This window comes from Amphiura filiformis, chromosome 14 (assembly GCF_039555335.1).
Source record: "Amphiura filiformis chromosome 14, Afil_fr2py, whole genome shotgun sequence".
Lineage (NCBI taxonomy): Eukaryota > Metazoa > Echinodermata > Ophiuroidea > Amphilepidida > Amphiuridae > Amphiura > Amphiura filiformis.
The window spans coordinates 20829352-20894562 of record NC_092641.1 but is presented as its reverse complement, the minus strand read 5'-3'; the positions used below and the strand labels follow the sequence as shown (position 1 = coordinate 20894562).

Here is a 65211-nt window from a genome sequence, read left to right as displayed (position 1 = left end):
AATCCTACCATCTATATCCAAACTCCCATGTTATTCCAATGCACATTTTGCTTCACCGGACAGCCCTGGCTTGGTCGCATTTGGAAGAGGGGTGTCACGAAACCGTAATAGGTACAAACTTAGTCAATTAAGTATGGTTTATTCTCTACATGTCATCTTTAAATCATTAGCATAGTCCTTATAATAACGGGGGACCACCTTGATGAGTAAATGACAGCAAACCATTGCAAAATACCCCAAAACTCGGTTAGTGGAGCTCCGCCCGTACATGTCAATAGCGTCATTATCGATTGGAATAGTCGACCGTAGCGGTCTTGGATTTATATTATCACGTGGTAATAAATTTGCACTGGACAATCGATTACTATAATGGTTTAGTACTGCATATCTCGGTTTAATCTTCACTAAGCGGGTTTATGGTTGGAAAGGTCACGGTGAATTTGTCGTGGACATAACTGCACTATGGTTTTAACAAGCGATTTGTTACACGGGTATTGCTTCAGCTGGCTTCGCCGCTAAAAAATATCAGAATATCACTGAATAATTTTTGTACATTAACACCTACAAATGGAATAATTTTTGTCTATGATTAATATTAATGGGATATCAAATGAAGTCGAACCATGAAACCAAAAAATCCTACAAACCCCATTTTTTGACATGCAAACCTCCAAACGCATAACATAACAAAATCTGTGAACTTGTACTCCTAGGGCCTAGCCCATATTTGCAAGACTATCCTTGCCTTCAAGGTAAAACAAACATACTCATGTTACCCTCGGGCCATGGGCTGGCCTGGTGTCAGATCTTACCCAGGGAAAGATGACATTCCAATATGCGCCTTTAAAAGAAATAGTCGGTACTTCCTGTTTCTTCAATAAATAAATATTAATTAGAGATCAAATCAAGTAACTCCTTGCGAAAAAAATCCGGATAAAAGAACTTTTCCGACAGGGTAACCTCCAAAACGCATAACGTAACAAAAAATTAGACCCCCACTCGAATTTTTTTTTCTTCGATAAATATTAACTGGAGGTCATGTCATGTCCATATATGCGAAAAAATCCCGATAAAAGAGCTTTTCCAACTGTGTAACCTCTAAAACGCATAAAAAAAGTATACTGCCCAATACGTAACGAAAAATTAGAACCACTCGAATTTTTTCTTTCTTCGATAAATATTAACCGGAGGTCAAGTCATGTCCATATATGCAAAAAAATCCGGATAAAAGAGCTTTTCCGACAGTGTAACCTCCAAAACGCATAAAAAATGTATAGAGCCCAATACGTAACAAAAAATTAGACCCACTCGAATTTTTTTCTTTCTTCAATAAATATTAACCGGAGATAAAGTCATGTCCATATATGAGAAAAAATCCGGATAAAAGAGCTTTGCCGACAGTGTAACCTCCAAAACGAATAAAAAATGTAAAGAGCCCAATACGTAACAAAAAATTAGACCCACTCGAATTTTTTTTCTTTCTTCGATAAATATTAACCGGATGTCAAGTCATGTCCATTATGAGAAAAAATCCGGATAAAAGAGCTTTTCCGACAGTGTAACCTCCAAAACGCATAAAGTAACAAAAAAATTAGACCCACTCGATTTTTTTTTCTTTCTTCGATAAATATTAACTGGAGGTCAAGTCATGTCCATATATGAGAAAAAATCCGGATAAAAGAGCTTTTCCGACAGTGTAACCTCCAAAACGCATAAAAAATGTAAAGAGCCCAATACGTAACAAAAAATTAGACCCACTCGAATTTTTTTCTTTGTTCGATAAATATTAACTGGAGGTCAGGTCATGTCCATATACGCGAAAAATCCGGATAAAAGAGCTTTACCGACCGTGTAACGTATAAAGAATGTATAGAGCCCAATACGTAACAAAAAATTAGACCCACTCGAATTTTTTTTCTTTCTTTCTTCTTCGTCGCAGGCTTCGCTCATCATCTGACAAAACAAGGCTCTATACAGTTCGCTCCAATAAAAGGGCCGGGGATTGCTGTTTCGCCGTTTTCGGGCCCCAGTACTGGAACAAGCTCCCTGTTTAGGGACCGTTCATTATTTCCACCGGAGGGGGGCCGGGAGAATACATGGGGGGTCAGATGGTTTTGTCAGGCAAAAAGGGGGTCAGATGGTTTTTAGTTATTGAAAGGGGGGGTCAGATGGTTTTGCATCTCAAAATCCTGGAGCTTCCGGGGCTTCGCCCCTGAACCCCATCTGGAACATTGCCCTGGAGCCCTGACCATTAGATTTGCGCTTTGCATGTCGGCCGACACTTTGGTCCTAGTCGGGCCTCACCTGTTTTTCACCTGCCACGGTGTGAATTGACATAAATTTGCACCAAAAGTAAGTAATTTATTATAACAATTTGAAAAAATGGGTCATTGGGTAAAACATTCCAAAAAATGGAGAAAAATTCTAGATTTTGCTTCTAATTTGCCAAATGTACAATACAAATTGGCTGAAATAAGAGAAGTTTGAACCAATTTCATAAATATACCGGTACATGTACACTGCCATTTTCGTAATAGAGAATTAAGAATAATCAAGCTGCTGCACAGTGCTGTGGTCAGACTCTTCTTTGTTCTTTTACAATGAAAAAAGATAACTACACAACCCCAAACCGCTCCCCCAATACACATCCACTATCAAACCCCACCCCACACAGGTGTCATTTCCATACCCTAGTTCAACTACAAAGACTCACCCAAACCACCATGACAGTAAACTTGGGCAATGTATTCAAATACATTATAGAAAAATAACATCATCACCATCATCATCAACATCATCATCATCATCATCATCATCATCATCATCATCATCATCATCATCATCATCATCATCATCATCATCATCATCATCATCATCATAATAATAATAATACTAATTCAGAAATTATATTATGGTTGTGTGATGGACAAATGTTCCGGACATAATGTGCAGTGACTGCCACTGCCACTGACATGACTGAGTAGTGAACACACACACAAACCACTAGCCACCCTAGCCCTATGGATGGGAGTGTACATGTCGGTGTGCATGTTTTCTCTCTTTCAAGAGTTTAATGAATTAGAAAGTTCCATGAAAGAAATTTTAGATATTTTTATATAGTCAAAATATTAATTAAAATATGTATAATTATCAATTATTTCATTAACGATAACAGTAATGATTCTGGGAAGTGACAGATAAATCTAAATAATTTTGTGGATATGTTGGATAAATATGACAACAAATTTTGAATCAAATTTGAGATCTATTTTGACATTTTTAGCCATTTCACATTTTACATGGATCTAATTGGACCTTCTGTGTCCAAGTTTGAGCCGAACCGAGTCTGTTTGTGTCCGAGTCCGGCAAAAAGTGGACTTGAGTCCGATCAATACATCACCATAGGAGTAGATCTCCCCAATATTTTGCCGGGGGAATGCTCCATACAATCATCCCCCCAATGTTGACGCCTGAATAGGTTTCTGACCACATATTTGTCCATTTTAGCCTCATAAGTGCAATTTTCTGCGCGCTTCGTGCACATTTATTCCACTTTTGCACCATATTTCATCAGTTTAGCTTCAAAATATCAAAAAATTTCACGCGCTTCGCGCGCATTTGTACCATAAACTTATTTTGTTGCCAAAAGGTGCTGGATTCACTATACTTTTTTTCCAACCCCATCCCCCCCCAATGTCAAAAAGAAATCTACACCACTGTACATCACTGATTTATGGTAAGATGTCGCAAACTACTTTTTATTCCTTTTAATATACTGATGAAGAAGATTTTGCAACTCATTCATTTTACACTAAAAGGAGCTATGTACTGCACCCAGCATCAACATGTATGAGAAGTTGATGCATACTTACAATTTAAGAGATTGAAAATTAATAAATCAGCTTGATAGTTTATTAAACTCATTTGATTTTTTATATTCTGTATGATTGAATTAAATTACAACTTAAAAAATGAAATAAATTCGTTTTACAGCCATTTTAGCCTAATTACATAAAACTAATGAATTACAATAATTTTGACCCCAAGTTTCCAAACCTGCCACTTGAAAGATTGTTCTTGTGCAAACAAAATGTAGTCATATGGATAATATCACTGTGCGGTTTGTTCAGGGACCTGTGGTATTGAAGTACATCTACATGTACTAGCTGGAGCACAGAGTGGCAGTTTGAACCAAAAACTGTGTACATGCATGTAAAATAAATAATATTTTAGAAAAATAAATAAAACAAGTTAAAATACCCTGTGGGGTTCTACCTAGTTGAAGGTATATGAGGATGTGCCACGATTTTGGGGTCCTTTTTCAGTAAAGACCAATATTTGGAGAAAAGTGCCCAATATTCATGAATTACTGCAATTATGGTAAATTTAGGTGCTTTTTGTGAAAAATTGGTATACTGATAGCTGGGTGGCAAAAACAGTAAAGGCATAATTTTCCAGCCTGATATGTGGCAGTGATCCATTCGCGCATCTATTGCGCGTCATTGCGAGTGTGCATACGTCAGCGCTTTAAGTGTCCACTAGCTACTTGAAGCTGTGCCTATAAATGAAATGCATACTGACATCACTGCTACATGGTGATGAAAAATGGTACAGATGTGAGAAAGTCAGCATTCAAAGGTCTGTGTGGCACATCCCTGTAACCAAAATTACAAAGAACCCACTCGTCCACAGCAATACTTTCTATTTTGGTTGGTGGGGGGGGGGTCATATGATTTTCATGTAGCTCGGAGGGGGGGTCATATGGTTTTTATTATCGGAGAAGGGGGGGTCATATAGTTTTCGGCAGTGATTTTCTGTCTGCTCCCGGCCCCCCTCCGGTAGAAATAATGAACGGTCCCTTATGTCAGAGAAGCGGAATCTGCGGCTGCTTTTAAGCGGCTTCTGAAGACGTACTTTTTTCCAAATGTGTAATTATTGTTTTGTTTTTATATTGTTTTTCTTATGTTTTTGTTTTGGAGCAAAAGCGCTGTGTTATTTGTAGAGCGCTATAGAAAATGTGCTTTAATAATAATAATAATAATAATTCGATAAATATTAAATGGAGGTCAGGTCATGTCCATATATGCGAACAAATCCGGATAAAAGAGCTTTTCCGACAGTGTAACCTCCAAAACACATAAAAAATGTATAGAGCCCAATACGAAACAAAAAATTAGACCCACTCGAATTGTTTTCTTTCTTCGATAAATATTAACCGGAGGTCAAGTCATGTCCATATATGCGAAAAAATCCGGATAAAAGAGCTTTTCCGACAGTGTAACCTCCAAAACGCATAAAAATGTATAGAGCCCAATACGTAACAAAAAATTTGACCCACTCGAATTTTTTTTCTTTCTTCAATAAATATTAACCGGAGATAAAGTCATGTCCATATATGAGAAAAAATCCGGATAAAAGAGCTTTGCCGACAGTGTAACCTCCAAAACGAATAAAAAATGTAAAGAGCCCAATACGTAACAAAAAATTAGACCCACTCGAATTTTTTTCTTTCTTCAATAAATATTAACCGGATGTCAAGTCATGTCCATTATGAGAAAAATCCGGATAAAAGAGCTTTACCGACCGTGTAACGCATAATAACAAAAAATTAGACCCACTCGATTTTTTTTTCTTTCTTCGAAAAAAATTAACCGGAAGTCAAGTCATGTCCATATATGAGAAAAAATCCGGATAAAAGAGCTTTTCCGACAGTGTAACCTCCAAAACGCATAAAAAATGTAAAGAGCCCAATACGTAACAAAAAATTAGACCCACTCGAATTTTTTTCTTTGTTCAATAAATATTAACTGGAGGTCAGGTCATGTCCATATACGCGAAAAATCCGGATAAAAGAGCTTTACCGACCGTGTAACGCATAAAGAATATATTGAGCCCAATACGTAACAAAAAATTAGACCCACTCGAATTTTTTTTTCTTTCTTCGATAAATATTAAATGGAGGTCAGGTCATGTCCATATATGCGAAAAAATCCGGATAAAAGAGCTTTTCTGACAGTGTAATCTCCAAAACACATAAAAATGTATAGAGCCCAATACGTAACAAAAAATTAGACCCACTCGAATTTTTTCTTTCTTCGATAAATATTAAATGGAGGTCAGGTCATGTCCATATATGCGAAAAAATCCGGATAAAAGAGCTTTACCGACCGTGTAACGCATAAAGAATGTATAGAGCCCAATACGTAACAAAAAATTAGACCCACTCGATTTTTTTTCTTTCCTCGCTAAATATTAAATGGAGGTCAGGTCATGTCCATATATGCGAAAAAAACCGGAAAAAGAGCTTTTCCGACAGTGTAACCTCCAAAACACATAAAAATGTATAGAGCCCAATACGAAACAAAAAATTAGACCCACTCGAATTTTTTTCTTTCTTCGATAAATATTAAATGGAGGTCAGGTCATGTCCATATATGCGAAAAAAATCCGGATAAAAGAGCTTTTCCGACAGTGTAACCTCCAAAACGCATAAAAAATGTATAGAGCCCAATACGTAACAAAAAAATAGACCCACTCGAATTTTTTTCTTTCTTCAATAAATATTAACCGGAGATAAAGTCATGTCCATATATGAGAAAAAATCCGGATAAAAGAGCTTTGCCGACAGTGTAACCTCCAAAACGAATAAAAAATGTAAAGAGCCCAATACGTAACAAAAAATTAGACCCACTCGAATTTTTTTCTTTCTTCAATAAATATTAACCGGATGTCAAGTCATGTCCATTATGAGAAAAAATCCGGATAAAAGAGCTTTTCCGACAGTGTAACCTCCAAAACGCATAACGTAACAAAAAATTAGACCCACTCGATTTTTTTCTTTCTTCGATAAATATTAACTGGAGGTCAAGTCATGTCCATATATGATAAAAAATCCGGATAAAAGAGCTTTTCCGACAGTGTAACCTCCAAAACGCATAAAAAATGTAAAGAGCCCAATACGTAACAAAAAATTAGACCCACTCGAATTTTTTCTTTGTTCAATAAATATTAACTGGAGGTCAGGTCATGTCCATATACGCGAAAAATCCGGATAAAAGAGCTTTACCGACCGTGTAACGCATAAAGAATGTATTGAGCCCAATACGTAACAAAAAATTAGACCCACTCGAATTTTTTTCTTTCTTCGATAAATATTAAATGGAGGTCAGGTCATGTCCATATATGCGAAAAAATCCGGATAAAAGAGCTTTTCTGACAGTGTAATCTCCAAAACACATAAATAATGTATAGAGCCCAATACGTAACAAAAAATTAGACCCACTCGAATTTTTTTCTTTCTTCGATAAATATTAAATGGAGGTCAGGTCATGTCCATATATGCGAAAAAATCCGGATAAAAGAGCTTTTCCGACAGTGTAATCTCCAAAACACATAAAAAATGTATAGAGCCCAATACGTAAAAAAAATTAGACCCACTCGAATTGTTTTCTTTCTTCGATAAATATTAACAGGAGGTCAAGTCATTTCCATATATGCGAAAAAATCCGGATAAAAGAGCTTTTCCGACAGTGTAACCTCCAAAACACATCAAAAATGTATAGAGCCCAATACGTAACAAAAAATTAGACTCACTCGAATTGTTTTCTTTCTTCGATAAATATTAACCGGAGGTCAAGTCATTTCCATATATGCGAAAAATCCGGATAAAAGACCTTTTCCGACAGTGTAACCTCCAAAACGCATAACAAATGTAAAGAGCCCAATACGTAACAAAAAATTAGACCCACTCGAATTTTTTCTTTCTTCGATAAATATTAACCGGAGGTCAAGTCATTTCCATATATGCGAAAAAATCCGGATAAAAGAGCTTTTCCGACAGTGTAACCTCCAAAACACACAAAAACCCTAAGAGCCCAATACGAAACAAAAAATTAGACCCACTCGAATTGTTTTCTTTCTTCGATAAATATTAACCGGAGGTCAAGTCATTTCCATATATGCGAAAAAATCCGGATAAAAGAGCTTTTCCGACAGTGTAACCTCCAAAACACATAAAAAATGTAAAGAGCCCAATACGTAACAAAAAATTAGACCCACTCGAATTTTTTTCCTTCTTCGATAAATATTAACTGGAGGTCAGGTCATGTCCATATATGCGAAAAATCCGGATAAAAGAGCTTTACCGACCGTGTAACGCATAAAGAATGTATAGAGCCCAATACGTAACAAAAAATTAGACCCACTCGAATTTTTTTCTTTCTTCGATAAATATTAAATGGAGGTCAGCTCATGTCCATATATGCGAAAAAATCCGGATAAAAGAGCTTTACCGACAGTGTAACCTCCAAAACACATAAAAAATGTAAAGAGCCCAATACGTAACAAAAAATTAGACCCACTCGAATTTTTTTTCTTTGTTCGATAAATATTAACTGGAGGTCAGGTCATGTCCATATATGCGAAAAATCCGGATAAAAAGCTTTACCGACCGTGTAACGCATAAAGAATGTATAGAGCCCAATACGTAACAAAAAATTAGACCCACTCGAATTTTTTTCTTTCTTCGATAAATATTAAATGGAGGTCAGGTAATGTCCATATATGCGAAAAAATCCGGATAAAAGAGCTTTTCCGACAGTGTAACCTCCAAAACGCATAAAAAATGTAAAGATACGTAACAAAAAATTAGACCCACTCGAATTTTTTTCTTTCTTCGATATATATTAACTGGAGGTCAGCTCATGTCTATATATGCGAAAAAATCCGGATAAAAGAGCTTTACCGACAGTGTAACCTCCAAAACACATAAAAAATGTATAGAGCCCAATACGTAACAAAAATCTAGACCCACTCGAATTGTTTTCTTTCTTCGATAAATATTAACCGGAGGTCAAGTCATGTCCATATATGCGAAAAAATCCGGATAAAAGAGCTTTTCCGACAGTGTAACCTCCAAAACACATAAAAAATGTATGGAGCCCAATACGTAACAAAAAATTAGACCCACTCGAATTGTTTTCTTTCTTCGATAAATATTAACCGGAGGTCAAGTCATTTCCATATATGCGAACAAATCCGGATAAAAGAGCTTTTCCGACAGTGTCCAAAACACATAGAAATGTAAAGAGCCCAATACGTAACAAAAAATTAGACCCACTCGAATTTTTTTCTTTGTTCGATAAATATTAACTGGAGGTCAGGTCATGTCCATATATGCGAAAAATCCGGATAAATGAGCTTTACCGACCGTGTAACGCATAAAGAATGTATAGAGCCCAATACGTAACAAAAAATTAGACCCACTCGAATTTTTTTTTTTTTCTTTCTTCGATAAATATTAACCGGAGGTCAGGTCATGTCCATATATGCGAAAAAATCCGGATAAAAGAGCTTTTCCGACAGTTTAACCTCCAAAACGCATAAAAAATGTATAGAGCCCAATACGTAACAAAAAAAAATCCAGCCGAAAAACACTGACAAATATTTTGTTCTAAAATACTCAAAATGACTCTAGAAAGAGTCACAAATGACTCAAAATGAGTTACTGGGTCAATATAAAGTAATTCTATAACATAAACACGCACTAATAACCATAATTTGCTTTAAAAATAACCAGAGCCCAATACGTAACAAGAAAAATTCTATGTCTAAAGAAAAAACACTGTCAAATTTTTTTTTTAGAAGACTAAAAATGACTCAAAATGAGTTACTGACTCAATATAAAGTAATTCTATAACAAAAACATGCACCTAATAACCATAATCAGCTTTGTTCTAGAATTATTCAAAATGACTCAAAATGAGTTACCGGGTCAATATAAAGTAAGTTTATAGCAAACAAAAAATGCAACTAATCACCACATTAACCAGAGACCAATACGTAACAAAAAGTCTAGAGAAAAAACACTGTAAAAAATAATTTTCTAGAAAGACTCAAAATGACTCAAAAGGATTTACTGAGTCAATATAAAGTAATTCTATAACAAAAACATGCACCTAAAACCCATAATTTGCTTTAAAAATAACCAGAGCCCAATACGTAACAAAAACATTCTAAGTCTAGAGAAAAAACACTGTCAAATTTTTTTTTTTCTAGAAAGACTCAAAATGACTCAAAAGGATTTACTGAGTCAATATAAAGTAATTCTATAACAAAAACATGCACCTAAAACCCATAATTTGCTTTAAAAATATCCAGAGCCCAATACGTAACAAAAAAATTCTAAGTCTAGAGAGAAAAAACACTGTCAAAATTTTTTTTCTAGAAAGAATCAAAATGACTCAAAAGGATTTACTGAGTCAATATAAAGTAATTCTATAACAAAAACATGCACCTAAAACCCATAATTTGCTTTAAAAATAACCAGAGCCCAATACGTAACAAAAAAAATTCTAAGTCTAGAGAAAAAACACTGTCAAAATTTTTTTCTAGAAAGACTCAAAATGACTCAAAAGGATTTACTGAGTCAATATAAAGTTATTCTATAACAAAAACATGCATTTAATCATGATAATGTCCTTTTAAAATAACCAGAGGCCAATACGTAACAAATAAATTCCAAGTCTAGAGATAAAACACTGTCAAATATTTTGTTCTAGAAAGACTCAAAATGAGTTACTGGGTCAATATAAAGTACTTCTATAAAACACATGCACATAATATCCATAATTTGCTTGAAAAACAACCGGAGCCCAATACGTAACAAAAAATGTATAGAGCCCAATACGTAACAAAAACCACTACAGAGGGAGGGAGTATGAATAAAGTAATTTTAATCAAATTTTAGTTTTGTTACGTATTGGGCGGGATGAATTATTTTTTGCCACTTTTTGTTCTAGGTAGAAGAGGTTGAGCCCAATACGTATCAAATTGATACGTACTGGGATTTTGTTACGTATTGGGCTCTTACAAATGTGTACATTCTAGTAACGGTTATGAAGAGTTTTCATAATATTCAAGTTACAATAACGTTACAGATTTTGTTGAACTAGTACGTATTGTTATTGTATAGTTGAAAAAAAACCCACATTTAACATTAACATTTGGCAGAAAACAGTTAACAATAATATTAAGACAATATTTTAATAATATTTTTGATAATTATTATTTTAAAATCATTCCCAAAGTCCACATTATGTAGGATTCTGACCAAATTAACCTCATATTTGGTCATTTTAGCCCCAAAAATGCCAATTTTTGCGCGCTTCACGCACATAATTATTTGTTCCACTTTTATTCTATATTTCATCATTTTAGCTTCAATATGGCACAATTTTTTGTTCGCTTCACGCTCATTTATACCATAAACTGGTTGCCAAAAGGGGCTGGATTCACTATACTTTAAGAATTTGTTTCCAGCCCCAATCCCCCACCCAAATTTTAAAAAGAAATCTACGCCACTGCCCAATATTTTCATTTCGATGCTACTAATGGGTCATTTGAACCGCTTTAATTATATCTCTTGTTTTAGATCAAATGTTTTGAAAAATAATTGAATTCTGTTATCTTTGCTTAAAAAGCTAGCACTAAAAATGGGTTATATGACCCGTCATGTACCAGTCACCGAGATAGCTATATCATTTATTAATGATATTACTTTCAAGCCCGGCCTCGGTCTCGGTCTTGGTCTCGGACCTGCCGGTCTCGGTCTTGGTCTCGGTCTCGGACCAGCTGGTCTCGGTCTTGGTCTCGATCTCGCGGACTGCCTGGTCTCGGTCTCGGTCTTAGTCTCGGCTATGCCGGTCTCGACTACAACACGAGGTTTGTTTTCTTTACTTTTACGGGCCCATACTATCTTTTTTTCTTTGCTTTTTATCTGTTTTATGGGTCAATTTTAAAATCTATTTCTTTGCTTTTATGGGTACATATAATTTTCTTTGCTCTTTTACGGCCGTAAAAAGCAAAGAAAAAGAGAACAGCGGGCCCGTAAGAAAGCAAAGAAAAGAGACATGTATAAAGTATACAAGATAGTCTTGTCCAGCACGTTTCATAATAATTATATTTCTTTTGAATTGAGTGGCCCAGTATAAAAACGGCCCATGGCACATTTTTCGTCATTGGGAGAAATCGGCACTGTAAATGAACGAATGTTCAATAAAATACATAAGAAATTTGATGCTTATAAAAGATTAAATTGACAACTTTCCCGAGTTACATTCATGATGTGTTATGTTTGTATGGATGACATTTGGTGACCTTTGACATTTTTCAACGGCGCCCTCTATTTTTCAAAAATTCGCCATGGGCCGTTTTTATACTGGGGCACTCAATTATGTTACTTGTAAGTCCACTTTGATCATCCTCGATTTATGAAGAATAAGAGAAACCAAGAGGAGTGCTCATGGGAACATGGTTTTAAATTGACTTCGACTTAGGGGCTGTGCAATAATTATGAGCCCTGGGGAGGGTAAAATGGGGGGGAGACATTTTGGCGAGCCGAAATGGGGGGGGCAAGCAATTTTGGCCAACCGAGAGGGGGGCAGGCGATTTTGGCACACATTTATGGGGCACCTGTTAAATAAAACGCTCTAAAAAGGCTTAGGAAAACAATAGGGAAACGCTTTATGCACATTTTCCTGCTCGCTACGCTCGCAACACATATCTAGACCATTTAAGGTTTGCAAATTGGGATCCCAAAAATTGGGCATGTGTAAAGGGGGGGGGCAAAGATTTTTTGGCGTGCCGAGAGGGGGGAGGGCGATTTTTGGCAAGCCTAGAGGGGGGGGCAAGCGATTTTTGGCGGGTTTGATAGATACAACGAGGATGTCCATAAACTCAGTGTATTACAAAAACTTGGGCCAGAATTATATTAAGTGTTAATTATCTAACTTCATCTGATATTATGTTTCCAATGTTAGGATGGAAGTCACTTCAAGACCGTTGTAACTATTTTAAGGCTTTATTGATGTATAAATCTCTAAATGGTTTGGCTCCATCATATCTCTCTTCAAAATTCAATTATATTTCAGATAGACATTGTGTTAATACGAGACAAGCCGCAGCTGATCTGCTGGCGTTACCACCATGTTCCAATGGCAATGGTACTGGATATTTCAAGTCTTCATTATCCTATAGTGGTGTTCAAGTATGGAACAAAATTAATCTTGACATCAGAAAGTCACCAAGTATTCAATGTTTTAAGCACATGTACAATATATGATGAACATAACATTTGTTGCTTTAGGACCAATATTGGTCTATTTTGCATTAAGAGTATATCGTATATTTTGGTTAATGTTGATGAATTTGGTTGTTATTTGTATCTTATTATATGTTATTTAATTGTTAATTATTTCATCATGGTTGATGCGCACAAAACATCATGATAAACAGTATCTTCATTTTATGTTTGTATATAATTATGTGGGTGTAGGGGGTGGGTGTGTGTGTGTGTGGGTGTGTGGGGGTGAGTGTATAGGGTGTGAGTTTTTACGTGAGGGGTGAAGTAGTGTGGGATGTGTATGTTTGTGCGGTAGTGGGGATATGAGGACGATAATGTTATGTGGGGAGTAGTGCAGTGGCGGATATTTGAGGGTGATAGGAGAATACGAGTTCAATATGAGTTTGCTTTTGATTCAGATTTGTGCAATATATTTGCTTATAATTTTGTGCCATGTTGAGTTACCAATATTAGCAGTACTTTGTAATGATTTGTTCCTAACATTGTATTAGTTTAAGTACTTTTAAATTGGTATACTCTATTTAAATTTTGATTTATATGTTTATGCTTTATTATAATACTCATGTATCTGTATGTTTTTTAATATTATGCAGGGCCCCGTGTAAGAACAGCATTTTAGCTGATCGGGCCACCCTGGGTAAATATGATGCAATAAATAAATAAATAAAATACACTACATGTGAAGAGTAGTGACACTATTTCCCTTCATACATATTTATGAGAGAATGACTCCAATTCATTTGATAAGAAAATAGGCGCTAGGTCTCCGGATAGGCATAATAGGCAGATATATGTGATTTTTTCACAATTTGGGTTTGTTGCGAATTTGTGAGGTTATGAATGTTTAAAATATTGTCTGATAGTTTCAGACCGGAATATAACAGTCATCTTGTATTTTTTTGAGACATTTTTAAAGGTAATTCCTATTCCCAAAATTGTAAATAATATTTTGAAAGGCCGATATCTCAATTTCCAATTTTATGATACTAACTTACGAACTCAATATCTTCGCTTAGAAATGTCCGATTACATTTGGGAAAACAGCGTTGTGGAGGAAAATATGTCTATTATATTTATAATATGTAAAAACCTCAAAATTGATAACCTGCCCAAAAGTATCTGTTTTTGACATGACAAGTCACATATTTACATTAAAAACGCATTCAAAATGCTTGTTGATTTCACATTTTATGTTATCTACATAAGGTGTGAATTATCCTTTATGCATACATCACTTTTATTCTAAACTAGCGGGAGACCCGCGCTTCGCGCGGGTCCCCGCTAGTTGAGTAAACGGGAGCGGTTAGTAACCGGGGTGGTTAGTAAACATGGTAAACGGTGATGATAATCATGGTGTCTTGGTGTAGATTAGCTTGATAATCATATGTTAGCTCCTGTCATATTAAAGAAGCTAAACTTTAAGTGAACCTGTGATAATGTTGTTACTCACTCAATCCCTCAGATTTCTTTTGAAACAGCTCGTGACAAAATGGTTGATTTTAACTTTATCCCAACAAACATAAAACATTAATGTTAGAAGAGGTTGCTAGAAAACGTTTCAATTTCGGGTTATAATGGTAAAAAACACATGTAAGCAACATGTTTAAAAGTTGCAGCAAAACATTTTAAGCGAGCCCGTGTTGTTAATAGCTAGGCCTACATTATAGCCAGAATTTCTTTGCGGGGGCCGCAGAATCTCCAAAATGTGGACTTTCAAGTTCCAACGTGGGCTCACCCACCCCCTAACATTAACCTTTTCGGGCTATACTGAACAGTTGAACGACTCTGTTGGCTACATTTTAACATTCCCTCTGAAATGAGTGGATTTTTTTGCAAATCTGTCACTCGATGACCCCATCCCCCCACCCCCTTTTCATCAGCTTACACCCAATGATCCCCCGAAATGGCTTCAAAACTTTGACCAAGTTTCCAATTCTGAGGGGACACAGCCGGCCGCACGGCGCACGACAAAAAAATCGAGTGTTCCCCCTCCCCCCCTTTCCCAAATTCCTGGATCCGCCACTGTCTCAGAGAAGCAGTCAGTCACAAAAGCGTAGGCCTACGCGCGGTAAGCCAACATTAAGTGCGTCCATACCATGCGCCGCAATGCGTGTGAAACCATGGTGCCGTGTACACGCAGGTGCGTGACACGCACATACCGCGCGTGTTGGACATCTCTTGCATTTGACGCGTTTGCTGTCATGACCTGACCCATAAGGTTATTGACCTCAACGGCCTAGCAACCGACCATTTTTTTTTTATTTCCATAGTGATTGAATAGTTTTGCAAAATGAACGTCAGATGGTTTAATGGCAATATGTACCCGATCAATGTACGAATAAATCAGAGCTGAAAGTGAAAGCATCTCGGAGCCTGCTTCTGGACAAGATTTAGCGACTTCCTTTTATTTATATAGATTCGACCAAGTAATAATGACACACACACACACAATTCTAAAGCATAGAATGGGATTTGAAAAGTAAAGTGGCAGTTGAAACTCGAGTGATAACACTTTTACAGTGCATGATGTGGCTTCCTTAAATCATCCTCTGGGCCTGTCCCGATCCTTACTCCATCTTTACAGACATGAGATACATATAGCATATAGTTCTAATAGTAAAAAGATGGAGTGAAGCGTCGGCTACTGACACATACCCCATCTTTTGCATGGAATTGGGATGGGGTCATCCCATGCAATGATAGGATGTATTTCCCTCACACGCCTTATGTTTATGCTTTTCTTCTTTGTGCGATTTTAGGGAATTTGAAAGTAAATAAATGAAAATATAATATAATATAATATAATATAATATAATATAATATAATATAATATAATAATTATAATATAATATAATATAATATAATATAATATAATATAAAATAATATAATATAATATAATATAATATGATATAATATTATGATATAATAATTATAACGTCTTTCTTTGTTCGAAACTAATAAATGAACGAAAACATGCTCTCAACCATCAAATGCAGCCCAACCTCATAGATAAAATGCAAATTCGGCTTTGCTATTATTTGTTTGAAAAGATTCGAACCTATCCAAATGCAATGTGGTTACCTCAAATGACATTTGTTGAGCCCCACGCTCAAGTGACGTTAGATATAGTCCGGCTGCAAACACCATATTTTTGGGGTTAGATGGTTTTGGCAGTTAAAGTTTGTTTTATTGCTGATTATTGATCTTTGAGTGGTGTAGAATAAGATTATACGGGGTGTAAAATCGTCACCCTTGGGCAATCCGAGATATTCAAGATGGTCGCCACGTAACTCTGAAATAGCATTCAAAATTTCAATTTTTGAGTGACAAAGGGTATCATACCCAATAGTGTTTTGGGCAGTTAAAGTTGTGTTTTTTCGCTGATTAATGATCTTTGAGTGGTGTAGAATAAGATTCTAATTGGTGTAAAATTGTCACCCTTGGGTAATCCGAGATATTCAAGATGGCCGCCACATAACTCGGAAATAGCATTCAAATGGAGTTTTAGTGACAAAAGGTATCATACTAAATAACTATAGTGTTTTAGACAGTTAAAGTTTGGGTTTTTGCTGATAAATGATCTTTGAGTGGTGTAGAATAACATTCTAGGGGGTGTAAAATTGTCACCCTTGGGCAATCCGAGATATTCAAGATGGCCGCCACGTAACTCGGAAATAGCATTCAAAGGGCGTTTTAGTGACAAAAGGTATCATAATAAATAACTATAGCGTTTTAGACAGTTAAAGTTTGATTTTTTGCTGATAAATGATCTTTGAGTGTTGTAGAATAAGATTCTAGGGGGTGTAAAATCGTCACCCTTGGGCAATCCGAGATATTCAAGATATCCAAATACAATGTGGTTACCTCAAATGACATTTGTTGAGCACCACGTTCAAGTGACGTTAGATATATTTTAATTTATCGTTTTATCTCGATTGTATGGAAATGTTTTTTAAAAATATATTTTTTTACATTTCCCCCATTATTCCAGTACACTAATAAATGAACTTCAAATATACTACATACAAGTAAGAAAATATTTGTAATTAATTTAAGTGTTCATATAGACGAATCTCATTTCATGCAATCCTACACTTCACTGGCAGCCATAACTGGGTCCTGTCGGCTTCAATGCACCCAAAATGTGAAATGATTCGGCTTTGGCGGGAATTTTAAACTACATTCCATCAGCCGTTTTACAACTGCGGCGAAAACACACGTAGACAAAAGAATGATGAAAGTTTACAACACAATAGCTTCTACATGGTCTATTGCCTTTTACGTGCGGTACAAAGAAAATAAAGTCATACCATATCAAACGCTACTTCAAATGGATGTCTAGTACTTGCGAACAAAAGGACTATGTATGAATAGATGCGACGGGATTACCTGCGAATTTATCTCTATTATATATATATAATTCTATTAACCCTCCTCGTCCTTGCATCTTCTCTAGGCGTTAGGCGGCTTTTATTCGCACAACTGGGCGGTCAAAACACCAGTTTGGTGCAGCGGGGACCCAGCAATGGCCGAGCAAATCCTGACCATGACTCGACTCGTGAGATTGTTTATACGGACAGACTCAATATAATCCAACATTGACTAACATTTCAGAATGTTATCACGCCGCTTTTCGTCTTATCTCTTGCAATATATCACACCTTCGCTTCTTATAAAAGAAATCAGAAATCTGTTTTTTTTTATGATTGTAAAAAATTATGATTTAGCAACATCACTTTTACCGTTTTGTTACGATTAGTTTAAACGGAAGAGGTGCGTTGGTTGCGGCTATAGTACTCTCAAATGTAATCGGAGGAGACTCGTCTGACTTCCAGAAGGAGAACTGATGTAAGAGATGCGTAAAGAACACAAATAACTCCATCTTGGCCAGGTTTTCTCCCAGACAAGCGCGTCTACCTGTTTCAAAATATGAACAAACGATAATAAGTCAGTATTTGAAGACATGAGCGCAAGAAAACTGTAAGTCCACTTTTAACGAAATAGAGTTACTGGTGGTTTTGAAGTTATTGGATGAAGACAAAAATTTTGACAATTTTTTTGACATTTGGCCCATCCCCATAGGGGTCACGTGAGGTTTCAAGAGGGGTCAAAAATGAAAAATTGTCCAATGTCGTCAAGAGGCATGTCAAATTACTCGTCTCATCAACACGATTATGAAAGTATATAATTTATCATACATTTTGAGCTCGGTGAATGAATTAGAGGGTCACTTCCGGTTAAAGATCAACTGAGGTCAAATGTTAAAACAACCTTAAAATTAAAAAAAAAAGTGTCAAATTGCACGTCTTTGCACATAGATTACCAATATGGTTAAATATTTCCAACATCTGCATTCAATTTTTAGTTATAAGCTTTTATTTCAATCCGAGCGCAAGAAGACCGTAAGTTCAAAATTGATAAATCGATCAATATCGATCAATATTACAGATATTTATTTGGTTGATATACAAAATGATTCTTCTTGCTTATACTCATGTACCTGAGAAGTGTCAATATTATGGCTTTTTTGGTTTTTAAATTATCTTATTTTTAAAAGTTTAAACGATCATATCTCAAAATGCCAAATATGGACTTACGGTTTTCTTGTGCTCATGTCTTCATTTACAAAACAAAACTAATCACTTGGTTAATAGCTCACCCCACCATGTGTATACATTGTACAATGTATTTAATTATAGCCAAATTTAATAGTAAATTTGAACACACACTCTCCCACACACCGACACCGCCTGGCTAATAATTATTTGGTGTAGCAGAGACACTAAAATGAATACACGGGATCGATACACGTGAATTGCTATGCACGATTTTGATATCAGACGAAAATCTTCGGATACCGGGTTAGAAAATGATGAATATCTCCCGTAAATGAATTTTTCTCAAGAAACCAGATGTGGTCTCATACACTTGAAAATACGTGTTGAACAGATATGATGGTCGCTAGAATGCGCTTTGAAAATTGGCCGTGCGCTTTGAACTCAAAATCGGACCAAAACTCTAATTTTATATTGCGTTGGTCCTGTATAGACTACATCGTGTAGTACAGCTGCACTCACTACTAGGCAGTATAAAAGTCGATGACCATTGACTTCAATGGGGTATACAAGCTTATTCACGCACAACCAAGATCAATTACATGGCTATTGTGAGTAACCTTAGTCATGTCCCTCGACTAGTTATTCGTCTCAAAGAGCTTCAAAGGTCTGAACCAAATGGCCAATCGTGGCTGTGGATTCAACCTACCATGGCGATTTCTCCCATGAAGATATAGGGTCGATGACACTGTGTCCCATCCCCACACAAATAACACCCACACCCCCGTATACCCCACACCCCACACACCCCACACACCTCACACACATATCCAATTAATGTTATATATACATGTTAATGTTATATAATGCGCCAAAAGTATTCTTACACTTGAAAAAATTCCTCATTTTAAAACTAAACCATATTTGAGAATTTTTTTAATAGATGCACATTATGACACCACATTGAATCCAATGTGACCTCATAAAGTAAAGTTACAAGCATTTTATTACACGAGGGTCCAGTTTTAAAAGTGGCAAACTTGCCTTTTCAAAAATCCACGGACTAGACTTCTGGTTTCAGAGTGGTGGGTGGCTCATTTATGCGCGCTTTTTTTAAATTCAAATTTAAAACAAAAGGAACAAAAGAAACCTGAAACAAAAGAACTGAAAAATGAAATAAAAGTTGTGAAAAGTACAGAGCAGAAAAAAACTGAAACAAAAACTTACTGCTATAAAGCTTGACTGAGAAAATTGTGCCGCCTCTTTGTTGCGCTTGTTTGAATCCTTTCGGGTATAGGGTTTAGTTTGAAATTTATAATTTTTTCCCAAGTGTAAGGATAATTTTCTGGCGTAGTATTCAACACCATTTACCTGTACTAAACGGTACATATTCGGTTTGATGACACAAATCTCCATTGCTATCCAGAAATCGCTCAGGTTTGAACTTTTCTGGTTCATCCCATTTATCCTTATTATGATGAATAGCCCAAAGATTGGGCATAATCATTGTTCCTTTTGGAATAAAATATCCACGTAAAGTCGTATCCGTCGCTGCAATATGAGGTACACCAAGAGGTACAATACTGGCGATTCGTTGGACTTCCATGATAGTAGCTTCTGTAAAGGGCAATTTATCGTTCACTTTTGGAAAAGATTTCCTCCCAACGACTGAGTCAATTTCATCTTGTACACGACTTTGGATGTCTGGGTATGCTATCATGTACAGGAAACACCAACGGAGTGTGGTGACAGTAGTTTCAGAGCCAGCGACGAATAATTGCACGACAGAATGAATTAAGTTTTCTTCTGACAAAGAAATGATACTGCCTTCGTTTTCACTGGTGTTATTCATATTGATTTCATTCAGAAATACGTCTATATAATCTTTAAAATTCTCACAATCAAAATTATTTCTATGTTCATTCACGATTTCGTTTACAAAATGAACTAAACGTGCCGTCGTTTGTATGGTGGTCCTTTTGAAGGTAGGAAAGAAGTGAGCTACTAATGGTACAAAATGCAATAAACCACCTGATGCAGATGCCTCAATACTCGCATCAAGGTTGCGTAAAAGTTCTTGAAATCGTTCGTCACAATACTCAAATCTTTGCCCAAACACAACTGAACAGATAATGTTAGATACAGCTATGGTTAGAATCCTATGCGGATCCACTGGATTCGTTTGATATTTGGTGAGTTCTTTGATGACTTGTTCGGTTTCAGTTGAGATTTGGTCTTGGAATCTGGATTTGCCGATGCCAAAATCACGGAAAGTGCTGAGTGTGAAGCGACGTTGACGATTCCAAGAGTGTCCACAAGCGAGTAAAACACCTGGATTCGCAACAAATACACACAAAAAACAAACAAATGAACTAAAATAAGTTGTATATGTGAATGTTCATATCTTGTTGCATATCAACGAACAGCTAATTTATTAAAGTTACAATGACCCCCTTATTTGACACAATCACATTTTCACGACTGAGTACACGTCTTGTGAATGTAGTGGGGTCTCAAACAGAAGGTGTCAAATTGACAATTATCCTGTGCTCAATCAACACTAGTCAGCCTCAACAGTCTGGCACCTCCTCCTCATACTGCTCACCAGTCTGGTCACACATTGCTGTGGCATGGCATTCCATTCTTCAACCAGGATTCGTCGCAGATCATCCAATGTGGTTATATTGGCTACTCTGGCACGCACAGCACGACAAAGCTGGTCCCACAAGTGTTCAATCAGACGTGGAGGTATTTTGAATCAACATTTTGATTTACACCTACTTTAAAATTAATCTTCCTGGCCAACAAAACAAAACCAAAACTAAAACAACAACAACAACATAATTAGAGAATAAACGATATGAATTTTTGTTTTTACTATCCTCTACCGTGACTTAGAGAATAAACGATAGGAATTTTTATTTTGCCTATCCTCTACCGTGTGATAGACGACAGGCAGGTTCAATATTTTGAGTAGTGGATGCCGGCGCAGCCGGTATCCACTACGATAAAAATATTGGACCTGCCTGTCGTCTATCATAGGTAGAGGATAGGCAAAATAAAAATTCCTATCGTTTATTCTCATTCTTAGTCAGTTAAATATTATTTTAATAACTGTAAACAAATTTTTAAAGCAAAAACTAAGTTACCGTCATAAAAACTTTCCTCATTATAAAATGAACGAAACTTGTTTACAACTTCACGTATTCTGTTGCGCGTATTGCTAGCGAGTTCGCGTATTCCGCACTAGTCTACGCATCCAGCGCGATACATACTCGCACCTCTACTCGCGTGTTACGCATTATCAATACGCATGATGACGTGGGGTCGTCTACGGCCTGATAGACGGCAACCGAAATCATGCGATTGTCCAATCAGAAATGTGTCTACGAACTAGACCACTCCCACTGACTAAGAATGTGTGATAGACGACAGGCAGATCCAATATTTTGAGTATCCACTACGATAAAAATATTGGCCTGCTTGTTATTATTTTAATAACGGTAAATTATTTTTTAAAGCAAAAACAAAGTTACCGTCCCCTTATTATAAAATGAACGAAACTTGTTTACAACTTCCCGTATTCTGCTGCGAGCATTGCTAGCGCGTTCGCGTATCCCGCACTAGTCTACGCATACACGCACCTCTACAAACGTGTTACGCGTTATCAACGCTCATGTGTACCCCGGGGTGGTGAATGGTAGGGGGAGGGGATGGAAAGATTTTTTGGCCGGCCAAAAAGGGGGGGGGGAAGCATTTTTGGCAAGTCGGAAGGGGGGGTCAAGCGATTTTTGGCAGGTCGAAAAGGGGGGGGGCAAGCGATTTTTGGCACAGATATTTTGGGCACCGTTTCTATATTACGCCTTAAAAAGGTGTAGGAAAACGTTAGGAATACGTTCAAATATGTAAAAATTTCCAACTCGCTGCGCTCGCATTAGATGATCAGATAATTTAAGGCTTTGAATTCAGGTTCCCAAAAATCTTGCTGTGTAAGGGGGGGCAAAGATTTTTGGCACATCAGAAGGGGGGGGGGCAAAGATTTTTGGCACGTCAAAATGGGAGGGGGCAAAGAATTTTTGGCACGGCCAGAGGGGGGGGGGCAAGCGATTTTTGGCAGACCATTTTGAGAATTCACCACCCCGGGGGTACACATAATTATTGCACCACCCCTAAGTTTAATAGGCAGGCTATAAGGGTATTTTAAATTTACCTGCTTCAGATTCTGGTATCATATGTACCTTTGGTCTATCGTTAAGATGAGGGTTACGAAACGCTTCTCTTACAGATTCGTAGTCGTTAACCACCACGATCAGTTTTGTAGCCACATGCATACTAAATACATTGCCATAGTCCTTTGCGATGTAGTCAAATAATCGAAATGGCTCCTTACAGCCCGTACGATACACATAGTACGCTAGGTTTGGTAGGCAACCTAAAATGGGTAAGCCCCGTGGTCCTGGTGGGACGTTGGTAGGTTTTCTAAAGAAGTAAAATATCACAAGAAACACTAGCACTGCAATGAGAGCTGTGCTTGCATCGATTGCGAAAAAAGACATGGTAATTCAGTGTAGCTGGAATTTACTGAAAACGAACACAAGAAATGACAAAACGTTTTGCTTCTTACTAGTACTGCATGGTTTATGCACAACTTAAACAAATAAATGATAGTGAAGGGCATGTCAAAGGTTATCGATATTGACAAAACGATATTGTTACATCTTGGACTCGTCGATTTAGTTATGGGGAGGGGGCACAAAATGTAATATGTATCACGGCATGTGCTATGTTAATAAAAATTAGTAATATGGTAATATTAAGTCATGAGTAACATAGTTCATGCACGAGTGGTATATAAAGCAACATATACTGTGCAGAATTGCAGATTCATACGTATAGCAGTTATGTTTAAAATGGAACTGCAACTCTACGCGATTATTTTAGAGGTAAGGGTGTGCGTTACCCACGAGACCGTAGAAGCCCCGTAGAAGCAAAGAAAAGAGTGGATATCCCGTAAAAAGCCACCACCTTGTAATTAAGGAATATGCTCGTCCCTTTATTACCGAGCAACCAAGGTATTTTTTCTTTACTTTTACGGGCTAATACTACTTTTTTTTTTTTTTTTTTTTGCTTTCTATGGGCCCATTCTAAAAATCTAGCCTACTTCATTGTTTTTATGGGTACATACAGCCTGTCTCAAAAACAAAAAAATTGTGCAAGTAAAAAGCGCCCTCTTTGGCAATTACAAAATACCGTTGTGACATGATGCTTACATCAACGTCAAGGGCACAGTCTGAGCTCTCAAATACCTTTTGTTTTGTTCAATTTGCTTGTTTTAATCTCGAGATATGTTAAGTTAACAACGAAAGGGTAAAATCACAATTGTGCCACTTTTACTAGGGAAGAGGGCTGTACATGTAAATTAGTGATAGCTGTTGTTGATGCATCTAATGCACCCCGGTCGGGGCTTGTGCATTATACGCATCAAGAACAGCGCGCGTATCATTTTGTCTAATTTCTCTCCCAACAAGTGATACGCGTTCATTAACTTAAGTGTTTAATGTTTCTTTGTCTTTTTACATGTCTTGAGTGAAGAAGAAAACAGTATAATTCACATACACATGTATTTAATTCTACAGCAGGAAGTGAAATATCTATGTATCTTTTAATCTGTTTTAAGTTGAAAAGGAGAATGATATACCCGAGGCTGTATCATAATAAAGCAGCAGTAAAACAATTTTGCATTGTTGTCAATTGATGCATTCGTTTGATTTCACGAATAAACTCTTGATAAACCTGATGGTATCATTGATGTTACATGCACAGCCGTATTTCATAGTAAAAGTGGCACAATTGTGATTTTATTCTTTCGTTGTTAACTAAACATATCTCGAGATTCAAATTGAACAGAACAAGCGGCATTTGAGAGCTAAGACTACGTCCGTGACGTTGATGTAAGCATCACGTCACAACATTTTTTTTTTTTGCAAAAGAGGGTGCTTTTTACTTGCACAATTTGTTTTGAGACAGGCTGTATATTTTCGTTGCTCTTTTACGGCCGTAAAAAAAAGCAAGAGAATAGCGGGCCCGTAAAAAAGCAAAGAAAAGAGACATGTATAAAGTATACAAGATAGTCTTGTCCTGCACGTTTCGTACTATATATATATATATATATATATATATATATATTCTTAATTTGAATTATGTTACTTGCTAAGTCAGCTTTCGCCACTATCATGACAATGATCAACGATGTATAAGAGAAACTAAGGGGAGTGGGTAATCATGAGACTGACATATTTTAAAATTGACTTTGACTTACTAATCTTGACTTATGGATGTAGAACTTGCTATTTCTTAGCACCGCCTCCTCTCCATTACTGTCTGTTGTTTGCATGCTGTTCTGCCTTACCGACTGGGAGCTGGGAATTCAGTTGTATTCTGTCCTTCGAAACGCACAAGGTGGGCAAGGTAATAGTCCTTCGTCACGTCTTGAACAGCTTCACAGCTTTCCGAACCAAAAATTTGGGGTTCCGAGTACAAGCGCAGAAATTGACCTGCAATATCCACGGATATGTTTCGTGGACGATGCAATTTTATTTGTTGATGCTATAATATTTTAATTGAGAACCATGATACAAGAAAATCTGAAGTCATTGGCGCTGATGAAAAGGAGTACGAACTTTTTTTTCTCTAAGGATGATGATATCGTAAATAGGGGGAAACTATCGTCTGGTAAGATAGGTCATACTGGGGATAGGCCAATCTACATGGGTTGTGTCAAGTTGCGATTGACAAATAAACTTGGCGTAATGTTCTCATGAATATGTATGAGGTGTAATAGTCCTGGATATCTGATGATGACAACTTACTGATACTGCAACAATCACGAGACACTGAAAGAATAAAACTCATAACTGCCTTACATTAAACCTAAATATATGAAAAGTGTATTTCAAACCTTTGATTGGAGATCGAGAAAACTTGGAGAACACAAACATAATTAAAAACTACATCATGTAACAGCATTCTGTAACAAGTAGCGTAAAAATTCGTTAATAAGCATATATGCCTATTAAGGGGGCAGGCAGTATCACTCAAAGTCAGAAATTTTAGACATTGTTTTGTATTAAAGTATATATTTTCAGAAAGAAAATGATGCAAGAAATCCAACTAGCTCAGCAGATTTTTGAGAAAAGCGCCAAAATTGATTTTCCATGCCATTCTTTTTCTGTCCGTCATAACAACTTACCCTAATTATCCAAATTGACGAAAACAATATATTTATGTTGTTAAGACATAAAAGTAGAGTGTTTTCTCTAATTTTTAATTTTTTCAAAAAGTTCATTATTAATATAGCACAAGGTCGCCATGGTCACGTCATCACAGAGGAGATATTCACCTTTTACCCTTAGCAGTCAATATTGTATATTTGCTATCAGATTTCACTATTGATTACAATTATGATTACAGTGCTATTAAGTATACCAGTCGTGGCGAAAAAAGTGTTTAAATTAGAGAAACAAAATTATATATTAATTAATTTTATTACATCGTATAGACCTTCTCTTTCATCGAAAATTTTGAATGAACTACTCTATTCTAATCATTAAAATTCAATGTAAATTGATTCAATAACTTGATATTGTCATGTTTTTAATACAAAAGTATATAGAAAACCATTTAGAAATACACGTAGTAATTAACTAGTTAAAAGGCCTGTATAAGCCCCGATAATAAGATAGCACGTAGGCCAAATACGAGGGCAACATGGCGGAGGCCAGTTCCCTGGCATCAACGATAGACAGACATTTTCTAGAGTGTGCAATCTGTCATGGGCCTTTCAATGATCCAAGAGCATTACCATGTCTCCATCCATTCTGTTGTGGATGTTTGGGAAATTGGATCAAATCCAGCAGTAATGATGACCGCACTGTGAGTTGTCCTCTCTGCAAAAAGACTTTCATGATTCCAGAAGAGGAGGGAATAAAAGGTTTTCCTGTTCATTTTCTTGTGACTAATTTGCAAGAAACTGTAGATAAGGCAAAACAGGTATGTTTCGTAATTAACGGTAATCTACCCATCTTTGTGAAGACCTGATATGTCTGGTTTGACAGTTATGCGAACATTTTCCGTCGTTACTTTCTCAGTTTCCAAATGATATCTTTTAATTCAAATTCGCTTTCTTTGGGGATGTATTCGTCTTCTCCCCATCTGATTAGAAAAGCAAACCACTGCATTTGTTTCAGCAGCTAAACCTTGAAAGGGTCCGAATTAATAGCACTCGATATCCGCCATCTTGGAGACATTTGGTGTCCTGAAAATGCCAAGCAACTGACAATGTAGTACGCACAAAATTGCTGTGCAAAATGCGTTGCTAGTGTGCTGAAAATGCCTAACAACTGTCAATCAAACTGCCGTGAAGTGACTTCACTTTTAACATGTACAGGGATTGAATACGAGTGTCACGGCCCTGGCTAGGTCAATGCATGCAAAGTCAGTTTACTGTGATTTGAACCTTGGACCCCTTGATCTCCAGAGTTAGCAAGCGTGGTTATCAAGTGTGCTTTTGTGTAAACATCAACACTAGGGTACACAACATGTTCATCTATCAGGGCACAATTCCTTAACCCCGATACATTTGTACATTCATTGAATGACATTTGAAATTTGAGTACAAAAACTCCTACTCTGCAACTTGAGGTGAAATTTTGCCCTATGATTGTTTAATTGAGGTTATTGAACTATGCCATTGGGGTGAGGCCATTGTGGTTCATAGTGCAAGTAGTTGTGTAAATTATATTAACCCTCGTCGTACGGCAACTATGTAATTGAATATATGAATACAAAACCCACCCAAGTCCATACTTTGGCCAAATAAAGTTAAGCATGGGAAATTGTTGCTATATATACATAGGCCTGTCATATATATGAAAGAACAACTCAAATCCATCCTCTGTGTCTATTGAGCATGTGAAAAATAGCATGCATAAATGAACCACCCAAGTCCATGATTTGAGTCTTGTAGCACATTGATTGAAATCCAGTATGTATAAAAGTCCGCTTGTAACACATTCATTGCTGGAGAGTGACTTTTGAAAAAAATGGGTTTAATCTAGGAGAGTGTGTGGTTTATATTACACGACAGTATGCTTGTCAACATTATACACACCTGTTTGCTTTATTTTGTATTATCTTACTAGTGGTAATCTCATTCCAACATTGTTGTCTTTGTATATGATTTAAATAACCACCCAAGTCCAGCATTTAAAATGAACCCCACGATGTACCTGAAATGTTAATCGTCATACCTAATACAGTTTAACCCACTCATTTGCACGTAAAACTTACCATATTGACAAATGTAACTGAAGGAATTAAAATGGTACACAGGTTTTTTTCTCAAAATCACTTCCCATGGACTTGGGTGGGTTTTGAATTCATGCATTCAATTAATAGCCGGCTAGAGTCTTCTCCTTCCATTGATACCAAAATGAGTAGCAACATGCCATAATATTTCCATAATATATATTGTGTAAATAGGAACAAAAAACTCCAGGGCTTAGAACTGAAGGCCACGACAAGTTTACGCATGGAGTTCGAAGCCCATATTTAACAATAATATAGTTTCCATTTATAGTGCACTTTGTAAAATCTCTGCGTGGCAACTCCCCATTACCCTTTTCGCTTTCGACTTTGATAGCATACCCTACCTAAACTGAGCACAAAGTATGGTCCTCTAATTACAGGTTACCGTTTGGTCACATTTCGTAGTACTCTAGTGCCAAAGGCCCCAAAATAACTTTGTAGATCGAGGGTTAAACAACTATTGTATAATATTTCTGTTTAATTTTCTTCTTCCTTCTTCTTTCTCCTACTCCTCCGCTTCCTTCTCATCCTTCTCATCATCATCATCATCATTATCATTATCATCATCATCATCATCATCATCATCATCATCATCATCATCATCATCATCATCATCATCATCATCATCCTTTTCCATCTCATCATCCTTTTCCATCTCCTTTCTCTTCCTGTTTAATTCTGCAGAAGACATCCAGCATCTACCATTGTGAAAACCACGAGGGCAAGAAACATGAGTACTTCTGTGAGAATTGCGACTGTGCCGTCTGCTCAGATTGTTGTGCTATTGATCCTACTCATAGAGGCCATTCATTCATCCGGCTGAAGGAAGAATCGAAGCAGCAAAGCAGTTCTTTGATTCACATTTTTGTCAATTCCTGGGAAATTCTTACCAGAAGTGTTAGAAATATAGAAGAAAAGTACACAACTGCAATCCAACAAACACAGCAGGTAAAACAGACTCTTGTCAGAGAAATAGATGCAAAGATACAGGCCATTGATGAAGCAAAAAATAAACATATGCAGCAAGTTGACAATCTGGTTAGATCTTACAAGCAAGATGCTTACGGCAAGAAAGAGGAAAATATGACTGCAATTGCACAGATTGAGGAGAAGCTCAAGGTTGATCTAGCCAGCTTAAGAAATTCATATGAACTAGCAAGGAATGTGATCGAGTCTGGTTCTGAGTCTGATATCATCTCCCTCTACCCATCATTGTCATCATCACTCCAACAATTTGCTGAATCACAACCCATTCCAGTAGATAGCAAATTTGGTCAGATCAAACTAGAGTCACCTACTTCCACAGATTTGCCTTCTTTGGAGCAGTTGTTACGTGATAAGTTGAATATCACGGTAGCACCTACCCAACACACTCAAGCAAGATTACAGTGCAGCAACTTATTGCCAAAACCAGCAGCTGCAGTAAAAGAGTTGCCATCATCGGCAGTACCAGGACCCCTGCCACCATCAGCAATTCAATACTTATCAGCATTTACAGCAAATACCCATGCTAGCACTGATAAAAAGTGGGCAAATAGTGGACAAATCAAAACTACGAAACTCCAGAGTCCAACAGGTATTGCCATTCATCCAAATGGGGACATTGTTTTCACCAGCACGTCTTCATCTGTGTCAGTGTTCTGCTCCAGGAATGGTGATTTCAAACACGTCATCAGCGGTTCTCCCTCTAATATCTATGACATTGCTATTACCCCCAGTAACCAATACATCATACCTGGTCAGCCAGGTAGGAATGGATTCCACATATACGACAGTCAAGGTATCTTAGTCAGTTCTACTCTAACATATGATGCCAACAATCAGCCATCCAGACCTAGCTCAGTGGCAGTAGATTCAACAGGTAGAATCATATTAGGATTAGGTTCTGATGGTCATACACCTGTGTCCATTCATCAGCCTAATGGGACTCTGATATCCAAGTTTGAGACAACCTCATCTCCACGCAAGCTAACCTGTACTCCAGATGATAGACTTATCATATCCTTTGCTGATAATACCTTGCAAATAATGGATCAATCAGGTCAGAATGCTACTGTCCTTCGGCCCCCTACTGGCATTCAATCATGGCAGCCTTGGTATGTATGTTGCAGTAAGCAAGGGGAACTGTTTGTTGGTAACCAAGGTACCTCTACTGGTGTGTATAGATATGTGTGTACAGGTGGCGACTACAAGTACCTAGACTGTATCACTAGGATAAAACATGAACCATATGGAATTGCATTGTCTGCAGATGAACAGGAATTGTTTGTGGTTGACTACTGGTCAGATATGGTCAAAATATTTCGATAAAAAGCAAATCAACATTTACAGTATTAGGACTTCAGTATCTTTTCAATGTAAAATGTATTGTTTGAATCACACACAGATGTCACCCCATCCCTGTAACATATTTGACTGATTCAATATAGATTTCACCATCTAGAGGGCATGCTAACTTATTTTGGCCCAGTGTAAAATCCCGTTGCAAGTCAAATTTCACTTACAAATCACAAAAACTCTAATAATAAGTTGAATCTGAACAGAAACCATTGTATGGATACAAACAGTAAACGTCTTCTAGATTGAATTATAAATGTTCACCAAACTTCTCCATGTTTACAATTCATCGCGAGATGACAATAATTTTTTTCTTGCTGCCAACTATCGAACGGTCACATACTCCTCAAAGGCATCTCTCCATTCTTTCATATCTGTGTATTTCCAAGTGTAGAACTCTTCTCTCCATTGGCGTTCTGTCTCTTTGAGGTCAGCTGTAAATAAAATTGTTATTTAGTTAATTAATCAGTTAATGATAGCCTATTCATTCTGGTCGGGAAAACTTAAAGCCATCACTTGAAAAACAAGATGTGAAAGTGAGAGTCTCACTGATATTGGATATTGACTTGGAAAAAAAAGTCTGAAATTAATTGGCAACTTCTGTAGATTAAATTCAGACTTCCGCTCTCCCATGGTTCATTTAGAATTGGGTAAATGAATCATGAAAGTACTCCGTCCTTCGGAGGGGACGTTAAGCCGTCGGTCCCGTGTACAGAGAGCCATACCTGTACATGTATCTCGCCTCCAGTTTCGCAAAGAGTAGGGTGTTAACCCCTGACTGTTCCCAACCCGTCCCGGTGTTCAAATGGACCCCAATGGAAATAAGCTTCAATAGAGGCTTTCTTGGGTTATCCAGGGTTGTCAAACCCCGAACAAATAAAAAAAAAGACCAGTAGTTCTATTCCAAGTAATGTAGGGCGTATTGGGCGGAAACCAGACCCTTATTATTATAAGATTATCGATGTGCTCAAGGTGACATTTACAACTAATCATGTTATGCGGCCTATACACGATCAATTTGATCAATATCAAAGACCCTAGATGCAAGAGTGGAAACAAGTTCTGCCATTGTGCACTATACACACGAACATTAATTATAGTGATTGTGTAGTTTCTAATACCACATTGGTGAAGGTTTCTAAGCTTTTCTATTTCATGACGAACTTCAAGAGTTCAAACCTTCCTAACTCATACAACTCACTCAGCAACGACCAGGAAATCTTGAGAATACACGCTTCTTGTTCCATAAACACATTTAATGTCACCATAACTTGCTCTATATGAAGCTATTTAAAGTGTTTTTGAAGGTTAAAAACTCGTATGACTTCCCGGCATCTTGGCTGAAATCTAGGCAATCACCGAAGGAACGATGCATCGATCAGCGATCGATCACTAATCAAGGCGCAATGCCATCGATGCACCAAGCAAGGCTCATTGCACTAGGGCGAGCAAGCAAAGTGGGGGATCTGACACTAACATCCCGGCCCCTTAATTGACAACTAAAAATGACAATTACACCACCTTAATACAGTGTAACAGCTAAAGTGTAATCATACACAAAATTTGCACCTGAAACAAATTTCACCAATATGCCAGTAAGTCACAACATAACACATTTACATGTTATCAATTACTAATCTTTGAACATAATTTCTGAAAACATCAGTTAAATCAAAAAAGATTCTACATGAATTTACTTTAATTCAGTAGACGTTGGCCTTTAAGCTGGCATCTTTAAAGTGCCACACCACAAAATGATCAATTCAAACAAAATATTGTCTAAACAATGCCCATGGTGAGTTGGCAGGGCAATATGAAACAATTTGGCCACTTTGGTTTTGATGTAAAACACACATAATTGTTCATTGATGTCTAAAATCACAATATCCAGAAATATTATCTGAATCAAATGAATGTTGTAGTTTCACTGAGATGATAAATAGTACTCCACATCTTTTAACATTGGAGTAAATCAACTTTACTGCAAATCACATCATGCAAATGGTTGTGACTTCTGATTCCTAGCTGCAAAACACTGCCCACATGAACAAATTGAGCAAAACAACCAAGAATAAATACTTGGACAACTTGACTTACATTATCCCATTTTGGACTAAGCCCACACTATCAGGAGTCACTTTCATGTGCATGTAGTTGATTGCAGCATTTAGACACAATTTGTCTTTTAAAGCAGTCCTTATTCTGCAACTTCCATCCAGTTGGATTTACTAGTCCTTTTAAAGTTCGGAGGTGCATTACTAGTCCTTATAAAGTTCTGATGCATGTGCATTTTACACATGGGTTGTGAACACTTTAAAATCAACCAACGGATGACTAAGAGGTGCTCACACTTAAGTTTTGTTACTGAAAGAGAAAGGGTTGTACACACTTTAAAATCAACCAACGGTTAACTAAGAGGTGCATACATCTTAATTGTGCAAGACGAAACCATGAAAAATTGTCATTACTATGACATCATAATTTTGTAAACAAAGGCAGTCAGCTCTGGTTGCTTGACTACTCTATATATTTGCTTTACCTGCATTTGTAATTAAAATGTTGTTTAATAAAGCAAAATTGACAAAACTGAATGTTTTTGTTTTGTTTTTCATCAATTAAAATGAGTGAGTAAAAACCCACAGCAAAATGCAGTTACTTTCCTGCCACAATTTACTTGTTTCACAAATAAAGTCTTCTTGTTGACATTAAACAGTTAGATATTCAAACAAATCATAAATGTGCCCATTTAAATTCAAAAGGCAAATTTCAAATCTTAACCAGATTTGTTGGTCATGAAATTTAAATGGAAAATGTTGTTTGAAAACAAATAAGATGACAGTTTTGTGCCACCTATGGATCTAAATTAAGATCCTTTCATTTGAATCATTTGACTCCATAAATAATGCTAATCATAGCATTAGGCCTTTATCAAAATTATAAAACAAATCACCCAAATTAAGGTGATACATGGAGAATTTTACACCATGTTTTTGATAATACAAATAATGAAAGTCTTAGCTGTGCGACATCAGTTCCTTGCTGCAAGGGTCACATCAACTGGAATTGGTTGCTCCAAGAGTCACCTCAACTGGAATTATTGTCATCTTCTTGACACCAGAGTTACTACACCAGCTGTCTGCAGTCTTCTACTTGACTTTCTCATCAGCTGTCTAATTATCTAGGGGTAACTTCAGTTTGCTTGTCTTCAGTCTTGATTTAACTTGTCTTGAGTTGACTTGTCTTGAGTTTTCCAGTTGACTTGTCTTGAGTTGACTTGTCTTGAGTTGAACTGTGGCAGACTGAAATAGGTCCGAGTTATCGTCGCAACAACCAGCAGCCCAAATCCGTAGATTCGCCTGACCGATCCTTGATTATACCCCAGTGCTATTTCAGTTTGCTGGTTTTCATTGTGTAGTTTCAATTGTTACTGGTCTTTGCCAGTCTCATAATACATGTATATTATATAGTTTCAAGTTACATGCATTCAACTTGATTGTTCTTCATGATTACTGCTCCAAGAGTAGACATAATTTGGTCACTGGTCTTGTCAGCAGAGATGTTTTAGTCCGGATCTTTGCACTGCGTACAAGCCCCTGATCTCCTGTGTGGACCTCCTCAACCTTGCCCATTAACCAAAGGTTCCTTGGGGAAGAACTGTCTACTATTAGGACTATGTCTCCAACATGCAGGTTTCTTTGTGGTTTTAACCACTTTTGTCTCATCTGAAGGGTGGGTAGATACTCCAAGATCCAGCGCTTCCAAAAGATACTGGCCAAGTATTGAACTTGTCTCCAACGTCTTCTAGCGTAGAGATCCTTCTGATCAAATACTCCTGGCGGCATAGAAGCAGTTGGCTGCAACAGCAGCAAATCGTTTGGAGTGATAACGCTTAAGTCCTTGGGGTCATCTGAAGTCTTGATAAGCGGTCGACTGTTGATAGTCGCTTCAACCTCACACATAAGAGTGTGAAGTTGCTCTTCATTCTGGCAAGTTTTGAGATGTTGTTCTGTGAGAATGCTTTGTAGAATCTTTCTAATGGTTCGTATCTGTCTTTCCCACAGGCCACCAAAGTGTGAAGCTCCTGGGGGATTAAACTTCCAGTGTATACCCTGGTTTGCTGTAAATGCTTCAATTTCTTCAGTCTTCCACTCTTCCATGGCCTGCTTGAGTTCCTTATTCGCACCCACAAAATTTGTACCATTGTCTGAGTACATAACTTTCACTTGTCCTCGTCTACTAATGAAGCGTCTTAACGCGTTGATACATGAAGCTGTATCCAGAGATGCGGCGACTTCAATATGGACAGCACGACTGGCGAAACAGGTGAATATTGCGCCGTATCGTTTACGTGTAGTTCTGCCAACCTTAATTTCAAAGGGTCCAAAGTAATCAACTCCTGTCTTTGTAAAAGGAGGATCATCAGCTTGAACACGGTCTGCTGGCAAGTCTGCCATCTTCTGGTTGCCAACCTTAGCTTGAACCTTCTTAGAGGTTACGCACTTCTTCAGTAAGCCTTTCACCTTCACTCCTACTTTCACAATCCAATACTGTCTTCTAAGCTCAGCAATTGTGTGGTTTCTACCCTGGTGATTTAGCTTCTTGTGAGTGTACATTATCAGCAAAGTTGACACATGATGATGCATTGGTAAGATCACTTGATGCTTAGCTTCAGTTGGGATCCTTGCATTGCGAAGTCTTCCACCAACTGTCAAGAGACCTTGATTGTCTAATTCTGGATCTAGATTCAGTAAGTTACTGTTACTAGGAACTTGTTTCTTCCTGTTGTCATTTCTCTGGTGCTCCTGTTCACCTACAGCTTTCTTGTTATTCTTCTCTGTAGTCGCTGGTCCCTGAAGAGCCGACATTTCACTTTCATACTCTTGCCGTTGCACGAAGCTCAAAATGGCTACTTCTGCTTCTTGTAGGTCAGCTGCTGTTAAACTTCTTGATTCTTCAGCTTGCTGGTTAGAAAGACCTCTAACTCCTTGCAGCAGAATTTTCTTCAAACGGAGCCACCATGCCACTCCTCTCTTCAGACCTGTCCAATCTGAGTAGTGTTCTATCAGTTTATTGACTGTCACTTTTTCTGTTGGTGTTAACTTCAGGGTGTTGACGGCCACTGTTGAATCTGGTGCAGATTCTTCTTCTGCAGTCTCTTCACTTGTAACTATTACTGGCCAGTCCCTTTCTGATTGATACAGGAAGTCCGGCCCCTGTAGCCATTCATGTTTACTTAAGAGCTGCTGTACAGAGAGCCCTCTGGAGGCGTGGTCCGCTGGATTCAGTTCTGTGGGCACATATCGCCACTGCGTTGGATCCGAGCCATCTCTAATGACACTCACTCTGTTGGCTACAAATACTGGGTACCGTGCACGGTCATTCACTATATACTTCAATACAGTTTGGCTGTCTGTCCAAAACACAGTACTGCTTACTGGTACCTCGAGTTCTCTCTTAAGCATATTGTCTACCTTCACAGCCACGGTAGCTGCGGTTAGCTCCATCCTTGGTATGGATATCTGTTTGATCGGCGCAACACGTGCCTTGCTCATCACCAAATTACACACCACTTCTTCATCATGATTGGTTAGTCTCAAATAACTTGCTACGCCATAGCCAGACTCACTGGCGTCACTAAAATGATGAAGTTGAACTGATGATGGCTCTTCAAACCCCACAGGCTTCCAACACCGCGGGACACGGAACTCTTCTAACCCTGGTAGACTTGACTGCCACTTGATCCACTGACTTCTAATCTCCTCTGGAATTTTATCATCCCATCCTATCTTCTTCTTACATAGTTCTTGCAGCATCTGTTTGGCAGGCAAGATGGCAGGACTCACAAATCCCAAGGGGTCATACACGGAGGAAGTAACAGAGAGCATTCCTCTTCTTGTGGCTGGTCTGTCTTTGATGTCTAGTTTGTATCCAAACATGTCAGGTTCCATGAGCCACAGCATTCCTAAGGCCTTCTGACTTGGGAGAGATTCATCAAAATCCAACACCTTGGTTTCTGCTGATCTTTCACTGGGTGGAATTGACTCCAGCACAGACTTGCTGTTGCTAACCCATTTGGTCAGACGAAATCCACCACGTCCACAAATATCAATCAGGTCCCGTGCAAGACTTGTGGCCTTCTCTTCTGTTGATGTTGACCTGAGACAGTCGTCTACGTAAAAATTGTTCAGAAGAGTATCAATAACTTCCACATCAAACTGGTCTTTGTTGTCATGGGCAGTCTTTCTGAGTGCATAATTGGAACATGCCGGTGATGATGAGGCACCGAAAATATGCACATTCATTCTATAGTCTTCTAATTGTCTTGATATGTCGCCACCTGGCCACCACAGGAACCTCAACAGATCCCGATCTTCCTTCCTAACTCCAACCTGGTAAAACATACTCTCTATGTCTGAAGCCAAGGCTATCCTTTCTTGTCTGAACCGCAACAATACACCCACCAGGCTACTTGTGAGGTCAGGTCCCGGTATCAGTTCTTGGTTGAGACCTGTGCCTCCATATGTAGCCGCACAGTCGTAAACTATACGCAATTTGGCTTTCTGTGGATGGTACACCGGGTGGTGTGGAATATACCAGACCTTTCCATCTTCTCTTGCTATCTCACCCTTTGGTATCTTCTCGGCATATCCAGCCTTCACTACCTTTTCCATAGCATTTGTATATGCTTCATGAAGTGATGTGTCCTTAAATCTCCTCCTCAAGTTATCAGCCCTTTGCTGAACTAATTGTCTATTGTTTGGTAATTTGACGTCTTCATTCTTGAAGGGTAGCTTCATTTCATAGTGTCCATTGTTAAATTGTACACTGTCATCTGCCATACGAAGGAATCTTTCATCTTCCTTTGATCTCCCCATGCGATCGTCAGATAAGATTTCATTGAAATCATGATTGTACATTTTTCTTATCTGCTCTTCTACAGTTTCTGTAGCCTGGATTCTATTTACAGACATTCTGGGGGCTTGCAACTTCCCTTTCACTCCATACACTGACCATCCTAACAAGGACTTCACTGCATAGGGTCCGTCACCCTGACTATTGATGACTTCAAAAGGTTCCATGGCTTTATGGATATTGTTACCAATCAGAATGTCTATGTGTCTCTCTTCTAATTCTGGCAGATTAACATCTTCCAGGTATGGCCAATCTTCAAGATCTTCTTCTGTAATAATTTCTTCTGCATTAGCAGGGATCTCATCTTGGGTAAACATTTCTGGAATATTAATAACATTCTCTTCATCAAGATCTAAAACCTCTAAATTCTTGAGCAGGTGAGTCTCTGTGTTTTCCTCTCCTGTGATTGTTTGTATCTGCACATGGGTTCTTTTTCCTTTGAGGCACAAAAGGTTCCTCAGCCTTTCAGTGCAGAACACTGCATTGCTTCCATTGTCCAGGTATGCATAAGTGCGTGTTGAGGCGTTGTTTTCTGGTGATCTCACCACCACCGGTATGATGGAGGGATTTGATGAGCTGAAGTTCTCACTTGTGAGTCCACAATTCACATGATTACTGGGTTCTTGTGATTTCTTGTCTTCCTGTGATTTACCTTGTTGACTTACAGTTTGTTGTTCACTCCTTTCTCTATCAAAGTGCAACACAGTTGGGTGGGTTTTACTGCATTTCTTGCACACCTCCTTCTTATCACAAGATGCCTTGCCATGCCCAGTTCTTAAACATCCAAAGCAAAGTTTCTTTTCAAAGCAAAATGTGGACTTCTCCTTTGGACTGAGTTTTTCCAATTTTCTACACTCCACGGTGGCATGCTTCTTATTATCACCACAGTATTCACAGTGTTGGGCTGCACCTGTTGTAAATGCTCTTCTTCTTTGTATTTTGTTCTCAATCTGCTTACCCTTGGCTTTGTTTTCATCTCTTATGTTACCAAAGGCAGGGTTGGAAGCTATCTGTGACAGCCTGTCAATGAACTCCACCAGGTCACGGAACATTACCGTCTTCTGCTTCTGTTCAATGTCAAAAACCTTGGTCCTCCACAAACCTTTCAATCTAATTGGCAGTTTTCCTACCAGGGTCTGCAAGGTGTGTGTGTGATCAAGTTCACCTAGTCCCGTCACAGCTCCCATCATATTTAAGCACTCTGTCAAGAATAAGGAAAACTCATTCAGACTTTTACCTTCGTCTTTAACGTCCGGCCATTCTCTAGCCTTCTTCAAAGCTGCCTGTGAAATTTATGTCCATTGCCAAATCTTTTTTGCAACAGTTCTTTGGCTTTCTTGTAACCTTCTTCTGGGTTTACATAGTGCAGACAACTATTCACCAGTGTCTTTGCTTCACCGCTTGTATACAAGCATAGGTACATCAATCTATCTCTTGCTTCCTCCGTCTTTTCCTCAACACCGTATTCAAATGATTTTATGAATGTTGTGTATTTCAGAGGGTCCCCATCAAAGGTTGCTATTTTTTGATGTGGTAGTGATGCCCTTACTTGTTGCTTAATCAACAATTGCGTGAGCTGGGTTAAATCATATTGTTGCTGCTGCTGTTTATTAACAGGTTGAGGTAGCTCTGATTGTGATAGGCCTACATGTACTTGTGATATTTCAGCTGGGTCTCTTTGTTTTTTCATTTGTGTTTCACCGTTTTCACTGGTACTACCACACACTGGCTTGCTGTCTAATATAGATGCAGATGATAAAGGCTCTCCTACATTGTGAGTCTTGTGTCCACTCAGGCGTGAAGCTGCACCTAGCTGTAGATGAAAACTTTGCTCCGACTGGACCGGCCCCTGTTTCACGTCATTTGAAGACACCGCTATTTTTGGTGATTCTACTGTTTCACATTTCATGCCTCTTTCACTGGTTGACATGAAATATTGCTGCTTACATGTATCTATTTGGTCTACATTGGTCGAGGCTGACAGCTCCACCGGAGACTGCTTATCATTTGCAGCGTCACTATACACACTATACATATCTGTTTCCCTTGGACTTGGTTGCAGCTTCATTTTTGACTGCATTTTACAAGAAAGGTCTATTGGTGGCGTGTTGTTCGAGGGATTTTTGTTACCTGCAGCTTGATGTAACATTTCTGACTCAAATACGCTGTTGCTTTGAGACAACCAACTTCTTACCGCTGACAACCTCTGTGCCGGTGATGGCTGTCCAGTGTCTATTCCTAATCTTGCAGATGCCCCCGACTGCGATGATTCTACATGTATTTCTTCCAGTGCTGCTAACTTTGCATCTTCTACCTTCATTTCAGTTCTCATTTCAAACCTCCTTTTGGTGTTTGATTTGCGTCTTCTTCTCATTAAATCTAACTCCTCCTCTTCTATGCGTACCCTTTCTTGCAATGCCTCTGCACGGCATATCATCTCCGCCTTTCGTGTCACTGCCCTGCTCTTCTCTAATTCATAATATGACTTAACACTCTCATGTCTACTCCCTGATCTACATGATCTACTACTTCTTCTACTTCTGCTGGTAGAACTCATATTGATTCATAGGCCCTCGTATTGTTCGCTTGACAATGCTATTTACGTGACGTTCATTTACAGAGTTTTTAACTCGATGTAGTTTCTAATACCACATTGGTGAAGGTTTCTAAGCTTTTCTATTTCATGACGAACTTCAAGAGTTCAAACCTTCCTAACTCATACAACTCACTCAGCAACGACCAGGAAATCTTGAGAATACACGCTTCTTGTTCCATAAACACATTTAATGTCACCATAACTTGCTCTATATGAAGCTATTTAAAGTGTTTTTGAAGGTTAAAAACTCGTATGACTTCCCGGCATCTTGGCTGAAATCTAGGCAATCACCGAAGGAACGATGCATCGATCAGCGATCGATCACTAATCAAGGCGCAATGCCATCGATGCACCAAGCAAGGCTCATTGCACTAGGGCGAGCAAGCAAAGTGGGGGATCTGACACTAACAGATTGTATTGTCCACCAGTGGCGTAACTAGGGTGGGGTGGGGGTGAGGGGGGGGGGGCAAGTGGGGCGATACCACTAGGGGGCGCCAAATCATAATGCCGATGCCATTCCCAGTGCCCCGCGTCTACGATATTCTCGGGTGGGGGAGGGGGTAAGGGCGCCAATTTTGTTTCTTGCCCCGGGCGCTACCATGCAACCCTAGTTACGCCACTGTGTCCAACCGTCAATAAAATCAAACAAGATTAGATCTCTTCAATAATATTGATGAGAAATATTATTTTGTATCCAATCCTGCATCTAGGGCCCAGTAATCAATCAAATTGATCGTGTATGGGCCGCATTACTGTTTTACCATTTTCCTGGGAAACGGCGAGTTCCAATAATGTTGTAACGCCGATGCGCATTTCATGGCTTTGAAATGTACGACGAGGCTTATGGTTAAATACCACTAATTATAATTTACACGGGTTTCAATGGGAAAATGGCTAATTTCGGGTGGAATTTTCTCATATTCAGAACTCTCACAGTTCAATGCCACTAATATCAGGTGAAACTATATGATTTAGATGACAAATGATCAAAAATTCAACATAGGTCTGACCTGAGACTTTTCTTGTTTTAACGCACTGAACCGTAAACACCTTAAAATGACAGTGCGCCCTCGAAGCTGAAAGTTACAATATGGTAGGGCGAATATTTACTAAAAACCGAAGCCGTGCGTATGAATTTTGGTACTATTACAACAAAAATGTCATATACAGTTAGCAGCCTGGACAACCGATTCTTTAGAAATGCTTAGTCGCGCTGAAAGTCGATCGATACATGTTAAAAACAGCACAATTCAGAGATACACCTTTTTGCTATGAAATTAATTTTCTCGGTCAAATATAAAGCAATATTTTTTTTTTTCTTGCTTGGATATACATTTTTTTTACAAATCCTGGTGTTAAAATTAAGCATCAAATTGTGTCTTTTAGTGTGATATTTTTGATTTTTATAGGCCTTCAGTTCGCCCGCGAGCTTTTTACGGAATTCATTTTTAGCGTCTCAAAAGAATTTAGTTTGCTAAAGAAAGATATTTCCCACCTCTGTAAAGCACATCGTGTGGGTCTATATATTATAGTTTTGTTAGAATTTCCGTTTTTATTATACCCTTTTTCACTTCATACTCCGAAAATGTCTAACTCAGTACTTTTATCTCGAGAGCAACCAGTAGAAATGGCACTTAACTAGTCACTGGCATAACTTATTTTTTCAAACCAAGGCATTGAAATCATGCATTTAGAGGACATTTGCCAAAAATCATCCAAGATAGCCGATATGGCACAAAATCAAAATTGCACTAAGTAGGTGAACTTTTTTTTCACAACCAAGAATTTCAATGTTATTGGGTTTAATATGACCAATTAGTAGGTGTATGTAAACAAAATCTTAAGTTTTGAAGGTCATTGACTCATTCACAACAATAGAGATTATCCTCATCATGCTCATGTGTATTCCTGTAGTATTCCTCATTCAAACCAAAGTAGCACTCAATACATTATGAGTATCTTTGTTCAAACCAATTCAATGCTTGACCTCGGAGTTACCTGCATGGCTATCGCGGGCTATTTTGAAACAGTTATAGTTGCACATTCAGGTACTTCTTTTGAAAGTCCTAAACAAGGTATAGCCAGCAGCAAGTTGTAGATGTTATAGGCCTAAATATAAGAAAACGTTTAGGGTTAAGATCAGGTGAACAATACATCGAATGAGCACGAAACTTCACATTTATGTTCAGAAAGGTGTCTTCTTAACATGATTTGAAAGGAATATAAAAATTCCAAAGGAAAGCTGGTGATTTAATTTGTAACTCGAGATCTACTTGTTCAATTTTTTAACCGTTTTACAGAGGGTATGATAGAGGTATTACTGGCAACTCTGCCAAATTACAGCTCAGTAGGCCACGTTTTTCACCTGATCTTACTGATTTGAATATTTTGTGCCATTCTTGAGCAGTGCTAAACTCAGCCACTGGCAATTAAGCGCACTGTGGCGATGGACCAATTTTGACTCGCACTTACAGAAAAACAAAATAAGTTATGTTGCTGTAATTTGCAAGATAGTTACAAAATATAATTGGCAGTAACTTCCCAAATTTTACAGAAACATATTGAAAAATAAAAGAATGAGATCAATTTAGAAATGTATGTGCAAGCAGTGCACAGTTGAGCTCCCTGCATGTCTATGGGAGTGTTCTAATCAAGTTGATGGTTCATTGGTCATCCCTAGTATTAGCCTTAGATTTCACTCGTTGATTTTGAAAAATGGTCAGCCGGCAGTTAAAATGGTGAAATGAAAACGCAAATTCTGACAAAACTATGATATATCGCTCACGGTGATGTGCGTTAGAAAGTTGGGAAAAATCCTTCATTAGCGAACTATCAAAATCGAAAATCTTACACTAAATGACTAAATTTCACGCCTAAGTTTAACACTAGAATTTGAAAAAAAAAATACAGCATCAAGCACTACAATTTTTCCTGACATTTACTGAAAAAATGAAAATGATTGCTTTTCATTTGGCCGAGAAAATTAATTTTACATCGAAAAGGTGTAACTAAAAATTTAGCTCATTTCAACACCAAATTCGATCGTTTGTATTGCCTCATTAAATGACTGAGTGAGCCTTGCCAAACAAAAGAATCGGTTGTCCAGGCTGTTAACTGTATAATGAGAGAAAATGTACCATTTTGAAGCATCAAACTCTAAAAAGTACTTGATAAATTTCAGCGATTTTAATGCAGTCTTTTTGAATGCCATGAAAACAAATAGTTACTCGCCGTATTTCAATGTATCGCCTAGGCCTATGAGTGGTATTTAACCTTATGGGATTTACCAAAAAGATCAATCGCTACTGAAAGAGAGATTTGCTGTTTACATCATCTTATTTTTGAAATAATTTTGTTTAATTTTTCGAACCATAAATTTCTGAAAGCGCAATTGTTTGTGTATCTTTAATTTGTTTTTTATTTATGAAAGTATTTAGAAAATGTGCTATTCTAATAGAAATTCCTTATACGAAAAAAGAAAGAAAGAAAGAAAGACTAAAACCACCAGTTGTCTCATCTTACCTGAAAACGTTGTCAGTTGTATCAGATAGTCGTTCCAAAAGTGACATTCATCTGCCCTTCCTCCTCTACCACTGGTAAGATTCACAGCAATATCTTTGTATTCTAAATTGGGAAAGGAATATGCTGACCAGGCTCTGTCGTCATCGTAGGGCAAGGAAGCTTCAGATTCTTTATTTGGATTTCTATAACATTTGTTAGAAAAAAGTTGACTATTTAATTTTCAAGCAATATATACAGTCATGGACAAAAGTTTGGAATATTTTAATTTTTTTTGCATAGGCCTGTTTTTAAGTGCAGATTTCTTATCACCAATTACCCCGGCAGTCATGCAAAATGAATCACGGGTGTCTGCCAAGGTCTTAGGTACCATTCCATACCACACAATACCTAATGTAGGACAATGGCTTCTTATGCCTGACCAATGAACCATCGGGCATACTTTTCGCAGTTATTTTAGCGATATGATTCATAAGGTTACATTGGCTTTTATGAAGAAATCAGCTTTACTTTGTTGCATCTTTCTATTGTATATGATATTTCTGATTATGAGGTACGGGTTGAGCGCATATTTATACGCCCGCGTCATTGACTTAGGTAATCGCGGCTATAAACAGAAGGATATTGGTGCCGCTTTCAGAATTACAAAAGGTGCAGTCTCTCAAATTTTGAAGAGACGTCGAGAGACCGGAACTTCTACACCTAGACCAAGACAACCGTCAGGGAAGCCCGATATATCCTGAGACTTTGCCGCAATGGCTGCACGAAGTCTGCATCGCGGCTACGAACAGAATGGCTGAGGTCCATAAACGCGCCTGTTACCAGGACACATGTGAACAATAGACTGGTTAGTGCAGGTTTTCGCGCAAGACGACCAATAAGAAAGCCGATACTTCTGCAACGACATCGGCATGCGCGCTTGCTTTGGCCACAGAGACATAGGGATTTGACAGTAGGCCATAGGCATAATGCGATCTTTAGAGAAGAGGCCCGGCTCCTTCTCTACAGACAAGATGCCCGATTCAAGGTCCGAAGACAGGTTGGTCAAGCCCTGCTTGAGGATTGTATCCTTCCTAGAGTCCAGGGAGATGGTGGTGGAATCATAGTATGGGGGGCATTCCACAGTAGTTCGAAATCACAACTCTAAATGCTAGAAGGACACATGAAACAGGACCAATCCCTGCATGTTCTTGATACAGTTATGCTTCCGTTCACAAGAAGAGACTTCGGGAACAATTTCATGATCAAAGATGACAACACCACGACACACAGAGCCTTACGCGGGAGGGAATTCCTTGAAAATGAGAATGTAGAACACCTGGACTGGTCGGCTTTGAGCCTGGATATGAACTCTATAGAGACCTTATGGGCAGAGGTATCCTACAGGATAGGTAACATAGACAACCAACCAATCACCCTGCAGGAACTTAGATACGCCCTCATTGCTTGCTGGCGAGATATTCCACAAGGGACCTTGACAAACCTGGTCCAGGGAATGTCACGTCGTGTAAATGACCTTGAGCTGGCAAGGGGTGGACACACCAAATATTGAGATGTGTTTTCTCAAGCAAGAGACTTATCTATATATATCACAGTGAGAGTTAGAGTTTTTGTTTAAACAATAAAGTTTGCTAGTGTCTTTAAACTCATTTTGTGATACAAAGAGACCGCCAAAAGTGTTGCGATTGTGTGATCCTTCCATTGTAATGCGCTTCCTCAGGTAATTCTTTGTTTAATTGACAAGCTGTGTGATGTAAACGTCAAAGGACATTCATATCTTTCAATTAAATTTAACTGAGCACTTCTCCAGAACAATAAATATGTGTCTAATATGATTGAAAACTGCATTTGATACAAATATAAAAATATTCCAAACTTTTGTCCATGACTGTAGAAGCAGACTGGCTACAATTGAGACCACTTTTTGTATGATCGAAATTTCATTTTTAATTATACGCCTATTTAGATTTTTGATAATACATGATCAAGGGGAATGAGTTGGATATCGCTAATATTGTTTTTGAGATATTGAAAAAATACAGTGTTCAAATTCTCTTGTTTTATATTGTGTTTAGCCGTTGATAAATTGCTAGAAAAACTGCCAGAAAATGATGTAAAAACTTCTGATTGAAAATTGCCGAGATGTGACTCATTCTCCTTGACCACGTTACAATTGTGTAAATGTTTTTGGTCATTGCATTTGTTGGAGGAGCATCAAAATAGGAGGTCCATGCTGATTTTCTACTAACCGAGCTACTATCTGTAGAGATTATGATTATTATAGGCAGTCGAATTAAAACTCTTTATGAAGAGCATTTCGCTTATTACAACGGCTAATAATCTTTTACGCACTTGAAAAAGACGAAGATCAGCTGTCACTACCTCTCATGAATGCAAAACAGGTGACCTTTCCCACTATCTTTTCTAAATTGAGGACTCAATTACCAGCCATGTACTGTAGTATGCTGCTATTTGACGACATACGATAGTTTTTAGGTTATTTACTATGGTTAACGTTCCTGTTGGAAACGTATGTGAATATTACAAACACCTTACCCGGTTTTGGCAAAGTTAGTCCAGTATTTCATCACATGTTTTGACAGCGACATCTCTTCTTCGGGATACTCGTTAAATTCAAAAGCATCCGGCGGATAAAATGGGTATCCGAACACAAAAGGAAGCTCTTCGATATGGCCTGCACCCCACCATCCTGTACCAAACTCGTTTTTCAAATAACTTACACTCGGGACATGGGTGAAATAGTATTGGTAAACATCGTGTTCACCCGCCATGGCGTGTGCTCTTGTTTCCATGGTAGCAGGACACGCAAATGCAACATCTCCGGCATAATAATTCCAAGCGTCAAAGTAATCTGCTTCTGGGTCATCAGCGACCGACCAATTAATATATTGCTGTCTAATGCTGTCCTCAACAAGGTCATTTTTGTAAATGTCACTTATAGTTAAGAACGCGCTGAGTTCTTTGTCAAATGTCTCTCTAGATACACACGGTGCTGTTGAGCTGTTTAGATACTGACGTCCGAGTTCCGAGCCGGCGATATATAGTGTCCCCTCGTCTTTATTGAAGCCGTGAATGAGAGGACACTTCTTGAAGTTGCTATTTTTTATAGACGTCAAAGGTGCCTCCACTAAGAAATTGTTGTCCACGCAAGGTGCTGACTCATATAAGATCTGAAAGTACATATGGAGCAAGATCATGATTCAGTCTTGATAATCAATAGTGGTCACAATTGTGAGTAGTCTTCAGAGTAGTCTCAAGAAGTAGTATTAAGAAGTGAATTTAGCCGTTACGCTGACTCGATCTGTATGTGTTTTGACAAATGGAATTGTACAGTTTCAGCGGTTTAACCTAATAGATGTGTGTTTCTTTTTTAGTATATTTCATTTTACTAATCGATTCAATATCATACCAGTCAGGAAGAAAGAAAGTTTGAATCACAAGGTCAGTTGTCCAGAATAAATTGTCGCATTCTTGTATGTGTCAACAATATTCTCAGATTTTCATTCACTTAAGGTATCTGGAATGAGCGTTTTGAGCGTTTCGACAGTATTTTTTGTGGGACATGAGAGCACATCAGACATATCGAATTGTATTCTGAATACGAAGAATGTCTTTCTGATATCAAGTATTTTTCATTTTTGAAATTCACGATATAATACAAATTTTATGACAAATTATTAAAATTTGATATTTATCACATTTTTGATATATAACAGTCCTCGAAGTAAATTTGATAAATCTAATGATATATTCTGAAAGTGTATGTAGCTGGGAGGAAAAGCCGACGATCAATTGAAAATTTTGACCTTTCATATTGAAGATATTGATTTTTCCCCAAAAGACCTAATTTTTTTTTTTGGTGTTTTGGGAAAATCTTCAATACGAAAGGTCAAAATTTTCAATTGATCGTCGGCTTTTCATCCCACCTGCATACACTTCAAGTATTAACAATCAGATTTATAAAGTTTACTTCAAGTACTGTTAAATATCAAAAATATCAATTTTTAATCATTTGCCATAAAATGTGTATTACATTGCGAATTTCAAAAATCAAAATTATTTGATATCAGAAGGACATTCTTCGTATTCAGAATGCAATTAGATATCTCTGATGTGCTCTAATGTCCCACAATATATACTGTCCAAACGTTCATACCCGAGCCCTTAAGTCTGGACTTTCGCATTATAAAGTTGCTATTTTCTTTTATTTATTTGATTTCAATGATTCCCTTATATTAAGAGCCACCTCCTACTAATTAGAGTAATGAACGGATATGATACAAACCTCGTTTGCGGCCGCGTTAATAATCTGGGCATCTACTTCGAGCATACAAGATATCAGTTCTTGTGTAGTAGTTGCTGAACACCCTACTTGTTTACCAAGCTTAAAAGCCATTTCACGCTGTTCTTCCAAGTCTGTTTTAAAGGTCCACGAAGCTAACAAACTGCCACTCTATGATAACGTAAAAGATGATTGACTTATAAAGTTGTTACTTTCTTATTCGTTATTTGTCTTATCATTATCATCACCACCATCACAGTAATCATCAATATCAACATCAACATGGTCTTCGTTATCAACTTATCATCGTCGTCATGGTAATCAATAGCCAGGATGTAAGACTCACAAAATTGGGTGTTTTAGTCTCTCATGGGTTCTTCTAATGGGTTCTTATTTTCAGTTACGAGTATTGCAATCATGGGGTTCCAGTTGCGTTGTGTATGTTATAAAAACGCAATTCACGCTTTCCAAACTTTCCGTCATTTCTATTCTTCATAATTAGAAATATTGTATTGGCTTGAAAAAAAACTTGACATAGATTGAGCTGTATAGACGCAAAGTAGACTAACCAGTATGTAGGTCAAAAATGAGATAGATACACTACACTGTAGATTGACGGTCAGTGCAAGTCCCTATTCCTATTGCATTGTATTCCTGCAATCTATTGACAAATTAAAATCTTTATCAATAGAATGAGATACTCTTTGAGAATCCCGAATAGACAATTTTTTCCTCTAAACGTATGATACAAATAATTATAGCTACAGTGTGCCTATGTTTTGTGTTAATGGGCTATCCTGCTTTTACACCTTTTCTTGTTTTGGGTAGAATATTTCATGTGAGAAGGTTTTAAATTTAAAGCCTTAATGTACGATCTTTTTTCAGAATTTACCTTTATTTTTTTCAAAACCGATTTTTGGCATATTTGTAATACTTACACATGTTCTAACTTAAATCTATGAGCAAATCTGTCAAATTCGCCCTATTTGTAGTAAAACGGGATGATTGTCTGTTGGTCCGACATAAAATCATATTTTTTAGATTATGATTTTATGTCGGCCACGATCGCAAACCGTAGTCTCCTACGCGGCCAGTTTGGTTACGCTCACCAAACTAGTGAAACTCTGAGGCCGCACTCGCTGTCCTAATCCAAATAGTGCGAGATGTTTCGAGTGATACAGGTGAAGTTTATGATGTTGTTTCTTTGCAAATTGCCAATGTTTTTCGTGTCCAAATGTATTGGGAACTTTCCTAATGATTGCATATTATCATTTTGGAAAAAAAAAGAAAAAAAGATCGTACATTAAAGCCATATTATAACATTTGTTGAGGAAGACGCCCTCACTGAATTTTTAAAATTCCTTTTTTTACACGATTAAATTGTACTTTATTATACCAATATACCCTGCAAAAATCAAGACTCTAGGAGCTGTAGTTTTGTCAAAATGCGAGATTTTCAATAAAACGCCGGAATCCGCGCTTTATTATTACGATGGAATTATTAGTCGAACGCATACACGATGTTCATAACACACAGTACGTACGGCGTGCGGGACGGTGATATACACAACAAAGGGTCGTACCACAACATGACCGAAGGAGTGGTACGTATTGGCGACATGTGCGCTGGTAGTAAATTCCAATTTTCTTTGCTTTGCCGTAGTTGTTCGGCTCCAAATTAAATTAAAGGGGATATATCTGACAGTAAAAGCTAACATTTTATGGCAAAGAAATGCTAATCTATTTTGTTTGAAAATGTTATAATATGGCTTTAAGGCTTTAAGTCATGCACGGACAGTTTATTAAACAAATCTGCTTCTTCTGGAGAGCTATGATTATGTTTGAAAACGATCCAAACATCTATACAGCTCGATTTGTGGTGCACATAATTCTAATATTATACTTGCTTACATGCCGGATATCAATTTTCGAATATTAGCATACAAAATACAATTTGTGTCCTTACTTCTAGAATCGCCTGGTGGAAAAGGTCACGACTTAGTGGAGAAAACAAGTGTGCAGACACACTGGCTGCGCCTGCGCTCTCTCCAAATATGGTAATCATGTTAGGATCACCTCCGAAAGCTAAAAAAACAAAAGTAAAAACAATAGAAAACAAGAAAATCCTACATAGGGGTCTACAAAGTTGTATAGGAATCAACCAGCATTCCAAATATTAGGAACTCCAATAAAGTTATAAAACGAAAAGTGATGGAAGCTATAGATTCAACAATTGCTCTTTTTTTAACGTTTGAGGTCCCATTGACATGTAAACATAATGAGTGCACATGTACAGACCACATTGTGCCTGCACATATGTGACCGTACAGCACGAATGAGCCGTAAATGTCCTCAATTGTATTCTGAGTTACAGTGTAAAATGGGCATGAAGGTCGTATTCATAGGTATTTCAATTTGGTGCTACGTGTACCTCATTTAATGAGATACACGTAGCACCAAATTGAAATACCTATGAATATGACCTTCATGCCCATTTTACACTGTAACTCAGAATACAATTGAGGACATTTACGGCTCATTCGTGCTGTACGGTCACATATAACTAATCTTATGCATACATGATCAACGGGTTCTAAATAAAGAAGACATGCTTGTGCACATTAATTATACTGTACCTTCGCGTATTTTCACTGAAAGGTCATAATAAAAACATGGTACCTTATTTATTATACATAGTCTTACTGTAATAATTGGCAAAATTATTTTCTTTGCTAAATATTAATGCCAATATACACTTTTAAAATCTTTCTTCAAGACACACTTCATTATGTAGACTGTCCCACAGTCTCGGTTCGGTCCGGCCTGGATAATGGAACGATACATAATTACATAATAGCCTATCAAAATGTGCCATAGTCCTTCACCCCCCCGATTCTAAATACACAGCGCTCAAAACCAATTCCCAGCGCCCAAAATCAATTCCTCTTTCTACACAAATTGATGCCACTACACTAATCACACCTCCTATATTGAACGCTAAAATTCAGTGACCGCTCCCCACGCCGATTTTTAATGCTATGTAATCTATATTACCAGTCGTTCTCCATGGACCCGAGGGAGGGTCTATTCATTATGCCGAATTAGTTAGACACAGATATTACTCTATAGTCTCATGTTGGGAGTAACGCCATGCTGGATTTCACAGTGGCGGATTCGAATCGTGCGCGCTGACCTAATCTCGAGGCTGAGGGGCGTATACATACGTGTAGAAGGGCGACCTGTCCGTATTATGTTGGATTAGAATCGGCCACTGCAAAATCCATAATGGCGTTACTCTCAACTTGAGACGAAAGACACTATAATTTTATTACTTTTTACATGTGCATGGTTGTACGCCTACGCGCTTGTTTGCACGCGCCATACGGTATATAAGCATACTTTTTTGTTTGATTCTTTTTGCTTGACTATTTAACGAAATCTGATAATAAGCTGGAAATATTAGGAAATATGTCTCAATTACAATGGCGCATTAAGGTTACGCTAAATTTCTATGGTTCTCGTCCTAATTTGGGCTGTACGTAGCCACCTAAACCAATTTTTTTCTCCAGAAAATAAACATCGTAGACCTAAAATCATAGGTCATCTCGGAGCTAACATTCTAAGCATTATTATTAATTATGATTTATTAATCTAGCTCATACACAAATGTACTTTGTCAGTGTTTCAATTTTGTTCACGTCACGTGAGCATGAAGATTTTTTTGACAGAGGCCATAATTTAGTGATGCATGCCCCGATTTTGCTTTTAATTTGGCTACAGATAATAAACAGTTCAATAAAATAATGGCACTATTCAGCCTGTATAAAGCTTATTGTTGATTTTATTTTATAAGCTTAAGCATTGACAAAATTTGCATGGAATCTGGTACCACTTGTGGTCATTTTTTGTAACAATAATATTGTTTTTGTGTATGATATTATCGCCAGAATTTTTAGCTACATTATTTCTATGATACCTTACCATAACATATGTGGTATGCTAGTGTTACTAGGATTCACCAAAAATGAAATATCTGGGCGTTTAGGCACACTCCGCTGTCATTTTGTGACGGTTTTCAATTAGCGAGTTACGGCCACTCCATAAAATACACGCCGAAAAAATCGCTCTTTCATCAACATCTTTCATTCTGTTGATGTCAAAATAGACATGACGATTAATGAATAGCGTTACATGCTAATCAGTAACTTACTTCTTACCAATTTGGTCCAAAGATGTCAAAATTTCAAATTATTTATCCTCCGGACACTTGATTTGAATTCAGCATTTCAGCGTGTTGATTTCTGAAGAGGTCACAAGGTCACTCACGTTGTGTGCCCTGTGACAACTCGTATCTAGTACCAACTCGGCCTTATTTCAATTTGACCCGCTATCGGCGCTATGTCAAACAACTGTGTCCAATTTTCTTTGCCATTTTCTTCCTCTCCCGCACTCTCCTTCAGTCCCTCTTGCTTTCCCTCTCTCTTTCTCTCTCTCTCTCTCTTTCTCTCAGAAAATATATAATTAATCCATAGGGCCTACAATATGAAATCTAATAGGGCTAAATAGTATACGTAAATAAAAAATAAATAGGCATAAAACCAATCTTTAAAAAAATATTAAGAAACTGGCATTTTCTTATGGGGGGGTCCCAAATATACGGGGGGGGGGGTTGTAAATTTTTGGAAAGAAAAATAGGGGGGTCATAAAATTTTTAATGACCAAATGTAGAGAATCTGAGTCACAAGATGATTACAGATAGTGTGTTTATTTAATTTAAAAGGACCGATTTCAATGCAATTTTAGCCTGTTAAGGGGTAAGGTGTATCGGTGATGGCCGGGAAGGGGGGGCGCAATTTTATTGGCGCTGACTTTTTGTAAATTTGGGACCCCCTTCCAAAGAAACTTCACAGCCCCTAAATACATGAAAGTAATGCATGAGAAAAAACACATGAAAACTAGGCCTAATAGGCCTATACCTAATGGGTTGTGAAATAGGCCTAATATGGAGAAAAATTTTAATGGCTTTTGAAAATTGCAAAAAATACCCCCCCCCCCCGCATGGCAAAAAAACCATGCAATTTTTAGTAGGCCGAGAGGGCAGTGGCGGATTCAGGAATAGCGCGACCATCGGGGGGGTGACTGAGGGGGGATGTGAGCCTCGAAAACGGGGGGGGTACCAGTGCAGGGCCTCAAATTGCAAAACCTGTGTCTTGATGACCTACTATCAAAATGATTTTGCTGGAACAAATTCGCACGAATGGAGCAAAAAGTTTTAATGATATTAAAATGGACCTAAATACTGGCGCTTATATAGGCCTACTGGCTTGTCAATCCCAGTCCAACAATTAAGGGGGTGAGACCCCTCAACTTTTTGGATTGTTACAAAATTCAGAGATGCACAGACAGACCCCAAAAAATCCTGAACTTGCAAATCGTAGCGAGCGTAGCGAGTGGAGCTGTCGCCCAGCACGGCCGGGGGATTGGGGGCCCGCTCAAGGGCCCTGGTGGGGTAAGCCAGATGGTTTCTGCACATTTCGCACCACAGGAAAGGACATTTCAGAGGCTATTAAAAAAGAACATTTCAAGGCTCCTGGCTTGTTCATACACTTTTAATAACAAGTGCTTATATACTTCTTCCAGAAAACATGCTTTAAAGTTACGAGTTTCCTATACTTTTATGCACAAGAGACACTCTTAAAAAATTGTTTTTTGGTTTTATTACATGACCAATATGGCTGATGTTGAAGCAGAAAAATAAGGCAATAATTAAACATTTTTTGTGCTTGGTATCCACTGCTTCCCCCACCCCACCACACCTACCGGCACCCCATCCTGGGCTTTCACGTTCAGTAAACATTTTAGCAGATTTAGCACCCCAAAAGAGACCATTTTTGACATAAAAACCGGAGTGTTTTAGACTTTTTGAAAAGTTTTTTGACCTAATATAATATTAAACATGGCCTACATGACTGAATTTGATAGTATAGGCCTATAATGCGCAATATAAAAACAATGATTGTCCCCCCCAATCGGGATGTGGGAGGGGCCCACATGGGGTACTTATGCATGAAGAATACATGGTATGATATATAAGAGTAATTTGTAAAATTCGGTATGTTAAACATACAGCGTGTCGCTACAAATTGGGATTTGAATAGTAGGCCTATATCCCAAGGGAAATACATACACACACTCACTCACCCCCACCCAACCTACCCCACCCCGACGGCCACACAAAGCGAAATTATACAGCTAAAAGGTCCACATCAAACCTTTGACCCAAGTTTGCTTCCATTTAGACTTAAACATGACTTGATCTTAGAGTATACATGGTATACATACGCCTATACGGCATCAGTCCATGCAGCAGCATCTCAAACGTCATCGTTCATTAATACACATTGCATACTTCTTACTAGGGTAATATTCATTGAGGAAAAAGAGATGAGTTTTTGAACGCAAAACCCGACAGCAATCAGTGGCATGCTGGTCCGATAATGGACTAAAATTCATCAATTTTTGGCATGAAAATGTGTTCTCAATAATATAAAACTTTGATTTGGCCACGATGCCAAAAAAAATGAGTACCATTATCTAGCCGAGTCATCCAGTCAGGGTTCTAAGGAATTTTCATTTTAAAATTCGAGATTTTCTCAGATCCGGAAATTTGATATATATAATGCGCAATATAAAAACAATAATTCATCATTATTTGACCCCTCCTCTTCGGGTATGTGGGAGGAGGCCCACACCAGGGGGGGGTAATAATGTACATGCAGAATACACTGTATGATAAGAGTAATTTGTTGGGAAAATGAGACCAAAAATTGCTCCCCCCGCCCGCCAAAAATCGCTTGTCCCCCCCTCTCGGCCCGCCAAAAAATCGTTGCCCCCCCCCCCATTGCACATGCCAAATTTTTGGGATGTCAATTTACCAACTTTAAATGGTCTTTATACATGTTGCGAGCGCAGCGTGAAGGAAAATTTGCATTAAGCTTTTCCGTACGGTTTTCCTAAGCATTGTTTTATGTGCCAAAATTCACTTGCCCCTCCTCTCGGCCTGCCAAAAATTGCTTCCCATCCCCTTTCGGCTCGCCAAAAATTTCTTGTCCCCACTAATTTTACCTTCCCCCAGGGCTCATAATTATTGCACAGCCTTTAGATGTCCCCATTTTCTCTGCTAAAACAAACAAAATAAACATGAAACACCCACCCCAACGAACTAACTAAACAGAGCGCTACAAACAAATACATCTTGAAACGCAAGCCCGTCGGCCGTTCGTGCTATATAAAACATGAATGTGATAGGCCTACCCGAAACGATTCTGTCAATCAAACTCCAGCACAGCCCGTTATTGGCCAGGATTTTAGTGTGAGGAATAGGCCGAAAAGACAAATTTTATCCCAATTTGTAAATTTCTTATCTCATTTTTAGTCATTTTAAGGCCCGGTTTTAAGGACTCTTTGCTGTTCCCATGTATTCCTTAAAATTATCTGTGGGGATGATCCCCACCGACTCCCCTGGGTGCCCCACTCCCACCCAACCAATCACAGGCCTCAAAAAATATTGACCGGGCCGGTCGGGTTTTTTCTGGCTGCATTACAATAGGGCAGTGTCTTTTAGGCCGAATGCGTCTTGGGTCGAGCTTGCAACTGATGATCAGTATAATTGCATGAGGCTGACATCTTTATAGTATGTTTTATAGAGATAATTGTGTTTGCGCATGACAGGTGACAAGCTATTGTTTGTCAATCAAATTTGTTACCAAGCATCGGTAAACAAATTTAACAATAGGAGCTGACTGAAGGTGACAAAATAAGCTAAAATGGTCATTTTACACTTTTTTAATTTTTTTTAATTTCACATGATTGGTATGCATGTTTTCTTACGTGTAAGATGATAATATGTTTTTTGAGTTGACAAAGCCATAACAGATTTTGTTTAACCTTAAATCCCAGCAAACACAAAACGTTTTCGACATCATTCGCAAAAGGTTATAAAAGGTTGTCAGAAAACGTTTAAATGTCGGGTTATATAAAGGGTATATTAAGGGTATAAAACGTTTTCATAACATTCAAAATCATTTTTTGATAATCTACTGTTCAACAAACAAAAATGTTTTACAGAAAACGTTTAAATGTCGGAAATATAAAGGGTATAAAAACGTTTTAATAACATTCCAAAAACATTTTTGAAAACTTGATACAAAACATTCTAAACAGAATGTTAGTTTGGGGTTGAAAAAATATTTTGCGAAAAATGTTTGCCCAAAATATTTGCAATAACGTTTCAAAAACGTTTTCATGACCTTTATATAACCCGACATTTAAATGTTATTAAAACGTTTTGAAAAAACATTTTAAGAACATTTCTGTGTTTGCTGGGTGCAAATATTTTAACATAATGTTATTTAAGTGTTCACAAAATATTTGGCAAAAAATGTTTGCAAAAATAGTTTACAATAACATTTTTGAAAACATTTAAAAAATATCGTTGCAGTGTATTTTCATACAAAACGTTTTCATGACCTTTATATAACCCGACATTTTAATGTTATTAACAAGGGGGCGCAACACTAAATAAGCGTCCCATAGGATAACGTGTGATTTCGGCCTACTTCGAGCGCCATTCCTGGCGTCCCTGCAATACTTGGCAAAATAAATTTGGTATCAAATTAAAGCTGTGTTTCTGTAGATTCCAAAACTTTTGTCGGCATATATCGATGACCGTTGACTTTTTTCGCTATTTCGCGGTGCAAAAAATATGGCCTAAAAATATACTAAATTCACCACTCACATTTCAAAATCGGAAGTTGTCTTCATCCGCCACAGAGAATTGCTTTTGAGATTAAATGTCCGGTTTTTTCTGCATCTTATCATTGAAGACACTTGTCGAATTCATATGAGCTGATTTTGAGTGATTTAAAGTGAACATGTCGGTAGATATGGTCGCTACAATCTTCTATTCACTATGGACTATATTAGCCGAATTTCGTTCTTACATAAAATGCGTAGTGATTTAGTGTTGCGCCCCCTTATAAGGATTTAAAAGTTTTCAAAATCCACATTTGTCACTTGTTAATTAAACTAGAGAAAATTTGTAGCTCAACACCGAAGATTTCATGTCTCTGCGACATTTCGTTCAAGAGAAATGTTGTTTTAAAGATCAGTGCCGAAACGCGGAAAATCGCATATTTCGACTTTTCCCCCAATATGCGAGAGTTTGTACAAAACTCACTAAACTGGTGACAGACAACAATTTAAGCACGTCTTTGAACCAAGTTTAATTTCTTTTCTAGATTATCTGTCTTGCCATTTTGTTTTGGAAAGCACTTGTTAATGAGTGTAAAGTATAAACACCCCCCCCCCTGTTTCAGTAGTAACAATTATGATCTTTTTGCATAGGCCTACTGAATATGCAGCCATACGGCTTCATGCAGATTAACAATGTCTATTAACTTTAAAACCCGTTTTTGAGCCTTTTGAAGATTTTTGGGTACAATTTCTAGACTTTGAAGGCGCCTGCTAGGCCAATAAAGCGTTTTTCCCAATAAGAATTCATCAGGGTGACTTTTGTAATACTTGTTTATCATCATGATTGAAATAGAACACATTTCATGAAACGCATTTCTTATTTTGCGCGAAGAATGTAAAAAGAACGCGTTCATAGCGACGGCCGTTATAAGGATTTAAAAGTTTTCAAAATCCACATTTGTCACTTGTTAATTAAACTAGAGAAAATTTGTAGCTCAACACCGAAGATTTCATGTCTCTGCGACATTTCGTTCAGGAGAAATGTTGTTTTACAGGTCAGTGCCGAAAAGCGGGAAATCACAGATTGCGACTGGGCCCCCAATATGCGAGAGTTTGTACAAAACTCACTAAACTGGTGACAGACAACAATTTAAGCACGTCTTTGAACCAAGTTTAATTTCTTTTCTAGATTATCTGTCTTGCCATTTTGTTTTGGAAAGCACTTGTTAATGAGTGTAAAGTATAAACACCCCCCCCTGTTTCAGTAGTAACAATTATGATATTTTTGCATAGGCCTACTGAATATGCAGCCATACGGCTTCATGCAGATTAACAATGTCTATTAACTTTAAAACCCGTTTTTGAGCCTTTTTGAAGATTTTTGGGTACAATTTCTAGACTTTGAAGGCGCCTGCTAGGCCAATAAAGCGTTTTTCCCAATAATAATTCATCAGGGTGACTTTTTGTAATACTTGTTTATCATCATGATTGAAATAGAACACATTTCATGAAACGCATTTCTTATTTTGCGCGAAGAATGTAAAAAGAACGCGTTCATAGCGACGGCCGTTACAAGGTGTGTAACACTTAATAAGCGTCCCATAGGATAACGTGTGATTTCGGCCTACTTCGAGCGCCATTCCTGGCGTCCCTGCAATACTTGGCAAAATAAATTTGGTATCAAATTAAAGCTGTGTTTCTGTAGATTCCAAAACTTTTGTCGGCATATATCGATGACCGTTGACTTTTTTCGCTATTTCGCGGTGCAAAAAATATGGCCTAAAAATATACTAAATTCACCACTCACATTTCAAAATCGGAAGTTGTCTTCATCCGCCACAGAGAATTGCTTTTGAGATTAAATGTCCGGTTTTTCTGCATCTTATCATTGAAGACACTTGTCGAATTCATATGAGCTGATTTTGAGTGATTTAAAGTGAACATGTCGGTAGATATGGTCGCTACAATCTTCTATTCACTATGGACTATATTAGCCGAATTTCGTTCTTACATAAAATGCGTAGTGATTTAGTGTTGCGCCCCCTTAAAATGTTTTTATGTAAACCAAAAGCCAAAATATAACTTATTAAAAACGTTTTTAAAACGTTTTTGTGTTTGCTGGGATAACCGCTATTTAATGATCTCAGCTTCAAGTCAGAAGTATGAGTTTTTGTACCCAACAAAAGTCAGTCTATGAGTGTACAAACATTATTTCGGTTAAAAAACCATTATTTCCAAAAGAGCGTTTTTGACTTATGTAATTTTTTGTGATTGGAAAACCCCATTGACTTTACACACGGCATGTTTTTGGCGTGTTGCCAAGTTCTTCAAATCAGCTTAATTTTTGAAAACAAGTAATTTGTTTAAATGTGATTTTCTCTCCTTTATACCCACTGCATAAATCTGGTTTTTAATTTATTTTATTGCAAAAATGCTACTTAATTAAGGACAGTAATTTTTTTCCAAGATATTGGCCTTAACAAAGGAGATATAAAATGGTAATGTTAGTACTTTTTTCAATTTTCTTGACTTTTTCTAGAAACACTAAATTACCTAAATTCTAGAATTTTTTTGGAGCTAACTATAGGTCCAATTTCAACAAACAAGGTGTCATATGAAAGGTAATCAAATTTAAAAATTCTCTCGCCAGCTTTTTTAAATTAAGTGTTTCTATATTAAGTTATAGGTGTTTCTAAATTTCCCTAAAATCAAAAATTTAAAAATTAATTTTCTATAAAATTAAACACTTTATCCAAAAAAGCTGGCGAGAGAATTTAGATATTAAGCTTATACACCATCCCTGAAAGTTTGGAAACCATAGCACACTCCATGTTGGCAAAGAAAATTATAATGTGGAAAAATATAGGTAATTTTCAAAAATTAAAGAAATACATAAGAAATGGTGAAATTTTTATGAAACTCTAAAAATAGGTGGAGTGAAGACTTATCTTTAGTTTGTTGTAAGTTTTAAATTAATACACAATTCCAATTTGCTATTGTGGCTATTTTGCTGCAAGCTTGATTAGCCGTTCATACTACCTTAAGCATGATATACTAGTGTGAAGTTGTGTTGGCTTTTAAGCGTTTGGTCACATTACGCAAATTATCTCACGGTTTGCGGCTGGGGCGGTTGACTCATTCTCCTTCAGTTTATCTCCAAGGTATCTACCCTATGCTGTCGCAGAGCATAAAACAGACTCTCGCCACAATATTGACTGGTAATCCACAAAGGTATTGGCCAAGGATGATAGAGAGTACCACCGTTTAGTGCGAGAGGCCATCCAGATCAAGAAGAAATCGCCAGAACTAAATCGCGATCAAGGACTGGAATTGCCAACCTTATACAACGCCCTCATTCGACCGCAAGTCGCCAATGGTCAACAAAAGGGTAAGTTCATCACAACATCTTAGGACTTGTTCTGATGAGGATGTGTGTCACACATCGAAAATTCAAGGTTAGTTGATTTTTTATGCTGAAAGTCAGTTTAAACTTTTAGAAAAAATACTGAGGAAACGAAACATCCTACATAATACAAACTATTATTTTTCTGATTTATCACGGAAGGACCAATAATTTGGGACAATTTTCAACAACATTGGAGCATTTTTAGATTTTGCTCCCTGTTGTGCCAAGATTACCTTTTTGCTCACAAATCCATAACCATACATCGCAGATAGGTCAAACTATATTTTCTGAATCTTTATTACTAGAGAAACACATTGCGTGTGTTTTTAACCAAGTTTGAGCAATTTTGAAATTGACCTCTGTGTAAAAAATCAACGACATTTTCCCATAAAATAAGGGTGCTGTTGAAATGCCTCCATGGCCTATAATGATCAGCGCTATAAGTACTCTATTTCTCCTAAATGCAGCAAATTTAACATGATTTTCACATTTGTTACGGGAATTTATTGGACTATTTGGAATTGTTTCTGAAGATTTCATGATTATGTGTTGATCCAATAGCGACGTGAAAACTCCCAATATCGCATCGCCACCACGTGGGTCTATATACTCACCCTGTATGTTAGTTTTTATCCAGCGAAGAGCTTCTACTTGATCCAACAAGCCATAGTTACCTGGTGACGCCTCATCACCTAGAAAATAAAAAAAATCAATTCAACAGATAACAGACCTAGCAACAATGTTCTATAACATGTATAATGAATTCTCGCTATTCACAATAAGGGCGCCGCCAGTTTGGTTTGCGATCGATACTCATCGTGAATACATTAATAATGTCGATTTGAAAGTGCACATATTAATATTACCATCTATCGATTTGCTTGTGACAATATTTTTTATATTGTCAAAATAAAATATTGTCACGTGTTCGATACTGTAATAGCATGGTAATAATTTTTTCTCTATCGATTTGTATAATGCGGACTTGATGTGACCTTTTCCCATGATACATCACGATTACATCGCAAAATCCGCTGGCGGCGCCCTTATTGTGAATAGCGAGAATTGAAGGTGAGAGAGATGGCAGGAGCCATATGTTTCCAGTTTTAGTCTTTCGACTAAAATACTGCAGTGTAATCCTTAATATTAATACATTGATCATAATTATAGTATCAAACTGAGTCAAGGAAGCCAATAATCGAATTTAAACTTCCTAAGTCCTTGCGGTTTGCAATTTTGGGCATTTCCCCCCTCCGAGAAAAATCATGTACATGGGGCATGACAAATGAATGGAAAGATCTAGTTATTGGTGATGTGGTGATACGGGTATCCATGAGTGTGCCTTTGGTGTGAGAACCTGTTGATGAATAGCTGTCCGGAGTTGAATACAGGCCGAGTCAGAATTAGTTCACTTTTCTTTTGGTATGCTGTGGTTTTGTACAGTCCCTATAAGAAATCTGCTGTAAATGAAAATATCACGGGGAAAGAGTGGAGTCTGACGTGTTAAGGGTGGGCGAGGTATTGTTGGTCGAAGAAACCAAAAAATCGATTGTCATTATCGAAATCAATATAATATTGAAAAATAACACTTTGATGTTTTGCAAGAGTGTTTTCTACAAATCATATACTTTGAAAACTTGCTTGATTTATTGTTGCTAATGAGTTATGTATGTTTTACAAAAGTGTTGTTGTTTCGGCCCTCTTTGCAACATAACTCAAGAACCACAGGATCTACAAAAGTATATCTGTGATATTTGGATTCTTCTACACGCTCGCTATGAATTGAGCAATGCAATTTATGTCAAATCTCACTACCATTCGCAAGATGCTGTGAACTACCAAATCGCAACAATTTAAAATAGTTGCTAACCTTAATTGAAAAAAAAAAATACAATAAGTCTTTACAGCGGATTCCTTATAGATTTCGTACAAAAGCACCACAAACACGAGTGTACTTCCTTGTGAATCAGTATGTAAACGAAAAATGTGCAAAGGAAAATCAATAAAAATTCATCCACTTGCTTGAAAGTTTTATCTGCACCAATTAGGCTATCTTCTTCTTCTTCTTCTTCTTCTTCTTCTTCTTCTTCTTCTTCTTCTTCTTCTTCTTCTTCTTCTTCTTCTTCTTCTTCTTCTTCTTCTTCTTCTTCTTCTTCTTCTTCTTCTTCTTCTTCTTCTTCTTCTTCTTCTTCTTCTTCTTCTTCTTCTTCTTCTTCTTCTTCTTCTTCTTCTTCTTCTTCTTCTTCTTCTTCTTCTTCTTCTTCTTCTTCTTCTTCTTCTTCTTCTTCTTCTTCTTCTTCTTCTTCTTCTTCTTCTTCTTTAAAGACTTACTTAATAGAACATTAACACCAATCCGCAATGTATTGAGGCTCGCCTATAATTATTCTGTCGCCGCTTACCTGTTGTTAGGAAACCAAAAACTGTCAACCTATAGTTGATTGTCACGAGAATAATATCTCCAACACTCGACAAGGGCACACCGCTATAGTACCCAAAGTATCCGTTGCCAAATGCAAATCCACCTCCATGAATAAAAAACATAACTGCAGCATCAACGGGCTGAAAGTCACAAGATATCGCTCAAAATAAGAAACATTAATAACCTGGGAATCATAAATAACAAGACAAAATGTGTGTTCTTTTTCAGTTATCATTCATAATGCTTAATGAACCTTAATGCTTATATAATTTGTTACCATTCTAAAATTATCATTACTATTTATGTCATATAACAACATGTTACATCATTTCTAACAATAGCTAATCACGTCAACACAAACCAATTAGAATCATTCACCTGTGTACATGTTTACTGTAATAGCGCCACCATCATCATGTGGCAATCATGATCATTCTGGTGGTTAAGATTATGTATGATTGTTTAATAGCACTACCTATTGAATTTCTAGAATAGTTCATGTTTAAACATATAGAGATAAATATCAGAACAAGTAAAACTAAAATCTGATGACAAAATACATAACTTTTATTTATTAATATATTTTGAAATATTTTTGCAACATATACAACGATGTAGCTAAAATCCAAGGTTGAACAATGGAAATACAAAAATATACATATCATTCGATATGAAATATTTGCGTTGATAGCGTGCCTCATCTCAGGTTAAAGTCATATTATAACATTTCTGTAAAAATAGATTAGCATTTATTTTCCATAAAATGTTAGCTTTTACTCTCAGATATGTCCCCTTTTAATTTTGAGTCGAACAAGTGAGGTAGAGTAGAACGTTTGAATTTACTACTAGCGCCAATGCATGTTACTCCCGCGGTTGTAATACGGTACGATCTTCGGGGTGTGTGTGTATGTGTATCCCGCACGCCGTGTACGTACTGTGCATACGTGTTCGACTTATATTTCCATCGTAATAATAGAACGCCGGTTCCATCGTTTTATTCAAAATCTCGGATTTTGACAAAACTACAGCACTAAAGTCTTGATCTTTGCAGAGTATGTTTATTGAATAAAGTACATTACAATCGTGTAAAAACCAGAATTTAAACCACTTTTGAGGCCGTTCTCCTCAGCAAATGTTATAATATGGCTTTAAGAGTAACTCCATTTCTCCCTTTCAAACTCCCACTCATCCTGTCGTAAACGGTAAAGCTTACCTTAGGATTAGGAGCATAAACATTCAGATGAAGACAATCCTCACTTTGTGTGAAAAGCTTAGGGTCCGCAATTGTCTGCACGCATATATCCCGTATGTAAGTAGCATTATAGGTCTCATCCTCACTCCATGGTACCTTTGGAAGCGGTGCTGAAAACCGCCTCTCATCAATGGGAGGTTCCGCATATGGGATACCCAAAAACACGTCAATATCTTTCTGGATATCGAGATAGTCATTCTCAAAATGAACAGTGTCTCCCACTATCTGTCCTTGTTCAACTGTTACTACTGGTTGACTGAAGACATGGCGCATTTGACACAAAATGCTAAAAATTATGATGAAATTGGTCATTTTGTGAATGTTTCTCTTTCAAGCTATAATTGGTTTATGTAAGGTAAACGCCAAACTGACGTGTTTGCTGCTGTTAGCGATATACTGTTAAAGGGCAGGGGTTGAAGGGCAGCGAATGGCATAAAGTACATAATACGATCAGTTGATATGCTGGTGAATGAACATATGGTCGAATCCGACGAAAAGTATACACGGCATGTTCAGGGCCATAACTTTACACAATTGGCTTTCGTTTTTGTATTGTGTTTATTCGCCTTGATCATACGCTTCGCGCCATATAATTTATAATAAGACCCCTTCTGTGAAAAACTTAAACACAGAGACCTAAAAACATGATATTTTGACCTATTTTTTCAAAAAAGTATTTTTAAAAACATCTACATCAGTTATGAAAAGCAGTCATTGGATTGAATCTAAATTGATTTCCTGAAAGGTGTGTATTCAAAGATTGCCTGTTCAATTGTTCACATATTTGTACATAATTATGAATATTTTGTGATAATTTTTTGAGTGGTATGTTTTTACATTACCTATGAATACAATTTTTCATAGTACTAGATATATCTTTAAAAAATGGAAATCACTAATAAGTGCGCGATTGATACAAGCTTTGATATGTCCAATACTGAAATGCATTGCATTCAGACATCTTTATTATTGTGTTTAGCTGCCAGAAATTCTAAATGGCACAAAGGTAGGTTTGGTAAAAAATATGCATTACCTCCGAATACATGTTAAAAGCTTTGTCATTTCCACAAACTGAGAGAATAGTAAATTATATTTAAGCAATAGGTGCAGAGTAATACACTCTTTAATACTATACAAGTTTCAATAGCCTGTATTTAACCAATTTCTGAGATATTAACAAAATAAGTACGTATTCGTAGGTAGATTTCGGTAACCGAATGTTGCCTACAAATACAATTTGACATCATGACCCTATTGTGAAACAACGCCATTCATGCCAATGCCCGTATCGGTACATAAAGAAGGCCCGTACGTTCGCTATCAAATTATATGTCAATGAAAGTTGCGAAATCACATACATGCCTGGCATTCAAAACTGAATACGGCTTAATTATTGTTATAAAATTATGTACTGAAACAGACGACGGTCTGCTCATTTGAAAGAAAAATCAGATTCGAGGAAGATTAGTATGGGATAAATACTTGGATTTGTCAGCTGTCATGCGTGCATCATTTTAAACATTTACCGACCTGGTTTCTGAGTAATTTGTGTCCAAATTGATTTATTCGAAGGTAACTTTTGACGTTTTCACTATAAGGTTACCTACGAATGCCATGGACAAAACGAGTGTTCTCATTGTCTCATAATCT

The 65211-nt window shown here is 37.5% G+C and overlaps 4 protein-coding genes across 4 annotated transcripts; all 4 read right to left on the bottom strand.

Annotated features, from left to right (window-relative positions):
* Window positions 1-16097: 16097 nt before the first annotated feature.
* Window positions 16098-23308, bottom strand: LOC140169818 (cytochrome P450 2J4-like). Its single transcript, XM_072193121.1, has 3 exons — window positions 22908-23308; window positions 20069-21028; window positions 16098-18059 (listed from the first exon to the last, which is right to left on the bottom strand). The coding sequence occupies exons 1-3, from the start codon at window positions 23251-23253 to the stop codon at window positions 17881-17883; spliced, it is 1485 nt and encodes a 494-aa protein (XP_072049222.1). The 5' UTR covers window positions 23254-23308; the 3' UTR covers window positions 16098-17880.
* Window positions 23309-33906: 10598 nt separating this feature from the next.
* LOC140169267 (uncharacterized) lies at window positions 33907-38502 on the bottom strand. The gene has a single exon (XM_072192523.1). The coding sequence runs from the start codon at window positions 38500-38502 to the stop codon at window positions 33907-33909; it is 4596 nt and encodes a 1531-aa protein (XP_072048624.1).
* A 1486-nt stretch (window positions 38503-39988) lies between these two features.
* Window positions 39989-62446, bottom strand: LOC140169266 (acetylcholinesterase-like). Its single transcript, XM_072192522.1, has 7 exons — window positions 62290-62446; window positions 60505-60582; window positions 49697-49815; window positions 47734-47901; window positions 45984-46618; window positions 43431-43612; window positions 39989-40116 (listed from the first exon to the last, which is right to left on the bottom strand). Exons 1-7 carry the CDS (start codon window positions 62429-62431, stop codon window positions 39989-39991), a joined length of 1452 nt encoding a protein of 483 aa, XP_072048623.1. The 5' UTR covers window positions 62432-62446.
* Window positions 62447-63444: 998 nt separating this feature from the next.
* Window positions 63445-63834, bottom strand: LOC140169265 (uncharacterized). The gene has a single exon (XM_072192521.1). It carries the CDS (start codon window positions 63832-63834, stop codon window positions 63445-63447), a length of 390 nt encoding a protein of 129 aa, XP_072048622.1.
* Between the last annotated feature and the right edge of the window lie 1377 nt (window positions 63835-65211).

What these genes read in the sequence shown, in the direction of transcription:
- LOC140169267 (XM_072192523.1), bottom strand. Translation starts at nt 38,502, where the DNA reads ATGATGGGAGCTGTGACGGGACTAGGTGAACTTGATCACACACACACC.
- LOC140169818 (XM_072193121.1), bottom strand. Translation starts at nt 23,253, where the DNA reads ATGTCTTTTTTCGCAATCGATGCAAGCACAGCTCTCATTGCAGTGCTA. An exon ending in GATACCAGAATCTGAAGCAG is followed by an intron (nt 21,029 to 22,907) that starts GTAAATTTAAAA and finishes TTGCGAATCCAG; the next exon opens with GTGTTTTACTCGCTTGTGGA. An exon ending in ATATGTACCGTTTAGTACAG is followed by an intron (nt 18,060 to 20,068) that starts GTAAATGGTGTT and finishes ATTTTGAAACAG; the next exon opens with GTAGACGCGCTTGTCTGGGA.
- LOC140169266 (XM_072192522.1), bottom strand. Translation starts at nt 62,431, where the DNA reads ATGTTTTTTATTCATGGAGGTGGATTTGCATTTGGCAACGGATACTTT. An exon ending in GATAAAAACTAACATACAGG is followed by an intron (nt 49,816 to 60,504) that starts GTGAGTATATAG and finishes TTGTTTTTTTAG; the next exon opens with CTTTCGGAGGTGATCCTAAC. An exon ending in TCCACCAGGCGATTCTAGAA is followed by an intron (nt 47,902 to 49,696) that starts GTAAGGACACAA and finishes ACGTTATCATAG; the next exon opens with AGTGGCAGTTTGTTAGCTTC.
- LOC140169265 (XM_072192521.1), bottom strand. Translation starts at nt 63,834, where the DNA reads ATGCGCCATGTCTTCAGTCAACCAGTAGTAACAGTTGAACAAGGACAG.